The 60,948-nt window shown below is 48.5% G+C and overlaps 1 protein-coding gene and 1 long non-coding RNA gene across 6 annotated transcripts; one reads left to right on the top strand and one right to left on the bottom strand.

Moving 5' to 3' along the window:
- Window positions 1-268: 268 nt before the first annotated feature.
- Window positions 269-3,527, bottom strand: LOC141998770 (uncharacterized). Of its 2 annotated transcripts, none has more exons than XR_012641915.1 (3): window positions 3,385-3,527; window positions 2,691-2,997; window positions 269-1,581 (listed from the first exon to the last, which is right to left on the bottom strand). It is a non-coding gene; the product is annotated as an uncharacterized LOC141998770 (long non-coding RNA). The 2 variants fall into 2 exon arrangements; XR_012641916.1 differs by lacking the exon at window positions 3,385-3,527 and adding an exon at window positions 3,251-3,365.
- Window positions 3,363-55,583, top strand: LOC141998732 (uncharacterized). Of its 4 annotated transcripts, XM_074971714.1 has the most exons (8): window positions 3,363-3,533; window positions 5,162-5,275; window positions 8,444-9,185; window positions 9,270-9,471; window positions 15,728-15,729; window positions 32,990-33,588; window positions 52,089-52,093; window positions 53,451-55,583. In XM_074971714.1, exons 2-8 carry the CDS (start codon window positions 5,197-5,199, stop codon window positions 54,258-54,260), a joined length of 2,439 nt encoding a protein of 812 aa, XP_074827815.1. In that variant the 5' UTR covers window positions 3,363-3,533; window positions 5,162-5,196; the 3' UTR covers window positions 54,261-55,583. The 4 variants fall into 4 exon arrangements, with proteins under 4 accessions (XP_074827815.1, XP_074827812.1, XP_074827814.1 ...); XM_074971711.1 differs by lacking the exons at window positions 3,363-3,533; window positions 5,162-5,275; window positions 8,444-9,185; ... (2 more) ...; window positions 32,990-33,588; window positions 52,089-52,093 and adding exons at window positions 48,703-48,841; window positions 49,719-49,833; window positions 51,254-51,367 and having other exon boundaries at window positions 53,158-55,583; XM_074971713.1 differs by lacking the exons at window positions 3,363-3,533; window positions 5,162-5,275; window positions 8,444-9,185; ... (2 more) ...; window positions 32,990-33,588; window positions 52,089-52,093 and adding an exon at window positions 51,253-51,374 and having other exon boundaries at window positions 53,155-55,583.
- Window positions 55,584-60,948: the final 5,365 nt, after the last annotated feature.

Below are 60,948 nucleotides of genomic sequence, written 5' to 3'. Positions count from 1 at the left end.
TAGTCATCCCCCTATTTGTGTGATGAATGAATAAAGAATGCATGAATGTGAAGCAACAATGACTTTATTGCCTCTGCAAGCGGTGATCGAAGGGAGGAGGGGAGAGTGGTTAGCTTACAGGGAAGTAGAGTGAACCAAGGGGCGGGGGGTTTCACCAAGGAGAAACAAAGAGAACTTTCACACCGTAGCCTGGCCAGTCATGAAACTGGTTTTCAAAGCTTCTCTGATGCGTACCGCGCCCTCCTGTGCTCTTCTAACCGCCCTGGTGTCTGGCTGCGTGTAACCAGCAGCCAGGCGATTTGCCTCAACCTCCCACCCCGCCATAAACGTCTCCCCCTTACTCTCACAGATATTGTGGAGCACACAGCAAGCAGTAATAACAGTGGGAATATTGGTTTCGCTGAGGTCTAAGCGAGTCAGTAAACTGCGCCAGCGCGCCTTTAAACGTCCAAATGCACATTCTACCACCATTCTGCACTTGCTCAGCCTGTAATTGAACAGCTCCTGACTACTGTCCAGGTTGCCTGTGTATGGCTTCATGAGCCATGGCATTAAGGGGTAGGCTGGGTCCCCAAGGATAACTATAGGCATTTCAACATCCCCAACAGTTATTTTCTGGTCTGGGAATAAAGTCCCTTCCTGCAGCTTTTGAAACAGACCAGAGTTCCTGAAGATGTGAGCGTCATGTACCTTTCCCGGCCATCCCACGTTGATGTTGGTGAAACGTCTCTTGTGATCCATCAGAGCTTGCAGCACTATTGAAAAGTACCCCTTGCGGTTTATGTACTCGGCAGCTTGGTGCTCCGGTGCCAAGATAGGGATATGGGTTCCGTCTATGGCCCCACCACAGTTAGGGAATCCCATTGCAGCAAAGCCATCCACTATGACCTGCACATTTCCCAGGGTCACTACCCTTGATATCAGCAGATCTTTGATTGCGTGGGCTACTTGCATCACAGCAGCCCCAACAGTAGATTTGCCCACTCCAAATTGATTCCCAACTGACTGGTAGCTGTCTGGCATTGCAAGCTTCCACAGGGCTATCGCCACTCGCTTCTCAACTGTGAGGGCTGCTCTCATCTTGGTATTCATGTGCTTCAGGGCAGGGGAAAGCAAGTCACAAAGTTCCATGAAAGTGCCCTTACGCATGCGAAAGTTTCACAGCCACTGGGAATCGTCCCAGACCTGCAACACTATGCGGTCCCACCAGTCTGTGCTTGTTTCCCGAGCCCAGAATCGGCGTTCCACAGCATGAACCTGCCCCATTAGCACCATGATGCATGCATTGGCAGGGCCCATGCTTTCAGAGAAATCTGTGTCCATGTCCTGATCACTCACGTGATCGCGCTGACGTCGCCTCCTCGCCCCGTATCGCTTTGCCAGGTTCTGGTGCTGCATATACTGCTGGATAATGCGTGTGGTGTTTAATGTGCTCCTAATTGCCAAATTGAGCTGAGCGGCCTCCATGCTTTCCTTGGTATGGCGTCCGCACAGAAAAAAGGCGCGGAACAATTGTCTGCCGTTGCTCTGACGGAGAGAGGGGCGACTGACGACACGGCTTACAGGGTTGGCTTCAGGGAGCTAAAATCAACAAAGGGGGTGGCTTTACATCAAGGAGTATTTGAGGCAGGACTTCACGGAGGGTTCCAATAAGAAATGGTGCACCTAAGTTATTGTTCTTATTGGAACAAGGAGGTTAGTCTAGCCTCTGATTGATACATGGCGTGATTTACCTCGCTGCACCTTCTCTGTGAGTGACTGCAGCGTGACCTAGAGGAATGAGTCCCCTAGACGGGGGAGGGGGGGAAGCAAATGAGTACAAAACAAATCTGGTCTATTTCTTGTTTTGATCCACTCCATCTATCTTTTACATCTTTGGCTGGCAGCAGACGGTGCAGAAGGACTACATGCCATCCTCATCTCTTGCCTGCCTGGCAGAAGATGGTACAATACGACTGCTAGCCATCCTCATCTCTTGCCTGCCCGGCAGAAGATGGTACAGTACGACTGCTAGCAATCCGTATCGCCTGCCTGCTCACCATAAGACGGTTCAATAGGACTGACTGCAGGACTAAAGAGAATGACCTTGTCAAGTCACTCCAAATTTAGTCCCTGCGCCCATGTCTGCCCAGGCGCTCCCAGCCGACGTGGCCAGGAGCACCTCGGACACGACGATGACGGCTACCAGTCGTATTGCACCGTCTGCTGCCAGAAGGCAATGGGTTGCTGCTACTGTGTAGCAATGCCGTATCACGTCTGCCAGCACCCAGGAGACATACGGTGACGGTTACCTGAGCGGGCTCCATGCTTGCCGTGGTATGGCATCTGCACAGGTAACTCAGGAAAAAAGGCGCGAAACGATTGTCTGCCTTTGCTTTCACGGAGGGAGGGAGGGAAGGGGGGGCCTAACGATATGTACCCAGAACCACCCACGACAATGTTTTAGCCCCATCAGGCATTGGGATCTCAACCCAGAATTCCAATGGGCAGCGGAGACTGCGGGAACTGTGGGATAGCTACCCAGAGTGCAACACTACGGAAGTCGACTCTAGCCTCGGTACTGTGGAAGCACTCCGCCGAGTTAATGCACTTAGCATTTTCTGTGGGGACACACACACTCGAATATATAAAACTGATTTCTAAAAAACCGACTTCTATAAATTCGACCTTATTCCGTAGTGTAGACATACCCTAAAGTTGGAGAGTTGGGTGGAATGCTTTTTCATGGCTTTCTTTAAAGGTGCCCTGAAGAGGAGTCTCCATCACTGGCCCTCTTCAAATCCAGCCTGTCTGCCTTCCTGGAGGATGTGTTCGCCAAACACAGGTGACTGGGCTCGGATGACTGGGTAAAATGTACTCGTGTATGATACACAGACAAGATGATATAATGGTCCCTTCTGGATCTATCAAAGGGGAAGAAGACTTAAGGCCTGTGCTCTTTTGTGCTTCTCCAGGGGACGTGGGGGACGCCTAAGAACACTGTGGAGTGTTTCCTTCCTAAAAACAAAGACACAGTTTTGCTTGTTTTCTTCTTCCCAAACATTGTGTTGTGTCTCTCCCCCCACCATCCCAGTAGCTGGAGGACTGGGGGATGACAAACCCCCATGTGTGTTGAGAGATTTCTCACACTGCGGTGGGGATGTTAAATCAGAACAGATATTTTCCTCCCCCACACTGGGCTGGGCCCCGAGGGGCGCTGGGGAAGGGCTCCCCCCGAACACACCCCGCAGGGGAGCAGCAGCGGCTCAACCTGGGTTCCCGGCCCACAATGGAGGCGACAGCCGCTGGTAACAGGTTTCAGTGCGGGCCGCAACTGCACAGGCTCAGATCTCTCCGTGCTTCGCTGTCCCCTTCCTGTCTTCCCTACCAGCACCCAGCACCTACCGCGCTCAGCTACTCCAGCCCCTTCCTGTGCCCTGTATCAGTAGCCCGGGCTGCAGCGCTCCGGGATCGTGGCTTTCTCTGGGGGCTGGAGCCAGCCCCTGGGCAGCCCCGGGCTCTGCCGACACCAGCCCCTGAGCCGGAGCCTGCAGGTGAGGGGAGAGACCCGGGGAAAGGGCCGGGGTCGGGCAGGAAAGTGACTCTGCACCAACGGCCCCTCCTCGCCCCAGCTCTGCTCCCGGGGGGGCGGGGGTCTGCGAGTCCCGGAGCTGCTGCCCTCCCTGACCCCCCCAGGCTCTGCCCCCCTCCCGCGAGCCTGTAGGAGCCGACCCAGCTCCGGGAGAGCGAACGGCTTGGGCCGGGCCAGGGCCCGAGTCTCCCAGCCCGAGGGGAGAGGAGGCAGGAGGGAGACAGGGGGAGAGACTGGAAGGGCCAGCAGGAGCAATGCGGGCGAGGGAGGTAAGAGGCACCAACCCTGCCAACCTAACGAGGTCTGTTCAGGGCTTCAAGGTCCTGGCTGGAAAGGACCTAAAGGAGGAGAAAATCCTTAACACAGTAACAGCTTTTCTTGCATCAGAGCAGCTGGGGGTAGACTCCAAGCCCACTACAGCCTCCCTGCTCCTTCCAAGCCAGCCAGGTCCCTCTGAACCACTGGGAGGTGTGTGCAGAGAGGGGAGGGAGTGATTCATTCTTTGATTTCTCTCCTCCCCACCCTTTTTTTTTTTAACCAAACCCCTTTTTCCTCAGGAAGGGCAAAGCAGAGGCAGCCCCCCATGGGCTAAGAAGCTGCCAGGGAGCTGCACTTCACTGCAAACAGTTTGATATTGCTCCCAAAAAATGTCCTAGCAGGCCTGACATTAACCCAGCACTGAGGTTTACTCGTGTTTTCTAAATTTTATTTCTAATTTAGCATAAATTGTCCCTTTGCAGACAAAGGGCTGACACATCTATCAGTGTCAATAACAATGAAAAAGGCCAGAAAACAGTACTGCCAGCCCCAGGAGTTGAAAAATCATGACTCAGTCCCCCAAAATCAGGAGATTGGCTTACAAATCATGAGGTTTTTTGAAATACTGAAATTCTGCTTCTTTTCTCTTTGCCCTCTGGGTTCTGTACCTTTAGGGTGCAGCCACTTCGTGCTTTTAAGCTTTTCTCTGCAGCCACAATGGCTAGAAAGTTGTTTTTTACCAAAATAAAACAAATAAGATTTGGTCTTATCACTTGGGTCCAGGAGGTGGAGTGGGGCTTTAAGAAAAATGTGAGCTATCCCCTGAGTCACAGTAACAGTGTGAGAATTGGCAACTCTGACATAGGCCCTTCTCCTGGGAATACTAAATCCTCACTGGGCTCAAAGTTAAGCATGTATATGAGCCACTGCGGACTCCAGGCCTGGTGTATGAAATGTCTTAGGGTAAACTCTCCCTTGAGCAAATGTTAACTCAGCCCTAGACCGAGCATACGAAAGTCAAAGTCACACCTGAGCCAAGTTGCCTTGATGTGAGCTAGTGGCTTGAGGGGGACATGGAACAGGCGGCTGTGCGTGTCCCTGCAGAACACTGGATGCTTTGAGATGTCTAACGCTCCTACAGGGGGTGTAACACGTTCCCTAGATATCTGGCTCCCCAAATAGCCTCCACAAACATGTTCTGATCCATTTGGATCTCACCCATCTTCCGTGCAGGAAGGGGCTGGCTTGAAGTCATAAAATGTTCTTGGTAACAAATATTCCATGGTTCTGTAATTCACCCTGATCTCGTCTGGTTTCTTTCCCCCTTGGCAGGATTTCTGATTCTCAAAACCCAGTGTGGTCTCCAGATGGAGCAAGGGGAAGAGCTGCGGATCCCAAATCTCCAGGGTGCTGAGGAAAGGGAGAGTCCAAGAGGCTCCTGGGCAGGTGAGGAATTGGCTAAACAAACTCTGAAATCTCTGGGGCATTTCCCTGGGGCCTGTCAGCCTGGAATCAAGTCCATTTCCAAACAATGCATTACATATAGTCCCAGGTGCTGGCTCTGCCTAGAGTCCTGCAGCCAACTTTTGTGGTTGTACAACCTTTTTTCCCCCCCATTTTTAAAACAGAAGGCTTTTCTCTCCCCCATTACTGTTTGACAGGTGCCTACAAATGACAAGGGAGAAACTAACACTACAGGAGAGATAGCGAAATTTCTGTGCCAAGTGCTGGCATTAGCACAAAGCAGACTGGGGTGAAATAGAAAATGCTCTCTAAACCCTTCATTGACACTGATGTTAGGTGTCACCTGCAGCAGTAGCAGGTGAGAGATTTTCAGACAGCAATGTGATTTTAAGTTGACACTGTCCATTTAACTATCTGATCTCTGAGGCCACTAATCTGCCGTCCCTTCCTTGCTGCAAGTTTGCTTTTTCCAAAATACTGTGCAAGTAAATTCAGCTGGAGCATCAGTTTGTTCATTTGTCTTTATTGGAGTTAAAACATCTGATTGTATTAGTCTGGAAACCCAGATCCCTCCTTACAACCGTTAGTTACACTCACTCATTGTCTTGTGTCTATGTGGGGCTGTTACCTCCAAAATTAGAGGCACCCCACAATGACCTGCCTACCCCAATAATGCTATTAATTTATCTATTTTGGTAATTAAAAGGGGATGGCCTGCCCTAGAGCATTTGCCAGGGTGTTTCTCTCCAAATTTTGGAGGACTCCCCAGAACAGATTCACTCTGTTGATCCTTAGAAGGAAACAGACAGGCTTCCTCTCAAAGGATTGACACTCAGGCAGTATTCTTTCAGGACAAAAATATTCTTTATTTAGCACAATGTTCCTTAATACAAATTTGTTAAAAGAACAAAGTATCCATACATTTTCTTAACAATGCATAAAGTCTATTAGCACAGATACACATCAAAGTATTCAAAATTGCAATACCATACAACTGAAAATAGCTTCAAGTGGTTACATTCTATGTGAGATGGCCAGACACACATAGAATGCTGAAAACAAACTCTTACACATCTAAATCATAGCATACACAAACATCCAGCTTTATTATCCCATGCATACACATTCATGCAGTTTAATAATTCTGTTGCTTAGCCAGTCGGTCCCCAGCCTGTAGCGGTGCATGGGATTCTTCCTTCCTAAGTGCAGAACTCTGCACTTGTCCTTGTTGAACCTCATCAGATTTCTTTTGGCCCAATCCTCCAATTTGTCTAGGTCACTCTGGATCCTATCCCTACCCTCCAGCATATCTACCTCTCCCCCAATCTTAGTGTCATCTGCAAACTTGCTGAGGGTGCAATTAATCCCATCATCCAGATCATTGAGAGGCAGAACCCCACCTCTGCTCTGCCAGCGATACCAGCCATGCTACCCATCAGTCTGCACTCCCCTCAAGTTTCCTGCCCCCACCCACCCCCACTGTCCTCAGTGCATGAGAGGAGCTCACTGTAAACTACACTAAGCCACTCCATTGTCCCCCTTCAGATTCCTCCTTAAAACTGACCTCTGCCATGGTAAGCGCTTCAGGGCAAGGGACTCTGTGTGTGTGTGTGTGTGTGTGTGTGTGTGTGTGTACACGGTGCCTAGCTCTGTGTGTGGGGGTGTGTGTACACAGTGCCTAGCTGCGTGCGTGTGGGGGTGTGTGTATACAGTGCCTAGCTGCGTGCGTGGGGGGGGTGTATACGGTGCCTAGCTCTGTGTGTGTGTGTATGTACACGGTGCCCACCTCTCTGTGTGTGTGTGTATGTACACGGTGCCTAGCTGCGTGCGTGTGTGTGTACACGGTGCCTAGCTGCGTGCGTGTGTGTGTGTACACGGTGCCTAAGCTCTGTGTATGTGTGTACACGGTGCCTAGCTATGTATAGGTGTGTGTGCCTAGCACAGTAGGGCCCCATACGCATAATTAATACTGTTAGAGGGCAATTTTCTCCAGCATGCACAGAGCCTGGGGATTTTAGTGCTTCTTCTCATTATTGTTACCAGTTACGGTTTTTATTGTGGCTGCTGAACCTGACTCACTAGGTTCATTCATTCCCCAAAATGCAGTTTCTTGAAATCTCACTCCCCTGCCCTGCTGCATCCTCTGACAAACCCTCCCATTATCACTGTGCTGAGCCCCTAGGGTGACCAGATGAAATGGACAAAATATCGGGACACATGGGGGAAGCAAAAAAAAAAAAAAGCGGCCGGAGTGGCCAAAGCCGCAATATATGGACAAATGGCATCCCAACCGTGCATCAGTCGGGACGCAGGACAAAGAACTAAAAATTGGGACAGTCCCAATTTTAGCGGGATGTCTGGTCACCCTATGAGCCCCTCACTTATGCTCATGGGCCCCAAGATTCCCTCTGCTCCTCTCACTATCACTGGGCTCAGCTCTGGCAGTGAGAAGCAGATCCAGGCAGCTCCATAGCGGGTTAGGCCTCCTCTTTCTGAGATCCAGACGTACTGTCTGTGTATTTGAGGCGCCCCTTTGATGATGTGTGTCTGGATGTGTGTTCTGAGCAGAGATGTGGGAGTCCAGTTCCCCATTAGCAGAGTGGCTGGACTTTGAGGCCCTGGAGAGCTGGCCCAGGGATTTCACTGCTTTGAAATGGGCTGAGGTTAAAACCTGGGAACATTCTCTGTGATAAATATCCCACAAAGAAGTAATTCACCCTGATCTCAGAAAAGCAATGTGGTCTCCCATCTGGAATGAGGAGAAGAGTTATGGTGTCTGATCTCCAGGGCAAGGGAGGCCTGCACAGGTGAGAAATCAGTTAAACCAGCTTGGGGGAAAAACAGGAAGTGAAGAAAAATCAGGTTCCCTCGAAGAGCTCATGAACTCCTGGGTTGTCAGGATTGTCCCCAGCTGCTGTAACTTCATGGCAGATGTCACTCACGGCTTCCAACCCCTTGACTCACACCTGGCAACAGCTGAGTTTCCCCAGAGTGTTTGGATGGGATGTGGAGGTTCAATTTGCCCCCTCCTCTCAGGAGTGGGTGAGAGGGGAATTCAGCTCCTGGTGTTCTGATCTCCCCAGCAGTTACTTTGGTTTGTTTCCCCTGGCACAGGGAGTGACTCCTGTCTGTATTCTGTCTCTGTCCCAGCAGGTGATGGGATGGTGAGTGACAGCGAGGAGGAGAACCCTGAGCAGGAAGGTCCTGAGCAAGTGGAACTGTATCAGGTGGGACCAGGGAGATCTGATGGGGATGTTTCCCCCGAGCAGGACAAAGCCTGCGGGAGTCAGGGCAGGTCAGAGAAGGAGCAGGAAAGCCACCCAGAAGAGAGACAGGAGAATCCCAGTCACACTCGGGGATATTTTGGGAGACACAATGACTCTACGATCCACAGGGGATCCTGCCCCGGGGAGAAACCCAACACGTGTGAGGACTGTGGGAAAAGCTTCAGCCTGAGGTCAAATCTGATCACCCATCAAAGACTGCACCTGGGGGAGAGACCCTACCAGTGCCCGGAGTGCGGGCGCTGCTTCAGCCAGAGCTCGCATCTCATCACACACCAGCGTCTGCACACGGGAGAGCGACCCTACCGGTGCCGGGACTGCGGAAAGAGCTTCAATGTGAACTCAGACCTGATTAAACACCAGCGAACGCACACAGGCGAGAGGCCCTATCCCTGCACCGAGTGTGGGCGGCGATTCAGCAGCAGCTCAAACCTCACGAGGCACCAGCGGCTGCACACGGGCGAGAGACCCTATCGGTGCGAGGCCTGTGGGGAAAGCTTCCGGGACTGCTCATCCCTCACGATCCACCAGAGAGCGCACACGGGAGAGAGGCCCTATGTCTGCCCCGACTGCGGGAAAGGCTTCACTGACAGCTCCCTCCTCATCAAGCACCAGAGGACGCACCAGACAGAGAAGTGCTTTAACTGCCCTGATTGCGGGAAAAGCTTCTCCACCAGCACGTACCTGGCCAGGCACCAGAGAACCCACCTGGCCGAGAAGCCCTATCAGTGCGACGAGTGCGGCAGGGGATACAGCCAGTTCGCTCACCTCACCACCCACCAGAGAGTGCACACGGGAGAGAGGCCCTACATCTGCCCCGACTGCGGGAAAAGCTTCACCACCAGCTCTGCCCTGACCAAGCACAAGAGAATCCACACAGGAGAGAGGCCCTATGTCTGCCCTGACTGTGGGAAAAGCTTCACTCAGAGCTCAAACGTTATCACCCACTGGAGACTCCAGCACGGGAAATCCCTGTGAGACCCCTGGCATGGCCACCATGGGAACAGCAGCTCTGCCCATCCCCACCCCCAGCCTCAGAAATTCCTATGAGAGCCCAGCATGGCCACGGGAACAGCAACTCTGCCCATCCCCCACCCCTAGCCTGGGAAATCCCTGTGAGACCCCCAGCACTGACTCCATAGGAACAGCAGCTCTGCCCCTCCCCAAACCCCAGCATGGCTGCCACAGGAACACAGCTCTGGCCCTCCCCTACCATGACCACCACGGGAACAGCCGCTGTACCCCTCCCCCACCATGACCACCACAGGAATAGCGGCTCTCCCCTCCCCGCCCCCCTGGGAAATCCCTGCGAGAGAGACACACCTCTCCCCCGGCACAGCTGCCATGGGAACAGCAGCTCTGCCCATCTCTACCCCCCAGCCTGGGAAATCCCTGTGAGACCCCCGGCACAGCTGCCATGGGAACAGCAGCTCTGCCTGCTGATTCCCAACCATGGCACCAGTCTTTTGCCTGCCCTTTCATGGCATAGCAAGCGGCAGTGGCCGATAACCCCTTGGCTTTGTGGGTTTGGCGCTCCTCAGTGCTATTGAGTCCCTCTGCCCCCTGCTGATCTGGTGCAAGGGAGAGAGAAGAAACCTACTACTGGTGCCAGCTCCCTAGAATGAAGTCTCCCCATTCCCATCTCCACTGCGCCTACCCCAGTACTTTAGGGCTGGGGTCATACAAACCCTCTCCCCTCCGGCACGGTTCTTGGGTTGTTGGTTTCCTGCTGGGTCTGGTCAGTGCCTGTCACATGTTCATAAAAGTTTCATTCCTTAAACTCACATGTTTTCTTGAAGAGCAGCCATAGTGCTGGTGTCAGCAGAACCAGCAGACTAGCTGGGGCCTGTGGAGGATATGGACAGCAGGTGGGGATCAGTGGGAGAAGGAAGCAGGGCACCATTAGAGCTGAGGTTCTGGTCAATAATGATCAGAGCTCAGAGAATAATGCCAACCAATTTCCACAAAGATTATTTGAATTTGTGCCTGGGTTTTCTTTGGCCCTGTTCATGCCCCTTTGTGATCATTTGCTCTCAAGCATTGGGCTTTACTATCACAGGTGTCTGTGGAAATGAATTTCCAAGTTGCCCATGTGAGTAATCCATTAAACCAGATTTTAAATTCAAAGTAATCCAGCCAAGAATAAACAATACCATGTGACTTACATGGCCTAGTACAATTAAGGAACACACTTGACAGTTCAGCAATGGAGTATTTGCAATTAAACCAGAGAGTGAAGCAATTTGAAAAGATACTCTTTCAACAACCAGTACATCTGAGGGAATCATGATCTACATTGCAGATGTACATTGCAGGCAAATATGCTCAATTCCTAGAAGAAATTCATCATTATGAGCTAATTGCTCATCTCTTCAGTATGAGCTAATTGTTCATCTCTAGCAATGAGATGCAGAGATAATGAATCCCAAACAACTTATCCTGTAGTACACAAAATGCCTGATCTCGGCTCATTTCACTTTGAAGCAAGGAAGCGATGGGGTTTCAGTGCTATTGAACAATTCTCATTGATCACAAGGATTTGAGTCTACTGGGTGATTGGGCAGCACAGAGGCAGGTGAAGTTCAGAACAGAGAGGAACAAAGTGAAGCACGCTGGAAAGAACACTTTGTGTTAGGTAGACACGCTGAAACGAACTGTAACCACAAAGGAAGAAGGCCGGGGGGTCATTCTGGTCAGGTTAGTGTAAACATCCTCTCAAGGCACAGAGATGGCTTAACACAACCCAGAGGCTGGGCTGCGTTAAAAAGTGTAAATGGGGTCTGAATGAGCTCTCCTGTAACGTCTAGAGCTGAGCTGGGGGCGGGGATGGGGAGGACTTCAGGAGCAGACTGTGTTTGCACTGATGCCTACTCTGCCTAGGTGGGCAGGAGATAGAGCTGCTTTGCCAAAGTGATCAGTTCTGGATGGTTTTGAGTTACAAATCACTCTAGTATTTGAAAGCAGGGGCAATGAAATGTTGTTATCCTGATTGGAAAAGTAAAGGGCAGCAGAACTGTGCTTTGCCTGACCTGATTGAAGGGCTCACCGTATATTGAACCTCACTTGCTAAGCAGGGGCTAGAGATGTCAAATCCCTATAAAGGGAAAGGGAGGGGCAGGGTTTGTATGTGATGTAGACTCTGTTTAAAGAGTTCTAGGCACCATTTGATCTTTCCTCCTCCAGGACTTAAAAACAGAGCTGATTAGACTCAATTGAGAGCATTATTTCTGCTCAGCAATTACCACAGCTGAATCCCTGATAGCCAGTCTATGGGCTATGCCTTGGACCTGGTGCTGGGATAGTAGTGAAATGAAGGACAATGCAGAAGCTGTACTGGCAGTGAGGTTCCCTCCTACCCACTGAAATCACCAAAGACCTGGCTTAAGCGGTGGAACCTCAGAACATGGTGTCACAGAAGTGGTGGTGAACATCCAACAGCGGCAGCAAGTAGGCAGAGGCAAGCAGCCAATTGCAGAGGTGCACAGCAACTGCAGAGACATAGCTCAGTGCTCCCCCCAGCCCCCTTTTTGAATGTACCTCTGAATTCTGGGTCTTCGCAGACCGGGGACAGCAACTATGAGTGAGGTGCAGCGGTGGGGGAGGGGAGTGAGATGTGTTAAAGGGACATTCATTCATTGGACTTTCCCACTGCAATGTGGGAAATTGAGGAAAAGGACACTGCGGTCACATGCTTGGAAAGTGGTTGTGGTGTTTTCCCAACTTACCACTTGGTTCCTTTTCCCTTCTAATAAAAGTTCTCTTTTGTTATACACAGACTCAGTGCTTGCGAGTGGGGCAGTACTACCTCTTAGAGGCACCCAGAGGTGGTGGTCAGTTTTCCCAGATTCCTGGGTGGAAGCTATAGCCGGTTCTGTTTTGTATTGTTAAGAGGGACCCCGAGATATTAAACCCAGCCCTTGTTGCTGTTGTCAGCGCCTGGCAGAAAGGTTCCATTAGCCCAGATAATGTGACTGCAGATGATGGTTCTGTCAGTCAGTAGTGCTGTAGGGTGCACTCACATCTCCAATTCATGGTCCATTTTCATAAATTTCAGTCATAGCATTTTAAAAATCTTGAATTTCACAGTTTCAGATATTTAAATCTTAAATTTCATGGTGGTGTAATAAAACATCAATATGTATTTTAAAAGGGCAAAATATAAACATGTAAAGCCCTTAAGCCTCTCTGTTTCTCAAACTGGGGGTCTTGACACAAAAGGGGGTTGCAAAGCTATTGTAGGGGGTTCACAGTATTGCCACCCTTCCTTCTGCGCTGCCTTCAGAGCTGGGCGGCCTGAGAGCAGCGGCTGCTGGCCAGGTGCCCAGCTCTGAAGACAGCACCGATGCCAGCTGCAGCACAGAAGTAAGGGTGGCAATAATGTGACTCCCCCCTACAATAACCTTGCAACCTCCTTTTAGATCGGGACACCCAATTTGAGAAATGCTGTATTTTTGTATACTTTTACCCTATAGTATAGAGTAAAAGTATACAAAAGACCAGATTTCATGGGGGAGATAAGATTTCACGGTCTGTGACATGTTTTTTCGTGGCCGTGAATTTGGTAGGACTCTACACATGAAGTATACAGTGGTTCCTGGGGCCGTCCATTTCTCAGTGGTGAGTCCTGTATCCTTATCACTGCATTTCATTCCCTGTTCAGAGAAACGGGACTGTGGATCCTCAGTATTACAGAGCTCGCCTCCCTCCCTGTGTGTCTGTTGTCAGCTGAGATCATCTGAACTGCCCTCACACATCTAAACGAAAGAACCCCTGGCTCCCACTGGCAGAGCCCCTCAGCCCTTCTCCGTAACCAGGCAGATTGCCAAGGTACCTGCATTCACCTCCCCCACCCCTCCCACTGTCACCACAAGTCAAGAAGGAAAGACAGGGCACCCAGAGAAGGTGGCAGTAAAAGTGAAGAGATGGGACTGGCCAGTCATACTGTGTTGTTGGGAAGGAGCCAGGGGGTGGCAGAAATCTCCCTTCAGCCAGAGGAGTCAGTACCCATGCTCAGGTGATAGACCCCCTCACTCCCTTCCTGCTCCCAGGTTCCCTACAAGCCCCCAGTCCCATTTCACTCTCGTCTTCCACCCTCACCTTCCAGTAATGCCACCTGCTCAAGAACTACAGCCACCAACAGGATCAACTCGTTCTGGATTGTTGGGCCGGTCCTCCCATGTGTCTCTGAGCCTCAGATGTCTCCGATCCACAGACAGGATGAGCCATGCCTGGATCCAGAGTCACATGCACTGGGAAAGAGAGTTGCAGGGTCAGTGTGAGAGGAGAGATCAGTCAATGAACTGAAAGGGAATTAACCTGTCTTCCCCATTAATCACTCTTTAATCCCTATGTCAGGCTGTCTGGCACAGCTCATGGCTGTGAGTGAGTGCCTGCCTCAGGGCAGACTGTCAAAAACACGGCAGACACCCTTAACTGGTGGTTTGTTCTGTAATTAGATTTCACCAAGCCAGTAACAAATGTGAACTCCTGGATCACTATCAGTCTTGCCATGGAGTCACAGACAGTCCCCTTAGACTCGCCAGCCTATCTTGCCACCCAGACAAAATGGACTTAGTGATAAATGGTCACTTACACCAAAAATCACATGGCACTCAGGTTGCTCCCAGACCCCAGTCACTTACCCCAGGTCAACTGGTATCCTAGATCAAAGGTTCTCAAACTGTGGTCTGCGAGCTCCATTTAGGTGGTCCGCAAATAGTTCCCTCTAAGGTGTGTGCCTGGGTGGCCACACACAAGCGAATGAAGGGCCACCCACCTAATTAGTGGAGACGCACAGGTGTGGCTCCACTAATTAGGTGCCTGGACCCTGGAGAAGATGCATGTGTAAGGTGAGGTGGTGGCCTTGGGGAGGATGGGGGGTAGGTGGGAGGAGGCAGTGGGGTGAGAAGAGGGGGTGGGGGGAATTTGGGACAAGCAGGACTGCGGCAGCTGGAGAAAGAGGCAACTTTCCCCAGCTCCAGGGCTGCAGCTGCCGGTGAGAGATGGCCCTCCTTCCCAACCTCAGCTCTGTGACTGTTGTGGCAGGGAAGAGACCCCCTCTCCTTCCCAGCCCCAGCTCAGGGGCTGCCACGATGGGGGAGAGAGGGCACATCCACTGTATTAGAAAGGTAAGACTAGTGATATTAAAATATGAGTTGTGTGCTTTTATTTATAGAACAAAAAATGTTTATTATTATTAAGTTTTTTAATATAGCGCTTTTATCCAAAGCACTTTACAATAGTTAGCTAATGGTACAAACAACATTTGGAAAGATCATTAAGTGGTCCACCAAGACCCTCAGCAATTTTCATGTGGTCCATGAAAAAAAAAGTTTGAGAACCACTGCCCTAGATCTTACACCAAGGATGACGCCTGTAGCCGATCCTGTAATAAACTATCTAAAGATTTATTAACCAGGAAAAAGAAATGAGGGTTATGTACAGGTCAAAGCAAGCCAACAGAGAAACACCAATGAGTTATCATCTGTGGTTCCTCAAGGTGACCGAGGTGTGGTAATCTGTATGTTCAAAATATCTTTCAGGGTGGACCTGTGATTTTGTTTAGTGTCTCTGGCTCTGTGAGAGTTCAAAGAGCAGAGGTGAAAAAAATTCTGGGGTGACCCTGTTTTATCTTTTATGTTTAGTCTTCCAGCCTATGGGGGGAGTGCCCATGCACATAACATTTCCAAGGTGTAAAGGGCCATTCACCAATCCTTTGTATTGTGATGTTCCTTAATGGCCTGTTTAATCTTGATAAGCCTCCTAAATGGAGGGGGGAGGGACAATTCCTGTGCCCGGGTTCACAAGTTCAGAGCAAACATTTTCAGTTATATAAAGAAAAATTTACATATTTCCTGATAGCCTGGAATAGTGACATTACAAGTGAGATTAAGGCAGGCAGCAATTTACAAGCATGTCATAGCATCTAAACATGAAATACATTCTTATAATACTAATTACTAATACTAATACCTATTTTGAACAAAATTAACATACAGGTGAACTGGTCTGGTTTCCAGCTAGGAGTGTGTCAGTTCTTAGCTAACACCTACAGCCTTGGCCACAGTTGGCAGAATCATCAAGCACTTCCTGAGAGAGAAACAATTTTGGGACTGCCCAGGCTGTGTCATAGATGCCCCCTATGGAGGAGGGGTGTGTGCAGAGGAGCAGTGTTTGAGGGGGGGAGCGAGCAGCAGTGCCAGCTGCTCCATGCATCCAGATCAGTTGCCCCACATGGGCACAGGAGGGGAATGCAGCGGTTAGGGGCAAAGTTGGCACAGTACAGGGGTTAGGGGCATAGGAGGGTATGCAGGGGTTGGGGTGAAGGGGGCACAGTGCAGGGGTTGGGGCACAGGAGGGGGGTAGGTGCGGCCCTAGACTAGCTGCCAGCAACTGGCGCCCTAGGCGAACCATGGAATCGGCACCCCCACCCCAAACCCTCAGGACAGATCTAGGCTGAGGTTTTTGGTAGACTGGGAAACATTTTGCTCCTTTTTTCCTTTTAATGTTTTTTAAGCGTTTTTTAAACAGAGGCTTAATTATTCAGTTTGTCCATCCATCCGTTTGTCCAACCAATGTTTCTGAGATCGGATAAAAGACACTAACTTTTGAGAACAGATTTGTACATGACAGCTAGATGATATTTCAGTCCAATTTCAAATAAAAATGCATTGAAAATGTAATTATAATTTTTTTTATTACAAATCCAAAATCATACATTACACTACCCTGCTTTAACTGCCATTACCACCACATCCAATACAGAAAGAAATTAGAAAACTCTTCAATTAATTTTAACCTGTATTTACAAAACACTCTGAATACAAAAGACTCTGTGCCAAAATGGCCGACGTTAGTATGGTGGGTCCTGCGCTTTTCTTGGTGGGGGGGCTAAGATGCCACCCCTTGCCCCTGCTCTTGGGGTGCCAAGGGCCCCACTATTGGCCTGGGAAGGTGGTAAAGGAGGGAAGCAGGGGAGGGGTCTGGATTTGCTCCTTAATCTGAGCCCCAGCCCCTCTCAACCCCTGTGGGTTCTTACCCTCTTCCCCCTTGGATGGGGTACCTTCAGTCCTTAGACACTGAGGGGAGGAAGTCTCCCTTCTCTGCTGGGACAAGGTCTCCCTTACTTCGTTTTTTTGATCTTTCAAGTCTCACAGCACACCTCCAAGCTCCAGTCCTCTCTCCTTCCTCCTCCCTGTCTGCCCAAAGCAGGGGGGATTTTATTAGGTTCCTGACAGGGCCTTAATTGACTGCAGGTGCTCCAATTAACCTGTAGCCACCCTCCCTAGTCTACAGGGAACCATGCCTTAATTGGCCTTATTGGGATCCAGGACCTATTGGGATCCAGGAAGTGGGCAGGCAAAGCCCGCCCGCTGCTAAAGGATCCCCCCCAGCCTAAGCGGGGGGTCCACAGGACCTGGAAAACCAATTAATTACAGGGGACAAATGATGAACAACAGGGACAGGAGTGCGGTCAAAGGGTTAAACGAAGGGAACCTGACAGGGACACCGAGTAGAGAACCCCGGACAGTGCCCACTGCTCCTCAAAGGCGTCAAGGGAGTCAGTGGACGCCGCCCAGAGGAACTCTGCCCGGAGGCGTGAACGGACAGAGGATCGGTAATAGGCCCCAGAGTCGCAGGAGACTCCATCGGCCAACCTCCTCACCCTGGTTTTATAGATGGCCACTTTAGCCAGGGCCAAGAGGAGGTTGACCAGGAGGTGCTGCGACTTAGTGGGGCCACGGACAGGGAGTGCATAGATAAGGAGGTGAGGGGAGAAGTGCAACCAAAATCTTAACAAAATATTCGTGAGGAGCCGCAATAGGGGCTGCAACCTGGCGCACTCCAGGTAGACGTGCGCCAGGGTTTCCCTCACACCGCAAAAGGGGCAGGTGTCCGGGAGTGGGGTGAACCACGCCAAGAACACGCCTGTGCTCACGGCCTCGTGAAGGAGCCACCAACTGATATCCTCGGCGGGCCTCGGGACTAAGGTGGAATATAAGCTGGCCCACCGGGGCTCCTCACCCTCTAGAGGTGGCAGGAGGTCCCGCCACTTTGTGTCAGGGCGGGACGCGAGGGTGAGGACATGAAGGGTGTGGAGCACGAGCGTGTAGAGATGTTTCTTTGGCGTGATCTGGAACCGGACTGGCTGCAGCTCACGTAGCCGGCTCACGGTGAAGGGGTCGGGGGGGGGGGTCGGTCGGGTCCACGGGGCAGGGGCCCGATGAAAAGGTCTGGAGGGCCTGGGGTGGAGGGTGGGCGGGGCATGCCCTCTCGCAGGACCCGGTCGAGGTAAACCCGAGCAGCAGGCGGCAAAGCGGCCCTCACCTCCTGAAGTACATGCAGGGCAGTACGAGGTCTGGAGAGCCCCATGCGCTGAGCGAGCGTCAGGGGATCCAGCCAGTCTCCCCGGTCGTAGTCCAGGAGGTCTCCGACTCTGGTGACTTCTGCCAGGACCAACCTCTGGCGCACCGAGGGGGACTCCGCCAACTGCACATGGAGCTGGGGGTTGTGTAGCAGGGGCTCCGCGAGGAGATCTTCCCCCACGGAGGCCGCCACGGACCTGATCGCTGTGAACAGTTTCCAGGTCCGGAGGAGGTCCTGGTAGAAGACCGGCAGCCCGGAGAGGTCTCGCGGAAGACCCCTTGGGTGGAGATAAAGGAGCTGCCGGTCATATCGAAGCCCTCGGAAGCGGCGGAGGAATGCGTGCGCCAATATGCTCCATGCTGGACTACCTGCACCATAAAGGAGCCTCTGCAGGGCCTGGAGGCGGAAGACATGGACCTGAGTGCGGAGACACTTCAGGCCCTGCCCTCCCTCCTCCAGGGGTAGATGGAGAACCCCTGCAGAGACCCAGTGCAGTCCTGACCAGAAGAACTCCAGAATCAACTTCTGGAGGTTGGCCAGGAAATCCGGGGCCGGAACCAGGGTGTTGAGCCAGTACCAGAGCATGGACAGGACTAGTTGACTGAGCACCAGTGCCCGCCCTCGAAAGGACAGACACCAGAGTAGTCCTGTCCATCTCCGGAGCTGCTCTACCACCTTGCCCTCTAAACCGTGCCAGTTCTTCGGCGGAGACGGATGTGTTGCAGAAAGGTAAACGCCGAGATAGAGCAGCAGACCCGCGCTCCACCGGATGGCTTAATTAGCCCCGGGCTTATATATTTCCCCTCTACCACTGCTCCCTGGCCCTCCTGTATCACAGCTCTTAAAACATGACTTTTCGTACTTTAAGTTTTGAAAATTCAGTCACTAGTTCTTTTAGATCCAGTTTTCCAGCTATTTCATGCTCTGTTGACATTGTGGCAAGTCCAACAAGTCTCTCTTGCACCATTGTTGAATGCAATATATTTTTATCAATTTTAACTTTGAGAAGCTAAGTTCCCCACTAGCTATGGAAACTGGCAAAGTTAAAAGAATGAGTAGAACTATAAACATGTTTGGAAAACTGTCTGTGAGTTTATTTTCACAAACAAACTTCAGTACTTCTTCAGGAGTGGAATGTCTCTTAAGTTGTCTTGAAAAAGCCTGAAGCTCACTACACAAATCTATAGCATCAATGTCTTTTGAATTTTCATGAGTCAATGCCGACCCTAGTTTTATACAAAATTCTCTTATCTGTTTTGCGGTTTTCTTTTGCAAGCTGTGGATCTCATATAGAAAGCCAAATACTGACTCTAGCTGCTGCATCTGTGGAAATCTTTCGTCAACTGAGTGAATACCAGTATCAAGGACTGCAGAGTAGAAATTCACTTTGAACTTTTTTGCGGGGGGGGGGGGGGGGTTCTGAATGGGTGTGTCTCATCCTTCATATGAAAACTGTTGTTTCTTTTGCCGAATGCAAACTGGTGCTGGTTCAAATTCTGTTGGACAGTCTATTTCTTCAGCAAGCTCGAGAGAATCTTTGCCGAATGCAAACTGGTGCTGGTTCAAATTCTGTTGGACAGTCTATTCCTTCAGCAAGCTCGAGAGAATCTACCAGTGTTCTTTCGAACCCTTCATCACTTCTGAATTCCTCCAGAATATTTTTAGTTTGCTGCAGTTTTTGAGTAGCAGAATGTATGTTCAAGTTCTTTTCCTGAAGCTGCTACTTGTGAGGTTAATCTCGAAAAGGATATTACCACAAAATGAGTGAAGTCACAAATTTGAACTTGGAAAGGCCATTTGCAAGAGCTTCTGCATCTGAACATGCCATATTGCCAGATGATCCAGTAAAGGTAGTATCATCAGAAATTTCAATTAGGGCATCATAAATGTTTCCAAGTTCATAGTGAAGAGGCTTCAAAGCAGCAATGCGACTCTCCCATCTTGTCTGATTAAGTGGTTTCACAGTTAGAGAATTCATATGGCGAATCAGAATCTCCCAACGGCATGTTGAGCCTGAGAAAAAACACATTAACACGTTGCACCAGGTCAAAGAAACTGCTTGCCTCCAAACAGCATCTAGTATCATCACTGACAACCAAATTGAGTGAATGCACACTGCAAGGAACGAAAAAGGCCCTAGGGTTGATTTCCATCCTCCTCCTTTGCACACCATTGTCTTTACCCTTCATATTACTCCCATTATCATAGCCTTGGCCACATAAGTTTTCAACAGATAATGACATTGTTTTGAGCTCTTGTAGAATAGTTTCAGCCATAAATGCTCCAGTCGTCTCCTTCAGTGGTACGAAACCCAAAAAATGTTCCTTTATGAGCACTTCAACATTATCTTCATTTACAGACTTTTCCATATCCACAAAACAAATGATCATCGTCATTTGTTCAATATGACTCACATCTGGTGTACAGTCTAGTATTATTGAAAAGTATTTTGCAGAATGGGCAGCTTCTATAATTTTCTTTTTAATGGCATTTGCTAGGATTTGAATCAGTTCATTCTGCATATTTTTTCCAAAGTAATGAACCTATGTTTCATGATCAGTTATTTTACGCAGATGCTCCTTCATGACTGGATCAAACAAAGCTAGGTATTCAACAAATTTTAAAAAGTTTCCATTACCTGGCGTGTATAATGTTTCATTTCTACCGTGGCTGCAGAATGCTAAATTTTGCCCACCAAGAACTCTCACTAAAGCAATCAGACACTAATATTTGTTGCCAATATTCTTCTTTTTCCTTGATCACACGTAAATTTTCTTCATCGATAGTTTTTCCTTTTTTCAATCGTAATTCAAGTTCTTTCCAATTTTGAAAACATTCCAAATATTTTGTACTTCTTTCATGTGAAGAGAGAATTGAAGATATGTTTTTTCCAGTCCTTCGAACCATTTTCAGTAAGTAATGTACCAATTGCTTGATTTCTAAACAACTTGCAGCAAAAGCAAAACACAGAGTCCTTCGATACTGAATAATGTAACCAGTTTTGATGAATTTCTTCCCCATTAATGAGTTTCCTCTTGTAATGCTGAGCAGAGAATTTTCTTTTATTTCCATCCTTAAGGAAGGGAAATTCATGAACTTGTTCGTGTCCATGTTCCACAAGAATTTGCCCCCACTGTCATCACATCTGGGCCATGAAGCTGGGTCCCCATACTGTAACTTGTTTGTAACTACCTCATCCTTTCTTCCCTCTACTTCATTTACTTCAATTTCTGTATGTGTCTCTAAAGGTGAATAAATTTTCTCCACTTCCATATCAGTCTGATGCTGTGAGTTGCCTTCATCTAGAAGTAAGTTTCCATCATCTTGAATTTCCAAACTGCTTTTTTGGGATGTGAGCTACCTTCATCTTGATGTTCCAAACTGCTTCCATGCAAATGTGAGCTAACCTCCTCTCCGAGTAAAATTCCTTCATCTGGATGCTGTGAACTGCTTCCATCTTTATTTGGATTAAAGAGAAGTTATTTCTGGAAGGATCCCTGCTGTTTTGCTAGGTCCTTTTCTTTCTCAGCCTTCCGTTTATGATACTCAGCTCCTGAGGGTTTTCTTTTTCCTCTTTATGCCATGGGGCATTTGAATATTGTTGTGTACTAACTGTGCTCCCAACTGCAAGCATTATAGTGTTAAGGATGGCTGACACAACACATAGTTGGCGATTTAAACCACACTGCAGCCATCCCAACACGTCTTTTCACTGCTTAAAGGTTCAATGATTAGTAACACTCTCACTTACCTATTAAAACAGTTAGTTACACATTTACACAGAAATGAAATGACCTTTTTCGATGTTATAACCCAATACCGGTTGTTTGGAAAATAATCCCCATCCTCACAGTTGCCCACTTGGAGAGTGACGTTATCACTTTCGTAGTCTATTAAGCATTAACGCAGTTACTTTTCTTTTATGGACCTTATTTATTACATGTGAACCAGTTATAATAAAGAAAAGTTCATAATTATACAGCCCAATAATAACGCTAAGGTTTAATAACGCTTAAAGATACTCACATTTTAGATTTATAACGCTGAAAGATGTTATTCTTTATGCTTTGGCACCAAGAAACACAATTTTCCACAGTATTCGCTTGATTCTTAACCATCTACCTGCGACATGTGTTAAAATGACCGTTTGACATGTATCAACTCGCGATATCTCCGCTCTACAGGAATTTCTGCTCTACATGTGTCATAAATATAAAGGGAGGGGTAAACACCTTTAAAATCCCTCCTGGCCAGAGGAAAAGCCCTTTCACCTGTAAAGGGTTAAGAAGCTAGGATAACCTCGCTGGCACCTGACCAAAATGACCAATGAGGAGACAAGATACTTTCAAAGCTGGAGGGGGGGAAAAACAAAGGGTCTGGGTCTGTCTGTGTGATGCTTTTGCCAGGGACAGAACAGGAATGGAGTCTTAGAACTTAGTAAGTAATCTAGCTAGATGTGCGTTAGATTATGATTTCTTTAAATGGCTGAGAAAATAAGCTGTGCTGAATGGAATGTAGATTCCTGTTTTTGTGTCTTTTTGTAACCTAAGGTTTTGCCTAGAGGGATTATCTATGTTTTGAATCTGATTATCCTGTAAGGTATTTACCATCCTGATTTTACAGAGGTGATTCTTTTTACTTTTTCTTCTGTTAAAATTCTTCTTGTAAGAAACTGAATGCTTTTTTCATTGTTCTTAAGATCCAAGGGTTTGGGTCTGTGGTCACCTATGCAAATTGGTGAGGATTTTTATCAAACCTTCCCCAGGAAGGGGGGTGCAAGGTTTTGGTGAGGATTTTGGTGGGAAAGACGTTTCCAAATGACTCTTTCCCAATAATAAACCCAGTTAGATGTTTGGTGGTGACAGCGAAAGTCCAAGGGCAAAAGGTAAAATAGTTTGTACCTTGGGGAACTTTTAACCTAAGCTGGTAAAAGTAAGCTTAGGAGGTTTTCATGCAGGTCCCCACATCTGTACCCTAGAGTTCAGAGTGGGGAAGGAACCTTGACAACATGTATATTCGAGTTAGGTGTCACTAGCATTGCAGCTCTTGCCACTGGCGGATGTGTTTCATTGTGGCTGAGTTATTGCTTATCAAAATTGCAGAGTGGGTCATCTTGACTCTGTGTTGCAAATTGACAAAAAAATTCGCTAAAATATTATTTATTTTTGCAGTAAATAAAAGACTTGACATATTAATAAATTCTCAGAAATGCAGGGAAATGATTTATAATTTATATTCCCTCCATACATGCACGGGAATTGAAATAATGACATCTTTGTTATTTTATTTGTATTTTTTTTCGTCTTTTTTTTTTTTTTTTCCATTTTATTATTTTTTTATTTGATTTTTTTTCCTTGAATTTGGCGCCCCATTTAACTTGGCACCCTAGGTGACCGCATAGTTTGCCTATATGGATGGGCCGCCCCTGGGAGACAGGTATGTGTTACCTCCTGCCTTGGAACATGCACGAGGTCTGTCACCTGCCTTAACACCAAGACCTCAAAAGTATAATTGTCAGTCTAGATCCGTAATGCCTTACGTATTAGCTGTACATATATCTCACAGTGATTATGTTGACTAGTGGGTACAGCTTTCGGTGGACTATTTATACGTATATCCAAACCAAGGCTCCCTGTAATCCCTGTGCACCCCCAGTGCTCTCTGACAGTTGTCACCAAAGGGTCCCTGCGTCACACATGGTGACTTCTCTCTGTCCCAGCCCAGGCTGTCCAGGTCCCAGGCACCAAGGGTAGCTAGCTGCTTTGGAGGGGTTCCCAGTGAGTAGTGAGCTCTGCAGTCAGAGCTGTGACCTCCCCATTCACCTCAATGGGGCGTGAACACCACACCATATTCAGGCCTGTCTGCAAAGGCCTATACTTCAAGAATTTTGGTGTATTTTTATCATTTAGCTAGTTTTAGAGGTATAAAAGAAAGGATCAAAATCACTGTCTGCTGGTGTAAGGGCCTTCTCTTACTGTGACAGTCTGAGGCCCTGTTCTTAGGCTAAGGCCTTTGGCTAAGCAGCAGAAGCAGCCATAAACTGGGAAGCGAACGGTCACATCCTCACCAGTCACACTGAAATAAGGTGCTATTGGGCTGTTAGGAATACAATCCTGTCCTGATAATGCCTATCACCTCCAGAGAAGGGAAGAGCCTAGAAGATGTAAAAGGAAACTTAGTCTGATAGCATCCTGTCTGGCAAGAACTCACTTATCAATAGCTGGAATGTGAAATCCTCATTTCTGTGTTTTTTCTATCACTGTAGTCCCCATTTCCCTATTGTTTGTCTGTATAATCTCTGTCTGGTTCTGTGATTGTTTCTGTCTGCTGCACAATTAATTTTGCTGGGTGCAAACTAATTAAGGTGGTGGGATATAATTGGTTAGATAATGCATCCGATGAAGTGAGCTGTAGCTCACGAAAGCTTATGCTCAAATAAATTTGTTAGTCTCTAAGGTGCCACAAGTACTCCTTTTCTTTTTGCGGATACAGACTAACACAGCTGCTACTCTGAAACATGTTACAATATGTTAGGATTGGTTAGTTAAATTTCAGTAACATGACAGGTTAAGGTATAGCTAAGCAGAACTCAAGTTTTACTATATAGTCTGCAGTCAATCAGGAAGTAAGGGGTGGGGAATGGGAACACGGAATGGGGGTGGGGGAATTGGAATTATGTTTTGCTAAGGTGGGGAATGGAACAGGGAATGGGAACCGGGACACAGGCAAGGCTCTGTGGTGTCAGAGCTGGGAAGGGGGACACTAAGGAAGGAAATTGGAATCATTGCTTGCTGGAAGTTCACCCCAATAAACATTGAATTGTTTGCACCTTTGGACCTGTCAAAGTTTGACTCAGACTCACAATTTATCAGACCACTCTGTTTTATTAGCAAAGCTGCTCTGCTAATACATTTAGAAGTGAGCCCCCCGAGTGGGGCTTGTGTCTCTTAATTTATACAGTTTTTTGGAGAACAAGTTACAGAGAAGTTACAGACAAAAGAAGAAAAAGATTTTAGTCACCACCTTTCGAGATCACTGAGACCAGTCACGTATCTTCAATTACCTGCCACCCTTAACAATCTCCTTTAACAGCTTCCAGTTAACTTAACTAATTGCCCTTCACACCTTCCATTCTGATGCCTGCTTCTTAGACGTGCTGGCTCTATCTTAATTGCTTCTCCATTCAAAAGCTAACTGTCCCTACATGTGCTCCCTCAGATACTTTGTAACATGTTTTGGCATGCCCTCTCATATACAATGTATCCAGCATGTCCCCTTATACAACGTTATACTTATACAATGTTATACTTCCACAGACCTCAGGTATTGTTGCTCTCTGTTCATGCGAGAAGGACCAGGGAAGTGAGCGGGTGAAGGAATAAGCCCTCTATACTGCCTGAGTCAGCAATGTCAGCAGAGTCGGGGGGCTGAGCCTGTCTGGTTTGTTAACCTCATGGAGATGGGGCTGGTGGGTCTCAGGAGGTTTTAGCCTCTCTAACACAATGTCTACACATGCACTGTGTGAACTTCAGCAGGTCGACCATGGCTTGATGCCATTTGGCAGGGGGGCGGGTTTGACTGCGTTGCTATATTGGGGCACTTATGTCAGCCCGATACAAATTTGAGTGTAGACACACGTACACAAAGGCCGATGCAGGGCAACTTATGGTGACCTAACTTTGTCATGTAGATGAGGCCTCAGAATATGGAACCAAATTTAGCCCAATGCCTCCTCGGGCAGTGCCCTGGTGGGAGGGGGAATCTCCTGGAGTGCCCACAGTGCTGTGCAGGGTTGTGGGTACAGAGGGAACCAGACCAGTGACAATGGTGGTGGTGGAGAAGGGTAAAATTGCAGATTCCCCACCCCAGGGGTTAGGAGAGAGCCCCTGCAAGCAGCCAGCATGTGCATTGCAGATTAAACTTTGACCCTGAGACGCTCACACACGCTTGGAGGTGTCTGGCTTCCCCATAAAGACTTAAAAGCCAAACAACTAAGCCCCCCGCCCCCAGATTCACAGTTGGGGAGGCAATGCCTGAAATGGCACCCTCCCGGGCTTGGCCTGAATCTCCATGAACCAGGCCAGCTCCCCATTGTAGACCTCCACCCTCTGGGGCCAGACCAGTTATCTTCCCAGGGCCATGCAATATGATGCTGCGCTAGGACTCTGCAACAGACCCTTCAGCCCGCTGTGAACCAGGCTGCTGGCATTGGCTGTGTGTCTCCCTCGCTGCAGTGGAGACTGACCCCAGCCCTGCCCCAGGATTGCTAAATGAGTGCCATCACTACACAGAGATCTGGCAGGTTCTTGGGGCTCCCTGCATCCCTGACACACACCTGGCTTTGCAGGGGAGCCCGATTGGAGAGCTGGTGTGTGCCACCGAGGGCACCAGGCCATGCTGGAAGCAAGGCAGCGACCCTGAGACAGGAACAGGAGAGTTCATTCATTCATTGTTCAAAACCAAAAGGCTAATTTCTCTTTCGAAAACTGCCATAGAAAAACTTTTAAAAACTGCTGGAAATACCTAACTGGGGATTTTTAAAAAGCCTTTGATGGACTAAGTGTTTTTGTTTTAAAAAATTCTACCAGCTCCAAGCATCAGCCATGTTATATTCCTGCTGTCACCATTCAAGGGAATGTTTGTCCTGGCTATAGAGAGACACGGGGAGGGGAGGGGGGTAATATACCCCCAATTAGGGATATTGCAGATTATGTACTCCTTATGCCATCTGATCCTAAACTTCGCACCCCTTGATAATCTGTACGTTATTCCCTGATAACCAGAAACTTTTATGCTTAAACTCTGTACCATTTTCCTTTTATTTTAACATCATCTTAATAACAGATTTAAGAATTTTATTGGCCCAACTTCTGTTGGGGAGAGAGATAAGCTTTTGAGCATACACAGAGCTTTTCATCAGGACCTGATGAAGAGCTCTATGCAGCCTGGAGGCTTGTCTCTCGCACCGACAGAAGTTGGGCCAATACAGATACTACCTCACCCTCCTTACCTCTAATATCCTGGGTCCCACATGGCTACAACTACATTGCATATGTCTCCTGCTTGTATTCACACGGACAGAAGGGTTATCTCCACGGTCACCATGGGGGCAGGGTCTGTCTCGTCTGTATGCAGGATGGAGAAAACTTTTCCACACCTTAGGTAAGCTTTGTCCAGCAGCACCCAGGCCACTAGCTGGCAAAGCCGAGCCTCAATGTCATCCAGATTAGGTTCCCCAGAAACCTGACTGTCCTCCAGTTCCGCTCATCATACTGCACCCTCCAGCAGAGTACTCTGTCAAACAGGGGATAGCTGTTGCTGGATTCACCAACTCTCTCCCCAAAATGGAGCCCCTTTTCCCAGAGTCAGTGGGGGCTGACTGCCACACACCCACTCATGGCCTCAGGGAAGCTCTGCAAGCAGCCCCTTGCCTCAGTTTCCCCCTTCAATAAGCTTCTTCAATGATTCACACAGGCTGTTGTCCATTAACAGCCCATGTCAAATTCTGGTTTTATTAAAATAACAAACTGGCAAGATAACATTCTCAAGTCCCTCCCAAGCCCATCCATTTACCCTTCTATCAGGTCATGCTCAGGCCTTTCCTGCCTGAAGTCCCAGGTCTCCCTGCTGGAGCAGATTCACCCCCCAACTGCCTCTTTGTTACACTCTGTTCTCCCTGAGACTGTGCTCTCCCTGCAGCTTCCTGCTGCTCTTGATAGAGGAATTTAAGTTGATTCCTGCTCAGCTGTGCCTCCTTAGTAACCAGGGTCGGCTGGGCCCAGGCAAACCTTTAAAGGGGCAAGTCAGTCTGCTATACACTGTTGGTGGGGGGGAACCACCATCCCTGTCATGCAGGCCAGCAGAGTGTGTGTTGTTTCGACATGGCTGGTGGCCCCATCCTGGCCATGTCTCAATCTGCTTCCTGCATCACTTCTCTATGGTCAACCCAGCTCTCCTCCATTCCTCCATCACAGCTAAACCTCTCATCCAGGCCTTCATCTCGCATCTTAATCACTGAGCATCCTCCTCCCTGGCTGGGACCGATCCCATCTTCTTACCCCACCTACATCTGTCCAGAACGCTGCTGCTGCAAAGATCATTTTCCTGTGACCCTTTCACCCCTCTCTCCAAGTTCCTGGCTGGCTCCCCTTCTCCACCGCATCACACACAATCCACTCATTGCAAGGCTCTTCCGTGGCTGATGTATCACCCTCCCACACTATTGCGATGTCAAGCCCAGCATCTGATCTGCCAGTAACACCAGCCTTCCTCACCCACGTATTCCATTGTCCGACCCCACTGGCACCTCCCTGCTTCCTGCCATGTCACCCCGGTATGGGGAGCAGCTCCCCTAACACCCTGGCACCTGCAGGGGTGCTGACAATGGCTAGTAGTTGCTGTTTATAACACTAATCAGTATGGGCTTATTGTTCCCTTGTGCTCCTCCATCATCTGTCTGTATTATCCTGTTGTGTCTCGTCTTATAGTTAGATTGGGTAAGTTCTTTTGGGCAGACACAATCTTTTTTTGTGTGTGGCTCTGAGCACACCGGGGCCTCCAGGTGCTCCCAGGCCAATAATATCAATAAAAATAATGAGACTTCTGGAGACTGTGGGTGGGACTGAGATTCTGGGGGACTTGGGATTGTCTCAGAGGGTCCCCAAAATAAATGCAGCATCGCCAGTTCTCATGGTTTTGTCATGAGTCTCATGATAATTATCGTTTTCCTTAAAGCCCAGTTCCTGGAGTGAGGTGATGATGATTTCAACATTCATTCTTAAAGAAAAAGTAAGTTTCTAGCCCTCCCAGTGAGGAGGAAGCTTCAAAATGTCACCCCAGCACACCCTAAAGGCTCAGAAAACAGAAGGCAAATGAAAAGAAGCCCAAAGCTGTTATTGTTACCAAATCTCATGGTTTTTGGTGTTCCTAACTCATGATTTTTGAACATCTGGAGCTGGCAATAGCGTAAATAGCTCCAGCATGGCTAGTGGGCACCTGGCCAAGGGGCTGCCCGGAGCCCTGGCTGACAGCAGGGGCAGGTTTCTCTGGGGCCTCGGTCTGGAGGTTTCTCTCTGCTCGGGAAGGATCCAGGCCGATACCCCAGCCCCCTTTCTGTCCCAAGAGGAGCACAGGCCCGGGGTTTGGAAGGAGAGCCCATCAGCTGTGGCCACCAGAGGGCCCTGGCCATGGCCACAGGCGGGCGGCCAGTCTCTCCATGACCAACTGATCTGCCTCTTTTTTTCCGGATATTGAGGGCTGAGCTTCCTGGGTCAGAGACGTTGCAGAATCTGTAACAAACAGCTGCTGCTCCTAAGTGGGGTGTGTGCGGTGAGAGTTCTTCCCTAACGTCTCTCTGGGCCCAGCCGGGGGGACTTTCTCCGGGGGCTGGAACTAGCCCCGGGCTCTGCCGCCACCAGCCCCTGAGCCGGAGCCTGCAGGTGAGGGGAGAGACCCGGGGCAAAAGGCTGGGACTGGGCAGGAAAGTGACTCGGCACCAACGGCCCCTCCTCGCCCCATCTCTGCTCCCGGGGGGCGGGGCTCTGCGAATCCCAGAGCTGCTGCTACCCCCCGCCCCCCGGCTCTGCTCCCCTGAGCGCCTGCAGGAGCCGAGCCAGCTCCAGGAGAGCGACCGCCCCGGAACTGGGTCAGGGACGGAGTCTCCCGGGAAGAGTTTTCAGAACTCAGCGCGTTGGGTTCACAGTGGGAGTCGAGCGGTTTGGAGAATCCGGCTCCAATTGTGGGTGGTCAGCTCTTGGAAATATGGCCCCCCAGTCTCCCTGCCGGAGGGGTGGTTGGGGAGACAGAAACTAAAGCTGGGGACAGGAGTCGGGTTTGCCAAATGTCCAGACAACTTGGGAGCACAAGTGCCAAATCCCACATTAGGAAATGACACAGACACTTTCTCACTCACTCTCTCGCTGTTTTTTTCTGGAAGCTGTTAACATAGACAAAGCTCCAGAAACTCTGAGCATTAGTTAACTCTGGTGTAACCAGGGTGGACTGGAGAAGAAAGGGATGAAATTTTGAAAGGGCGTGAGACTGAAAATCAGCTGTAACTTCAAAGGGATGAGATCTGCTAGGCCCTGACCCATCACCCCTAAGTTTTTGGCTTCTTTGACCTTAGTCTGGCACTATTGTGTGTTCCAGTTTTCAGGCATTATAGAAAATCTCTTTGTAGTCCTGTCCCCAGTTACCCTAGGTCAGTGTTTAAAAGAAAGCCCAGGGAGAACACACATCATTTATTTTGTATTGGGGTAGCACCTAGAGCCAGGCCAGGGACCAACAGTTTTGAGCAAACTTGCAGTAAATGACAGACCCTGTCCCAGCTACATTCAGATCCCTTCATTCCATGCAGGTACAGTACTTTGTGGGCTTTTTAATTTAACCACTACGGATATAACAAGAGCCAGTGCCTGGAATCTGAACCTGAAATGAGGTGCATGTATTTAATAGTGAGGGAAATTAACCCTTGAAACTAGGGATGTGGTGGCTTCTCCTTCACATGGCGTCTTTTCTTCAGGACTGGGGGGGTCTATCGAAAAACTAGAGCTTAGCCAGAAGATACTAGCCTGATGCAGGAATCAGTGGATAGTATTCTCATTGTGCAGGGCACACCAGATGGTTATGACGTTTCCTTCTGGCCTTAAAATCTATGAATTTATTAATCTAATTTGATGATTCAAATGCATTTCTGTGCAGGTGACATCTTTCCAGTTAGATCTTTTTACAGCATATTCAGCAGGTACTTACGGAAACAGAATAAATTACTCAGAATATGCCAGGTTTCCAAGGGCGATTATTTTCAATAACTTAAGCGGTCAGAGAGTTCATTATAAAGTTGACGAATACTTCAAGTCACTCTTAGTACTTAGTGCTGGGCCTAAATCACTGGTGCTCGGTGCTCTTTGAGGCATGACTAATTATTTTAAAGAGATACTGGCTCATCAGATCTGAGCACATGAGAGGAGACAAAAATGGCCTGTGGAGTGGGTCTCAGGAGATCTGGGTTCTCTCCTGGCCAAGCGTGTCTGTGGGCACGTCACAGTATTTTCAGCTCCCATTTAGTCACATACATGAAGTGACCAGTTTATTAAAACTGCTCATCTCCAGTGCTCCAGTTCACAGCCCCATACTCCAAACTTCAGGGCCAGAAGACCTAGCCAGAGAATGAGGCACTCAGATGCAACAGTGATGGGACCACATCAGCCCCAAGCTGGATAGCTTTGTCCAGAGCGTGACTCAGGTTATGATGCTAACTTATTAGGTTGGTATTTCTTCTTTGTCTTTGCACTTTTGTTCCCTACTGGAATTGTGTCTGATAGCACCAACATCCCAGGTGTGACTCTTGCTATGGTCTTGGTAAACATTTGTCCATGTTTTGGGATGAAACATTCCTGCATCTGCACAATGATGAGAGAGGAATGGGTTACATTTCAAGGAACTTTTTTGGAGTGACTCCTCAGAAATATGTAGTGAACCTTCACCCATTGCCCTTCCCATGAACAGGGTTTCAGTTTCCTAAATCTCCGAGGATCCCTTGGATGCAGCAAGAGGAAGAGCCATACATCCTGGATCTCCAGGTCTCCTCAGAAGAGGAGATCCCAAGTGATGCTAGCACAGGTGAGAGATTTCCACCACAGCCCTGTGAACTCCCTAGGTTCTATCTCATCTCATCCAGGTCAGGGCTGTCCCTTGGATCCTCATGGCAGACATTGCTTCTCTTAGCTACATAGATTCCAAGGCGAGAAGGGACCACTGTGATCATCTAGTCTGACCTCTTGTATAACACAGGCTAGAGCACTGCCCCCAAATAGTTCCTAGAGCAGGTCTATTAGAAGAACATCCAATCCTGATTTAAACATTGTCAGTGATAGAGAATCCACCACAGCCCTTGGTAAGTTGTTCCAATGATTAATTACTGTCACCAGTAAAAATGTGTGCCTTATTTCCTGTCTGAATTTGTCTAGCTTCAACATCCAGACACTGGATCGTGTTAGACCTTTCTCTGCTAGACTGAAGAGCTCATTATTAAACATTTGCTCCCCATGTAGGTAATTATAGACTTTGATCAAGTCACCCCTTCACCTTCCCTTTGTTAGACTCAAGGAGCTCAGTCTATTTAGCTTCTCATTATAAGTCAGGTTTTCTAATTCTTTATCCCCCTTCTTGGGACTGTTCTCTTACCCCTCTCCTATTTATCTACATCCTTCTTGAATTGAGGGCACCAGAACAGGTCATTGATAAAAATGTTAAATAGTGAAGGCCCAAGAACTGATCCCTGTGGGACCCCACTGGAAACACAGCTGCTTGATGAGGATTCCCTGTTTACAATTACATTTTGAGACCTATCAGTTAGCTAGATTTTTTTAATCGATTTAGTGTGTGTGCCATGTTAATTTTATACCATTCTAGTTTTTTAATCCAAAATGTTGAGTGGTATCAAGTCAAACACCTTACAGAAGTCTAAGTATATTACATCAACACTACTACCATTATCTTTCTTCCTGTTTTCTGGAACTTCCCCAGTGCTCCAAGACTTACTGAAAATCAGCATTCCCACCCACCCAGCTCCCTCCCCTCTGAGTGTTCAGGTGGGATGTGAAGCCAATTGACTCCCTCTTCCCTCACCTTGAGGGAAGGGTGTGGGGGATTTAGTTCCTGGTTTTTCACTCTCCCCATCAGTTATTTTGATTTGTTTTCCCTACTCCCCTGTTCATCTTTCTGAGGTTCCTTCCCTCCGGCACAGGGACTGACTCCAGTCTGGATTCTCTCTCTCTGTCCCAGCAGGCGACGGGATGGTGAGTGAGAACGAGGAGGAGAAACTTCAGCAGGAAAGTCCCAAGCCAGTGGAACCGCACAGGTTGGTAGCAGGAGGATGTGAAGGGAATGTTTCCCAGAGCCCTGATGAGGGAGAGGCCTGTGAGAGTGAGGACAGGTCAGAAGAGCAGCAAGTGGAGAGACTGGCTGTGCCCAATCCCTGGGAGGGGAGCTACCAGGAGCTTGGAGATGCCCAGCAGGCCCTGCAGGTGGGTGGGAAGCAGAACAGCTGTGCCGAATGCGGGAAACACTTCTCCCGGCGCTCGCACCTCGTCATCCATCAGCGCATCCACACAGGCGAGAAGCCCTACCAGTGCTCTGAGTGCGGGCGCCGCTTCAGCCAGAGCTCCACACTGATCAGCCACCAGCGCACCCACACAGGTGAGAAGCCCTACACCTGCCCCGACTGCGGGAGGAGCTTCAGCCAGAGCTCCACGCTGCTGACCCACCATCGGCTGCACACCGGGGAGACACCCTACAAGTGCCTGGACTGTGGAAGGAGCTTCAGCCAGAACTCCACCTTCATCATCCACCAGCGCACCCACACCGGCGAGAAGCCCTACACCTGCCCCGACTGTGGCAAGAGCTTCAGCGTCAGCTCCTACCTCATCACCCACAACCGCATCCACCGTGGCGAGCGCCCCTACAAGTGCCCAGCCTGTGGGAAGGGCTTCATCGACAGCTCCACCTTCGTGCGGCACCAGCGCACCCACACGGCTGAGAAGCCCTACCGCTGTGCCGACTGCGGCAAGAGCTTCAGCCTCAGCTCATACCTGGTGAAACACCGCACCCTACACACAGGTGAGCGGCCCTACAAGTGCACCGAGTGTGGGAAGCGCTTCGGCGAGAGCTCGGACCTGCTGCGGCACCACCGCACCCACACGGGCGACAGGCCCTTCCAGTGTGCCCAGTGTGGGAAGAGCTTCGGGGAGAGCTCCACGCTCACCCGTCACCGGAGGACCCACCAGGGCAAGGATGCACCCATCTACTAGCCACAGTGCTTGGCACAGCACCAGGGCCACAGGGCAACAGCTGCCCCCCTCAGCTTATTGACTGCAGAGGAGGCAGAAAAGAAACCCCCATGAGATTTCATTGCCCGGAGTCACCAGCTCTCTCTTTGGTGTTTCTCTTATAAAGCCCCAGCTCACAGAGTCCTGTGTTCGTTGCACAAGAATCTCTACTTTCACTTAAAGTGGGGGAGAGGGGGAAGAAAGAAAAAAGTGAGTTTCTAATCCTTATGGTTGTGGAGAAAACCCCAAAAATATTACTCTCGAGGGCTCAGAAACCAGAAGTCAAAGAAAAAAAAAGAACCACAAATGTATTGTTTCAAATCTCCTAAGTTTTTGAGGGGGCAAGGGGCCTGACTTGTAATTTTTGAACGCTTTGGGTTGATGCTGCTGCGTTGCAGGGCCAGAGCTGTTTTCTATGCCTTAACTAACTTTCTTGACTAGAACAAACAAAAGTTCTGACCATTATGTTTTCAATTAGTGGACCATATTCACAAGAGTAACTACTGTAACAAAGTTTTAAATGGGAATTTCTTGGTTTTTTTATTATTATTTTAAGAAAAATAGTATGTAAAGACATACTTCCCCAAGTTACTTGAATCCTACAGGTTCAACTAGAAGAGTTTACAAACCCCATAGGCTGTGCTTGTAACTCTAAAGATTCTGCATCGCTAGGAGTGGGGTTTGTGTCATATTGGCATTGGCTTGAAGGGGTTAATAGAACCCTGGTATTACTGTTACAGCATTAAATGGTTAATTGTGGTTTGCTTAAATTGACTGGAGACACCCATTGTAACAACCATCACAAAATGCATTTAATCCTTTTATTAAAGAACACACGAACTATTAGCCATTGGATGAACAATGTAATGAGGCCTGTGGTGGATTCTCCATCAGCTGGAGTCTTTATATCGAGATCAGGTGTCTCTTTCTAAAAAATATCTGGCTCAATCAGAAGGTATTGGTTGGATGCAGGAATTGTTGGGTTAGACTCTGCAGTTTGTGTTATGCCAGAAGTCAGACTTGATGATCAGAATGGCCCCTTATGGCCTTAAACTCTGAACTGTAAAAAGGAAGAGCTGGATGGGATTTTCAAAGCCACACAGAGTATTTGGATGCCCCAGTCCCATTTAATTTAATAGGAGTTGGGCCTCCAGAACCTTTAGGCAGTTTTGAAAATCTTGACCTTAAAGCATTTGACATGTAAAAGGTGAAGTAAAACCTCATATGGGCAGTTTCCCTCATTCCCAATCCCCTAGACTGAGTGGACTCTTCTATAGAACAAACTTTTAGTACTAGTATTATGGCCCAAAGTCAGTTGTAGCCTCTGAGTAGCTGTTGACACAAACTGATACTGTTTCCTCTTATGACAAAACAAATGCACACACAGTTGGGAGAGAGAAAAATAGCAGATGATAGCAAAATGCAGCTTCTTTCTCTCTGCTTGTGATTGAGTGGCTGTAGAATCGCGGGCACGGCGTCGCAGCACACAACTTACTGGAAAGCTGACTGTATTTTCAAAATAAAAAAGCCTGGGCAGTGGTGGCAACATGTTTGAGGCTTGTAAAATACTCGTTCAAAAGTGCACTATTTTTGCCCCTCAATGTGGCACTGGTGTTGCAACTGCTGCCTTCTGGTTGAACAGTGGTTTGAGCATATTTCCCAGAGGAATTTTGCAGCATCTGGGTGAGTTTAATATGAAGTCCTGAACTAGCATCATGAACAGTTGCGCTGACCAGAAGAGCATATCTGATATCATCTTATTAGCTTTTCTCTTCATTTCAACACTGTTCATCACCCAGAGCATTTGGTCCACTGGCTGTTTGCCTCAGTAAACACAGAGCGATCTCTGCTTCATGCAGCGATACAGCTTCAACACGTGTGAAAACCTAGAACTGCCCCAATACATCCAACATTCTCCACCACTAGCCACGGCGACCTGGCAGACTTCCCATAATTGGGTAAAAGCATCATGGCTGTTTCTTCCCTCACTTGCTGGAGCAGCTCCGCTGACTCCCGCCAGGTTACTCCCGATTTATGCTGGCATGAGTGAGAGGGAAATTGCCCTGGTGACTCCAGTGGGGTTACACCCGATTTATACCCTGGTCAGTGACAGGAACCAGCCCCATTGGCTCCCAGTGGGTTCACACCTGATTTATACCAGGGTGAGTGGGAGGGGAGTTGGTCCCATTGTGTACAGCTTGCCTTCCTGGTCTGGCAGTGTTGGGAGGATGGAGTTCTCCTGGCTACTATGTGAGCCGGACTCTCGTTAGGCAGACAGTCAGAGGAGGAAGTTAGGGAAGAGGCAAGAAATCACAGGGAGGAAACTGGTACAGTATGGAGGCAGTGACAGAGAGCGGGAACCTCCAGCTGCAGGATGCTCGGGAGTTAGCTGAAGCCAGCGGAGGTGGGGACGTTGTCTGGTTCCCACTCAAGGATGAGAACAACAGGACAATGTAACAGAGGCTTCAGGAGGTCGTGGAAGCACTTTATTGCAGGTTTTCAAAGGAGGCTGGGTAGCCACCTGCTCTGGATGGTTAAGGCTTGGTTTACAGAGTCAGGTCAACCTAATTATGTCTGTGTCTCCACTAGAATGCGGCTTCTGCCAAAGTCAGTGGCCTGCTCCACCAACATGACAACTCCATCTCCACAAGAGGTGTAGCACTTATGTCAGTGTACTTAGGGTGATGCAGTGTCCGTGTAACACTGCGTTACTTACATTGGCTGTTGGCTGTCGTTCTGTCATCAGTGGGGGCTCACAGCTGGAGCCGTGAATGTCAGTTTCACTGCTGGTAGCCTCCCAGCTGTGGAACTGAGCCCAGAGTGGGGCAGACAGCTGCCCTGCCCCCAAGCTATCAGCCCAGCACAGGGCTCACAGCTGGAGCCCCACCAATTTTAACTAGTTAAAATATATTTTCCTGTTTCAATGAAAACATGGAGCACTGTAGGGCCTTCTTACAGTATTAAACAGTAAATCACCATACGTAACTATCCTTAATGTTACTGTACCCTCTCTGGAATGGGGGACCTTCCAGATATCAATGAATGTTTAAGGGTTGTGTGACAGGTTTGGTCACAAAGACCCCTTTGGGACTGTCACCTGATGTGCTGAGACTACCTCTGAGCCCGTTTTCTCTGCCAGCTTGGGACTTAAGATCCCCGTCTTGTTGAGCCAGACATACCAGCTGGCTGCAACACAGACCCAGGGTCTGAACCACGCCCCCAAAGCTGCAGACTTTAACCAAAAACTGCTCAGCAGGTCACCTTTCTCCAGCATCCAGGCACCCAGTTCCCAATGGGATGCATCCAAACCCCAAATAAATCTGTTTTACCCTGTATAAAGCTTATACAGGGTAAATTCATAAATTGTCTGCCTTCTATAACATTGGTAGAGGGATATGCACAGCTGTTTGCTCCCCCAGGTATTAATCACTTACTCTGGGTTTACTAATAAACAAGTGATTTTATTAAGTATAATAAGTAGAATTTAAGTGGTTTCAAGTAATAACAGATAGAACAAAGTAAGTTACTAAGCAAAATAAAACAAAAACACACAAGTCTAAGCCTAATACATTAAGAAACTAATTACAGATGAAATCTCACCCCCAGAAATGTTCCAATAAGCTTCTTTCACAGACTGGACTCATTCCTAGTCTGGGTCCAGCAATCACGCACACCCCTGTAGTTACTGTCCTTTGTTCCAGTTTCTTTCACGCATTTCTTTGGGGTGGAGAAGCCATCTCTTAAGCCAGCGGAAGACAAAATGGAGAGTCTTCCAGGGCTTTTATATTCTCTCTCTTGTGTGCAGAAACTCCTTTGTTCTTCTGTGCAAAGTCACAGCAACAAGATGAAGTTTGTAGCCACCTGGGCAAGTCACATGTCTATAAATGTGAGTATATTTATATCAGAGTAGCAGCCGTGTTAGTCTGTATCCACAAAAAGAAAAGGAGTACTTGTGGCACCTTAGAGACTAACAAATTTATTTGAGCATAAGCTTTCATGAGCTACAGCTCACTTCATCAAATGCATTCAGTGGAAAATACAGTGGGGAGATATATATACACAGAGAACATGAAACAATGGGTGTTACCATACACACTGTAACGAGAGTGATCAGCTAAGGTGAGCTATTTCCAGCAGGAGAGCGGGTGGGGGCGGGGGGGACCTTTTGTAGTGATAATCAAGGTGGGCCATTTCCAGCAGTTGACAAGAACGTCTGAGGAACAGTTTGGGGGGGGGGGGGGGGATAAACATGGGGAAATAGTTTTACTTTGTGTAATGACACATCCACTCCCAGTCTTTATTCAAGCCTAAGTTAATTGTATCCAGTATGCAAATTAATTCCAATTCAGGAGTCTCTCGTTGGAGTCTGTTTTTGAAGTTTTTTGTTGAAGAATTGCCACTTTTAGGTCTGTAATCAAGTGTCCAAAGAGACTGAAGTGTTCTCCGACTGGTTCTCCGACATCTGATTTGTGTCCATTTATTCTTTTACGTAGAGACTGGCCAGTTTGGCCAATGTACATAGATTCACAGATATTTAGGTCAGAAGAGGGGCATTGCTGGCACATGATGGCATATATCACATTGGTAGATGTGCAGGTGAACGAGCCTCTGATAGTGTGGCTGATGTGATTAGGCCCTATGATGGTGTCCCCCGAATAGATATGTGGACACAGTTGGCAACGGGCTTTGTTGCAAGGATAGGTTCCTGGGTTAGTGGTTCTGTTGTGTGGTGTGTGATTGCTGGTGAGTATTTGCTTCAGGTTTTGGGGCTGTCTGGAAGCAAGGACTGGCCTGTCTCCCAAGATCTGTGAGAGTGATAGGTCGTCCTTCAGGATAGGTTGTAGATCCTTCATGATGCGTTGGGGAGGTTTTAGTTGGGGGCTGAAGGTGATGGCTAGTGGCGTTCTGTTATTTTCTTTGTTGGGCCTGTCCTGTAGTAGGTAACTTCTGGGTACTCTTCTGGCTCTGTCAATCTGTTTCTTCACTTCAGCAGGTGGGGACTGTAGTTGTAAGAATGCTTGATAGAGATCTTGTAGGTGTTTGTCTCTGTCTGAGGGGTTGGAGCAAATGCGGTTGTATCACAGAGCTTAGCTGTAGGCAATGGATCGTGTGGTGTGGTCTGGATGAAAGCTGGAGGCATGTAGGTAGGAATAGCGGTCAGTAGGTTTCCGGTATAGGGTGGTGTTTATTGTGACCATCGCTTATTAGCACCGTAGTATCCAGGAAGTGGATCTCCTGTGTGGACTGGTCCAGGCTGAGCTTGATGGTGGGATGGAAATTGTTGAAATCATAGTGGAATTCCTCAAAGGCTTCTTTTCCATGGGTCCAGATGATGAAGATGTCATCAATGTAGCACAAGTAGAGTAGGGGCATTAGGGGACGAGAGCTGAGGAAGCGTTGTTCTAAGTCAGCCATAAAAATGTTGGCATACTGTGGGGCCATGCGGGTACCCACAGCAGTGCCACTGATTTGAAGGTATACATTGTCCCCAAATGTGAAATAGTTATGGGTGAGGACAAAGTCACAAAGTTCAGCCACCAGATTTGCCGTGACATTATCGGGGATACTGTTCCTGACGGCTTGTAGTCCATCTTTGTGCGGAATAAATGGACACAAATCAGACGTCAAGAATTATAACATTCAAAAACCAAAAAAGAAAAGGAGTACTTGTGGCACCTTAGAGACTAACAAATTTATTAGGTGCCACAAGTACTCCTTAGAGACTAACAAATTTATTTGAGCATAAGCTCACTTCATCGGATGCATTCAGTGGAAAATACAGTGGGGAGATTTATATACACAGAGAACATGAAGAATTGCCACTTTTAGGTCTGTATCCGTAAAAAGAAAAGGAGACTTCTCCATTTCTCCTGCTCAGCATTCTCCCCTGGAAGCCCCACCCATGCTCCATCCCTGGCCCCGCTCAGCCCCCTCCCCAAGGCCCTCCTGCTCACCACTAACACCTCTTTGCCCCCTCCCCCTCTCCCCACCTGCCAGCCAGGCACTCACTGCTCACATGTACTTCTTCACCCCTTCCTGCAAGGCTCCCATGTGGGCAGAGCAGGGACAGGAAGAGGCAGAGCCTCAGGGGAAGAGGACCAGCGGGACCAGGGCCTTGGGGTGGAGCAGGGGCAGGGCCACAACCGGGGCACCCACCCTTTCAGCAACGGTGTGCTCCAAAGGCGGCGGGCAGGCTATTTGGGGAGGCTTAGCCTCCCCTGGCATCTTATACCCGCTGCCTTTGAACGAAGGTCTTTTGTGTCCTTGCTAAGTGCCTCTAATCACTGGCCCATCCTCCCTCTCTGGGTGTGTACGCAGAAGAGCTGACAAGCTCCATCAACCCTGGCTGGAACAAAGTGGAGAATGAAGAAATACGGTGCACAAAGATTTGTCTGAATTTGTTGTTTGGGTGAATGAGGATGTGAACTTCATTAGCACACATCTCCACACAAAGAACATTTTAAGCTTAAATTTCCACTGAAGGCAAATTTAAAATGATGCATTCAAGTGCAAATTTCGCTATGTCCACTGCGTTGGTTAGTTGCTTACATCATCCATGGAGGGAAAAGAAACAGTTTCTCCCTAAACCCTAGTTTTAATAAGTCTTGGTACACTGGGGACTGGGAGAAAGCTTATACTCTGCCAATATTTAAAAAACGATAAACAGGATGAATTGTAGGTCTGTCAGCCTAACATCAATCCTGGCCAAGATAATGGAACAGCTGATATGAGATGTCACAGTTCAGGACAACTGCATTTACATTCTGTGAACTAGCAAGGGCACCCACTTTTAGACTTCAGGCTCCCAGCTGTTGCTTCTCTTGGGCAGAGACCCACATCCTTCTCCCTCCTGACTGGGGTTTTTCCCAGCTGCACAGTTCCCTGGCTACAATGTGCTATCCCCAGCAAGCCAGACTGCCTAAACAGACCAGCATCCATGCTCTGCTCTCTCTCTAGAGGCTACAAACAGCATAATTGCCCATAGCTGTAAATTCCCACATAGCTCTTCCTAAGCAAGCACATTTATTCTCAGGGTGAAAGCTCCCCCATCCCTTGGACAGAAGGTCTGAAGAGCTGAAAGAAGGCCCTGAGTCCATTTAAACTCTGGGTATTTTTCCAAAAGTCCTTTCTTTCTCTGTTGATCTCTGGAGAATCCAGTTTGAAACAGTATAGATGAGCTATATATACATGTAGTGGAGAGGCACCTCTCTGGAGGTGTTACAACCTGATTGAATTTGCCTAATCTCTTCCACCACTGTTCTTAGTTCCTGGAGGGCTGTGGTCTCCCTCTCCCATGGAGTTACATACAATCCTTGGCCCACAATGATACATGAACTTAATACAGTAAGATCTCACAAAGATATTGAAAGAAATTGTCATATCTGTCACATGGGACTTGATTAATAAAGAATTAAAGGAGGGTAATAAAAATAATGGCAATCAACATGGATTTGTGGAAAATAGACCTGGTCAAACTAACTGAATGTCTTTTTTTTTTTTTTTTGTCCATTCCTTTGCTGACCAGTGGCTTTTTCAGGACATTTGGTCTCCAATTCGATGACGTTCATTGTGCTTATGCATGTAGCCAAGGAGATGGCAAGCAGGTTGTCATCTTCTCCCCCAGTTTCCAAGAGAGTACATAAAGATCCCCCAGTGTTCCAAAGGAGTACACAAAGTTCATGGCAAATACCACACTAACGCTCCCCCCGACTGACAACACCCCCCGCGCTACCAACTAAAATCAAGAAAACCCTTCTGCTGTCATACCACAGCCCTCCTTGCAGAAGATAAGGACGTTTGCAGCAGATGGTCTGAAGCCTGGGTGGCTGCCAACGTACCAAACAAAAATCTAATCAACAACCCAACCATGCAAGTGCCAGGCTTCTGCTTCCCACGGTGCATCGGGACAGTTCTAAACCATATCCACACCCAACATGGAAGATGTGCAGACTTAGTCCATAGATAGAAAGTGAGGGAATCACCAAACTGCGACTGTGATATGGTGCAAACTGTCAGACAAATAACGAATGACTGTCCAATTTATGCTCATCCTGGAGGTGTCACAGCCATGCTCTGGACTGAATAATAGACCTTAAAATCCAACTGTAGCCCTCACCGTTGCTTTCACTGTTCCACTATCGCCAAATGAAAGAAGAAGAATATCTTTTTGATGAGATTACAAGTTTGGTTGATAAAGACAATACTGCTGATATAGTATACTTAGACTTCTGTCAGGTATTTGACTTGATACCACATGACATTTTGATTAAGAAACTCAAAAGATATAAAATCAACATAGCATACATTAAATAGATTAAAATCTGGCTAAATGACAGGTCCCTCAAAATGTAATTGTAAATGAGGAACTTGTGTTTCTAATGAGGTTCCACGGGGATCAGTTCTTGGTCTAGTGCTGTTCAACATTTTTATCCATGATCTGGAAGAGAACCTAAAATCATTACTGATAAAGTTTGAAGATGACACGAACATTGGGGGAGTGGTAAGTAATGAAGAGGACAGGGCACTGATACAGAGTTATCTGGATTTCTTGGTAGATTGGGCACAGGTAAACAATACGTTTTAATATTTTATTTTACCTCTATATTTGGTGCTCCTGGCATACTGTGTCCAGTTCCGGTGCTCACAGTTCAAGAAGGATGTTGATAAATGGAGAAGGTTCAGAAAAGAGCCACAAGAATGATTAAGGGACTGGAACATGCCTTACAGTGATAGACTCAAAGAGCTCAACCTATTTAGCTTAACAGCGAGAATGTTAACAAAGAGAATTGTAACTTGATCATAATTTATAAGTACCTATACGGGGTGCAGAAATTTAACAATAAATGTTTCTTCAATCTAGCAGACAAAGGTATAAGAAGATCCAATGGCTGGAAGTTGAATCTAGACAAATTCAGACTAGAAATAAGATGCAAATTTTTAACAGTTCAATTAGCCATTGAAACAACTTACTAACAATTGTGGTGGATTCTTGATCACTGACAATTTATAAATCAGGTTTGGTTGTTTTCTTAAAATACATGCTTAGCAGGAACTAATTCAGGAAAGTCCCTTGGTCTGTATTACATAGGAGGTCAGAGACTAGATGATCACAGTGGTCTCTTCAGGCTTTATAATCTAGTTTGGACCTTGGCTTGTGAGCTCCATCCTACAGTATCTGAGTACCTCCCCATCGTGTATTAATGTCAGGCTCATAACATGTCTCAGAAATATCACTACCCCATTTTACAGATGAGGTACAGAGACATCAAATGATTCATCTAACGTCACACAGCAAGTGACAGGAAATTAACCCAGCTTTTGTACCTCCCAGTTCATTATAACCACAGTTATAATACCAAGCTCTTTTCATCAATATATCTTAGAGACTTAACAAAGGAGACAACCTTCATTACCCACATTTTACATAGGTACTGAACTAGTTTGCCCAATGTCACCCAACAGATCAGTTGCAAAACTGTGTATAGAACCCAGCTCTTCCGGCCCACTATGCTAGCCACTGCCCATACAAAGTCAGCCCTCTCCCACATCCCCTGATTGCATATCCAACACAACCTACTTGTTGGGATCCCCAGTCTAGTGGCCTACCCACTACTCCTCTCCAAGGCATTTCTCTCTGCAAACAAACAGCTGATAATCTCTGATCAGAGCACAAAGAGGGATTCGAGACATTTTAACATGAAGTTCCCAGAGTAGGCAAGTATTTTCATAACTACAAGTCACATTCATCCCCCAGGAGAGTTGCTGGGAAAGGAATCGTTCCCCTCCCAGAGTGAACGCATGGACTTAGGTGTAGCTCTTAGCCCTGGTCTACACTAGGACTTAAGGTTGAATTTAGCAGCGTTAAATCGATGTAAACCTGCACCTGTCCACACGATGAAGCCCTTTTTTAGGACTTAAAGGGCTCTTAAAATAGATTTCCTTACTCCACCCCTGACAAGTGGATTAGCGCTTAAATCGGCCTTGCCAGGTCGAATTTGGGGTACCGTGGACACAATTCGACGGTATTGGCCTCCGGGAGCTATCCCAGAGTGCTCCATTGTGACCGCTCTGGACAGCACTCTCAACTCAGATGCACTGGCCAGGTAGACAGGAAAAGAACCGCGAACTTTTGAATCTCATTTCCTGTTTGGCCAGCGTGGCAAGCTGCAGGTGACCATGCAGAGCTCATCAGCAGAGGTGACCATGATGGAGTCTCAGAATCGCAAAAGAGCTCCAGCATGGACCGAACGGGAGGTACGGGATCTGATCGCTGTATGGGGAGAGTTATCCGTGCTATCAGAACTCCGTTCCAGTTTTCGAAATGCCAAAACCTTTGTCAAAATCTCCCAGGGCATGAAGGACAGAGGCCATAACAGGGACCCAAAGCAGTGCCGCATGAAACTTAAGGAGCTGAGGCAAGCCTACCAGAAAACCAGAGAGGCGAACGGCCGCTCCGGGTCAGAGCCCCAAACATGCCGCTTCTATGATGAGCTGCATGCCATTTTAGGGGGTTCAGCCACCACTACCCCAGCCGTGTTGTTTGACTCCTTCAATGGAGATGGAGGCAACACAGAAGCAGGTTTTGAGGACGAAGAAGATGATGATGAGGAGGAGGTTGTAGATAGTTCACAGCAAGCATGCGGAGAAACCGGTTTTCCCGACAGCCAGGAACTGTTTCTCACCCTGGACCTGGAGCCAGTACCCCCCGAACCCACCCAAGGCTGCCTCCTGGACGCGGCAGGTGGAGAAGGGAGAAGGTATTTTAAAATACTATACATGGTTTAAAAGCAAGCATGTGAAAGGATTACTTTGCCCTGGCATTCGCGGCTCTCCTGGATGTACTCCCAAAGCCTTTGCAAAAGGTTTCTGGGGAGGGCAGCCTTATTGCGTCCTCCATGGTAGGATACTTTACCACTCCAGGCCAGTAGCACGTACTCAGAAATCATTGTACAACAAAGCATTGCAGTGTATGTTTGCTGGCGTTCAAACAACATCTGTTCTTTATCTCTCTGTGTCATCCTCAGGAGAGTGAGATATCATTCATGGTCACCTGGTTGAAATAGGGTGCTTTTCTTCAGGGGACACTCAGAGGTGCCTGTTCCTGCTGGGCTGTTTGCCTGTGGCTGAACAGAAATGTTCCCCGCTGTTAGCCACGGGGAGGGGAGAGGGTTGAGGGGGTAGCCACGTGGTGGGGGGAGGCAAAATGCGACCTTGTAACGAAAGCACATGTGTTATGTATGTAATGTTAACAGCAAGGTTTACCCTGAAAGAGTGTAGCCACTGTTTTATAAAATGTGTCTTTTTAAATACCGCTGTCCCTTTTTTTTTCTCCACCAGCTGCATGTGTTTCAATGATCACAGGATCTTCTCCTTCCCAGAGGCTAGTGAAGATTAGAAAGAAAAAAAAACGCACTCGTGATGAAATGTTCTCTGAGCTCATGCTGTCCTCCCACACTGACAGAGCACAGATGAATGCATGGAGGCAAATAATGTCAGAGTTCAGGAAAGCACAGAATGCCCGGGAGGAGAGGTGGCGGGCTGAAGAGAGTAAGTCGCGGGCTGAAGAGAGTAAGTGGTGGGCTGAAGACAGGGCTGAAGCTCAAATGTGGTGGCAGCGTGATGAGAGGAGGCAGGATTCAATGCTGAGGCTGCTGGAGGATCAAACCAATATGCTCCAGTGTATGGTTGAGCTGCAACAAAGGCAGCTGGGGCACAGACTGCCGCTACAGCCCCTGTGTAACCAACCACCCTCCTCCCCAAGTTCCTCAGCCTCCTCACCCAGACGCCCAAGAACGCCGTGGGGGGGCCTCCGGCCAACCAGCCACTCCACCACAGAGGATTGCCCAAAAAACAGAAGGCTGGCATTCAATAAATTTTAAAGTTGTAAACTTTTAAAGTGCTGTGTGGCATTTTCCTTCCCTCCGCCACCACCCCTCCTGGGCTACCTTGGTAGTCATCCCCCTATTTGTGTGATGAATGAATAAAGAATGCATGAATGTGAAGCAACAATGACTTTATTGCCTCTGCAAGCAGTGATCGAAGGGAGGAGGGGAGGGTGGTTAGCTTACAGGGAAGTAGAGTGAACCAAGGGGCGGGGGATTTCATCAAGGAGAAACAAAGAGAACTTTCACACCGTAGCCTGGTCAGTCATGAAACTGGTTTTCAAAGCTTCTCTGATGCGTACCGCACCCTCCTGTGCTCTTCTAACCGCCCTGGTGTCTGGCTGCGTGTAACCAGCAGCCAGGCGATTTGCCTCAACCTCCCACCCCGCCATAAACGTCTCCCCCTTACTCTCACAGATATTGTGGAGCACACAGCAAGCAGTAATAACAGTGGGAATGTTGGTTTCGCTGAGGTCTAAGCGAGTCAGTAAACTGCGCCAGCGCGCCTTTAAACATCCAAATGCACATTCTACCACCATTCTGCACTTGCTCAGCCTGTAGTTGAACAGCTCCTGACTACTGTCCAGGCTGCCTGTGTACGGCTTCATGAGCCATGGCATTAAGGGGTAGGCTGGGTCCCCAAGGATAACTATAGGCATTTCAACATCCCCAACAGTTATTTTCTGGTCTGGGAATAAAGTCCCTTCCTGCAGCTTTTGAAACAGACCAGAGTTCCTGAAGATGGGAGCGTCACGTACCTTTCCCGGCCATCCCACGTTGATGTTGGTGAAATGTCCCTGTGATCCACCAGAGCTTGCAGCACTATTGAAAAGTACCCCTTGCGGTTTATGTACTCGCCAGCTTGGTGCTCCGGTGCCGAGATAGGGATATGGGTTCCGTCTATGGCCCCACCACAGTTAGGGAATCCCATTGCTGCAAAGCCATCCACTATGACCTGCACATTTCCCAGGGTCACTACCCTTGATATCAGCAGATCTTTGATTGCATGGGCTACTTGCATCACAGCAGCCCCCACAGTAGATTTGCCCACTCCAAATTGATTCCCGACTGACCGGTAGCTGTCTGGAGTTGCAAGCTTCCACAGGGCTATCGCCACTAGCTTTTCAACTGTGAGGGCTGCTCTGATCTTGGTATTCATGCACTTCAGGGCAGGGGAAAGCAAGTCACAAAGTTCCATGAAAGTGCCCTTACACATGCAAAAGTTTCGCAGCCACTGGGAATCGTCCCAGACCTGCAACACTATGCGGTCCCACCAGTCTGTGCTTGTTTCCCGAGCCCAGAATCGGGGTTCCACCGCATGAACCTGCCCCATTAGCACCATGATGCATGCATTGGCAGGGCCCATGCTTTCAGAGAAATCTGTGTCCATGTCCTGATCACTCACGTGACCGCGCTGACGTCGCCTCCTCGCCCAGTATCGCTCTGCCAGGTTCTGGTGCTGCATATACTGCTGTTTAATGTGCTCCTAATTGCCAAAGTGAGCTGAGCAGCCTCCATGCTTTCCTTGGTATGGTGTCCGCACAGAAAAAAGGCACGGAACGATTGTCTGCCATTGCTCTGACGGAGGGAGGGGCGACTGACGACATGGCTTACAGGGAATTAAAATCAACAAAGGGGGTGGCTTTACATCAAAGAGTATTTCAGGCAGGGTTCCAATAAGAAACGTTTCAGAGTAACAGCCATGTTAGTCTGTATTCGCAAAAAGAAAAGGAGTACTTGTGGCACCTTAGAGACTAACCAATTTATTTGAGCATAAGCTTTCGTGAGCTACAGCTCACTTCATCGGATGGATAAGAAACGGTGCACCTAAGTAATTGTTCTTGTTGGAACAAGCAGGTTGGTCTGGCCTCTGATTGATACATGGCTAGATTTACCTCGCTACACCTTCTCTGTGAGTGACTGCAGTGTGACCTAGAGGAATGAGTCCCCTAGGTGGGGGGGGGGAAGAAGCAAATGAGTACAAAACAAATCTGGTCTATTTCTTGTTTTGATCCACTCCATCTATCTTTTACATCTTTGGCTGGCAGCAGACGGTGCAGAAGGATTGCAAGCCATCCACATCTCATGGCTGCTTGGCAGAAGATGGTGCAGTAGGACTGCTAGCCATCCTCATCTCTTGCCTGCCTAGCAGAAGATGGTACAGTAGGACTGCTAGCAATCCGTATTACCTGCCTGCTCACCATAAGATGGTTCAATAGGACTGACTGCAGGACTAAAGAGAATGACCTGGTCAAGTCACTTCTAATGTAATCCCTGCACTCATGTCTGGCCAGGAGCACCTCAAACATGACGATGACAGCTACCAGTCCTATTGTACCATTTGCTGCCACAAGGCAATGGGTTGCTGCTGCTGTGTAGCAATGCCGTACCACGTCTGCCAGCACCCAGGAGACATACGGTGATGGTTACCTGAGCGGGCTCCATGCTTGCCGTGGTATGGCGTCTGCACAGGTAACTCAGGAAAAAAGGCGCGAAACGATTGTCTGCCCTTGCTTTCACGGAGGGAGGGAGGGAGGGAACGGGGGCCTGACGATATGTACCCAGAACCACCCGCGACAATGTTTTAGCCCAATCAGGCACTGGGATCTCAACCCAGAATTCCAATGGGCAGCGGAGACTGCGGGAACTGTGGGATAGCTACACAGAGTGCAACACTCCAGAAGTCAATGCTTGCCTCCGTACTGTGGAAGCACTCTGCTGAGTTAATGCACTTAGAGCATTTTCTGTGGGGACACACACACTCGAATATATAAAACCGATTTCTAAAAAACAGACTTCTATCAATTCGACCTAATTTCGTAGTGTAGACATACCCTTACACTCCATACACATACCTCAGCCAGCCGCCCCTCTGACACTGATCTGGAGTTTGTGTGAGTCGCCCACCCATGTCCAGAGGCTGCTCAGGGAGGCGGACACCCCCACACTAGAGGGCTCTGATCACTGGGAAGGGAGGAGAAGCTGCTTTTTGTCTTTCCTTCTCTCAGCCTCATTTGGGCTTAGCATTTTGGAGAATGAACTTCCTGGGTCAGAAGCCAGCCGCTGGTGCATCCGGGAGCCCGGGCTGAGCCGCTGCCGCTCCCTAGCGGGGTGTATGCGGGGAAAGCCCTTCGCTAGCGCCCCTTTGTGCCCAGCCGGGGGGACTTTCTCCTGAGACGGAGACTGCAGGTGAGGGAGAGACCCGGGGAAAGGGCCGGGGCCGGGGCCGGGCAGGAAAGTGACTCTGCACCAACGGCCCCTCCTCGCCCCAGCTCTGCTCCCGGGGGGGCGGGGGTCTGCGAGTCCCGGAGCTGCTGCTGCTGCCCGCCCCCCCCCCCCGGCTCTGCTCCCCTGAGCGCCCACAGGAGCCGAGCCAGCGCCGGGAGAGGGGCCGGGCCAGGGACCGAGTCTCCCAGCCCGAGGGCAGGGGGAGAGACTGGAAGGGGCAGCAGGAGTAATAAGTGGGGAGGGAGATTCCCTGTTCCAGCCCTGCCCAGCTTCATTCACTGACAGATCTATTCCAGTCCTTGCAGGGAGCTGGGGTGGAAAATGAAGATGAGACAGATCAAAAATCCAGGGAAAATAAATTGCCTGATGTGCAGGGCCCGTGGGAACCATTCCTGGCCCTGGGAGAGTGGATAGTGTTCGAACATCACCAGGGCTTTTCTGGCTGTACCTCTTAGCCCTGCTGAGCCCGAAAGAGGGTCCCCTCTGCTCCTAGGAGCAAGGAGGCAGAAGGGGTGAGGACTGAGAGTCTGGAGGAGGCCACACAGGGGAAGAAATAAGGAAGCAGAACTGTGGAATTGTCGCTGGCACGGCAGGGTGACATTGCCTGGTTCAGGTTCCTTCAAGAGGTGTGTGCATTCACCAGGGAGACACTGGGGATTTCACTCATGCGACAACGGGAAAGCATCACAGAGTCAGTTGTCCAACGCTGGACAAAGAGCTCTGCTAGAACAGGGAAAACAGCCTGATCCCTAATCAAAGCGAGCAGAGCTGCCAGCTTGCTGTTCCTATGTCTGAGTAGGTGGGATTGTTCTAATGCAGGAGATACTTGCTGTTTCAGGGGCTGGTGACCTTCAAGGAGGTGGCTCTGTATTTCACCCAGGGGCAGTGGGAACTTCAGGACCCAGGTCAGAGAGACGACATGCAGGAGAACTATGAGTCCCTGATATTGCTGGGTAAGGATTCCTTTCTTCTCAGAAGAATGAGGAGATCTCTGAAGTGCTTGAGTCAGCACCAAGAACAGGGCCCAGCAAGCACATAGGGAGAGGCAGACACTGCTCTGAAGAGCTCACAGTCTGACTGTAAAGACGCTCAAAGCGTGAGGGGGAAACAGGAGCACCTAGAGGGCAAGTGACTTGCCCTAGAAACAGGCCACATCATTCGCAGGGCTCTGAATAGAACTCAGGTCTTCTGCATCATAGCCTATGTCTGCACGACAAGCTAGGGGTGTGGTTCTCCTGCCTGTGTACACGTACTCCTGCTAGTTCTCTTTGAGCCAGGGTGAGTATAAGTAGCAATGTAGCCACCATAGCAGCAGCAGAAACATGGCTGAGCCCTGCCACTTACAAACCGGTGGGTCTATATCCATGCCTCCGCTGCCACTACCTAGGCTACTGTGGCTACACTGCTATTTATACTGGCACTAGCTCAATGAGAGCTAGCATGAGGATGCGTCCACAAGCAGGGGAATCACACCCCGAGCTCGTTGTGTAGATAGTCATAGGCTAATGTCCAATCGATTGGCCCACACTGCCTCCATATGGGCTCATCATCCTACTGGATGGAGTGATAGTGACCCCTGTGGGTGCACCTTCACTAGCAAAAAGGTGTGTTCTTACCCTGAGTTAAAGTCTATGGGGGAGCTTAATGGCAGCCTTGAGCTACTAAGTCCTGTGAAAACTACAGCCTGCCTTGTCTTCACTCGTTTTATCTTGTGTTAGTTAACCTGAGGTGCCTAACTTGAGTTAAGACCACACTTTTTGTCTGAGGGAAGACAAGCCCTATTAAAGTTGCCTAACATTTTCTGTTATAACTTTCCATCTTCAGTTGTAAGATAACTTTAACAAACTAACTGTTCAGACTCAAATTTCCTATGCTTGGAGGGGATGGCCATAAGGTTGGAGAGATGCTTTTCACTGTCTCCATGAAAATGCAGCCAGATTTGACAAAAAGTTATCAGCTGCAGAAAATTACCACTATGGTTGCAAAAGATGGAATTGCTTTGATTTTTTTTTTATTACAAAAAAAGCCTATATCATACAAAAATATGTCAAAAGAATGTTATATTATTAAGATTGCAAAATCAAGCACTCAAAAGTTAGGAAATGCCAGGATTAGGTTCAGCCCTCTTATGCATGATCACAGAGTTTTTTGCGCAGGATCCTGCCTCATTCAGTGTTCTGGATGAATGCTGCTCACCAGACCTCTGACTGTCCCAAAGGGTCTCCAAGAGCATTTCCCCCTCTGTTACAGGTTTACCCAAGTTCACCACTAGCAAGGGAAGGAACTTGATTGAAATTATGGAGCTTTTTAGTAGCATCTATTTAATGAGTGTGTGACAAACTCTGATTTCTCCTCTTTCCTTTCTCTGAGTAGACTTTCCGATTCCTAAACCCAACGTGATCTCTCGGATGGAAACAGTGGAAGAGCTGGGTGTCCCAGATCCCCACGCCGCTAAGGAATGGGAGATCCTGAGAGTAGCCCCCACAGGTGAGGGGTCAGTATTAAACCAAGTAAGAAACCATTTGCAAATTGTGCTAACAAGATTCCTACAAAGACCCCGTGAGCTCCCCAGTTCTACCTCGGGTCAGGATTGTCCCCAGCAGGTGTCCTATGCCCTCATAGCAGACGTCACTCACGGCCTCCCATCCAGCCTGACTGACATCTGGCAATAGCTCTCTTTCCTCAGTGTTCAGATGGATTGTGGAGGCAGGATTGGTCATCTTCTTTCTCTCCTCTGGGAAAGGGCTTGGGGGGATTCAGGTTGGGATCCATGAAAGGACTTAGGCATTGCAATGCTGGGCATCACAGGGCCTAACTTTTAGGCAGCTAGTAAATTGCAGGAACAGTATTGCGATTCACAAAGCCTGAGTTAGGCGCTGAGTTTCCCTGTGCAATGAATGGGTTGAGATAAGTGCCTAAGAATGGGATCCACAAACTCTAGCACCTCAGCTGAGCTAGCCAATGCGAGATGCTGACCAGAGGGGCGTGTGCTAAGCCCTGCCCCTCTCTGAGATAAGAGTCCAGGCTGCTGGGAGGTGCCTAGCTCTGCTTAGTGATACACCAATGGGAACCCCTCTCCTGGAGTTAGGTGGCTCAGGGGCCTAAGCTGTTTCTTGGGGGAATGAGGTAGGTGCTTATCTCACTCTACACAAAACCTCCAACTGTAGCCCAATGATTAGAGAACTTCCCTGGGATGTGGAAGATGGAGGTTCAGTTCCCCCTCTGCCAGAGAGGGCGAAAGGATTTGCACAGGGGTCTCCCATATCTCAGGAGGGTGTGTTTATCACTGAGCTATGGGATAGTTGGGACTTCCTTCGCCTCTCGTGGTGAAGCTGGCTGAAGAGTGGCTGGAGCAAGGGGGCTGGAGCCCGGGTCTCCCATCTCAGTGCCCTAACCACTGGACTATAGAGTCATTCTTTCTCTCTGGCCCAATGACTATTCCACTGTGGATAAACACTTAAACAATCGTTGGGGAGGGAACGAGAGGACGAGAGCACACACAAACAGGTCTGTGTCTGTGGTCAGTGCATCCACCTGGGAGACTCAGGGTCCAGTGCCCTTGCTCCAGTAACTCTTTCATCATTTATCCGGAGTGCAGCAGCTCCAACGGGAGAGATGGAAAGAGCACCTCCTGCCACTGCCAATCAGAATATCCCGGAGCTGAGTGGCTGGAGCACCCTCCTGAAAGGTGGGAGGATTTGAACAGGGGGTCTTTCTCCCCTTTGGGTGTGGGGAATTGAACTGGAGTCTCCCACATCCCAGCTGAGTGCTCTAACCATTGAGCTAAAAGCTATAAAGTAGGTATTACTGACACCTCCTCTGCTGGCTGGATTTTGAATGGGACCTGATCTTGGGGGCCACCTACTGGATTGGGCACTGCATGCATGTAGGCGGCTGAACACCTGTCTTCCCCTGGTTCATTGATCACTCTGGGGCTTCGGTGGGAGATGGGCGTCCAGATGCCTAGAATGAGGCAGCCGTGCACATGGCCAGAGGCAGGAACATAGGCACCCAGGGAACTTTCATTTTAAAAAACTTCAGTGTCAAGTGAGGTTAGGCGACTGGAGTGGAGCCAAAACAGAGACCTAGGTGGCTAAACCCAAGATTTGGGGGCCTAAGTCTGGGGTTTAGGCACCTAAGTACCTTGGTGGATCTCACCCTCAGCACTTAGGCCTTCCGTTGTACCCATCTCCCCTTTCCCATTCCCCTTTCAATGGTTCCCTTTCCCCTGGGCACAGGGAGTGACTCCTGTCTGGATTCTCTCTCTGACCCAGCAGATGATGGGATGGGGAGTGAGCATGAGGAGGAGAATCTGGAGCAGGAAAGTCCCGAGATGGTGGAATTGGACATGATGTTGCTGGGAAGAGCTGAAGAGAACGTTTTCCAGAGCCCTGAACTTGGAGAAACCTGTGAGAGTCAGTGTGGACTGGAGAGGCAGCAGGAAAACCACCCAGATGAGAGACTAGGGATATCCACTCACCAAGGAGAAGGTTTTAAGGAATTCAACAACATCAGCATCAACCGGAGAACAGATAAGTCAGAAACCCAGAAAACATGCACTGAGTGTGAGAAAACCTTTTCTTGGAGGTCAGAGCTGCTAATCCATCAGAGACTGCACACAGGAGAGAAACCCTACAAATGCCTCGACTGTGGGAAAAGTTTCACACGAAGCTCAAACCGTAATGCGCATCAGAGGATCCACACAGGAGATAAGCCCTATAAATGCACTGAGTGTGGGAAAAGCTTCAGCCAAAGCTCACACCTGGTGAAACATCAGCGGCTGCACGTGGGAGAGAAGCCCTACAAGTGTACGAAATGTGGAAAAAGCTTCAGCTGGAGCTCAGACCTTATTGTTCACCAGAGAATTCACACAGGAGAGAGACCCTATAAATGCCTCGACTGCGGGAAAAGCTTCAATCGGAGCTCGAACCTTAACACTCATCAGAGGGCCCACATGGGAGAGGGCCCCTACAATTGCACCGAGTGTGGGAAAAGTTTCAGCTACTGCTCCTCCTTCATTAGACACCAGAGAACCCACACAGGAGAGAAACCCTACAAATGCACCGAGTGTGGGAAAACCTTCTTTGAGAGCTCGGCCCTTATCAGGCACCAGAGGAGCCACACTGGAGAGATGCCCTACAAATGCACCGAGTGTGGGAAAAGCTTCTTCGAGAACTCCTCCCTTATCAAGCACCAGAGGATCCACACTGGAGAGAAGCCCTACAAATGCCCTGACTGCAGGAAGAGCTTCAAGCAGAGCTCATCCCTCATCAATCATCTGAGGACCCACACCGGAGAGAAACCCTACAAATGCACCGACTGCGGGAAAAGCTTTACTGTGAGTTCTGCTCTGATTAGACATCAGAGGATCCACCTGTGATCAACACCAGCTGCCAGTTTCCCTTTGGGGGCTTATGTGAGGCCTGAAGATAGGTCTGGGAACCAGAACAGGAGGCTGTGGATCCTTTGAGGTATTGGAAAGGGCCCTCAGAAATCCTGCGTCTTTGGTCTCTTGTTATTCATTCAGTGACCTTGTCCCAGTCTGTCACTGAACAGAGCTGCCTGGAGAAAGACTATGCTGTTTGGGCTGATTCAGGCAGGGACTGGATCTCACCAGGTGTCAGTATGGCATCGGGGGCTCCAATCTCAGATGGGCTGTCTTGGTAATGCACATTATTAATGATTAGAAAAGACTGGCCCTTATTTTCTCTTTCCCTGGTGGTCTCTTCATCTTCCTCTCTCTCTTTTCCCTCTGTCCAGTCACTGGATTGAAGAGGACCCAGGAGAGTCCCTGAGAGAATGTACAGAGGTAAAAGAGAAAGCTGTGAATCCGAGCTGTCCAGTCAATGAAACACCCCCAGAGCCAGGGGGATCTGGGCATGAGTGTGTTGTGTCCCAGCAGGTCTCCAGGAGGTACCAGCTGGGTGGGGGCCTGCAGAGCTACAGGAGGAGAGGTGCCCAGCTGGCACAGAGGCAAAGCCAAGCCAGACATCAGGCTGATCTCCTGTGCTGGGGTGGATTTGGAGGGACATTTCTCATGTATCAGTGGAGACCCAAGGGGCAAGTATTGCTCAGGATCTGATTGGATGGCCCAGTGAAGGATTCCTCTGTGTCTGTAACTAACTCACAGGGACCCATGTCTAAACGCAGCTTGGTATCACATTTGGTCTTCGCCTTAACTTCATCCTTAACTCAAGCGACCCAGCGACAATACAGACATAGGCTGTAATGAAGATGGAACCTAATCCAATCTTCCCTAAATGGGTTAAAAGCTCAGGCTTCAGGCTGTGTACAAGGACATAACTAGAGACCTTATGACCATGTTAAAGTCAGGTGAGCGGAATCTGTGCTGTAACCGGGACCTGAGTGATAACTGTTGTGTAGATGGGGCCTAGTGTCTATAACTGTTTTTCCTTGCAGGTGGGAGGCCTCAAAACTGAAGTTCTAACCCTGTTAATGAGCCCAGCTTGAAGCCTGGAACATGCCTAGGCTAGAGTATGGGCCCCTAACATGTTTATTTGCCTGTCCACCTGGGCAAGAAAAAACACTGTAATTACACAATCTGGCCAGAAACTCAGCCGGTGTAAATCAGTGTAGCTCTGACACCAATAGAGCAATGTCGATTTACACTAGCTGAGGATGTGGCCAGGTGATTTCTGTAGGAGCTCTGTATCGGGGCTGTCTGCACTCTCCATTTTCTGTCTGCCCTAGTAAAGAAGCTTTGGTTACTGTATGTGTGTGTGTCTGTGTGTTTATTGGGAACCCAGAGGGACTGCAGCCAGGTAACTGAGGAGCCCACAGCATTGGCCTCTAGGTGCATGTTGTGCATGGCGTATTGCCCAGTGTTTGAGGTCTGGAGACCCTGACACCCTGAGGCTCACAGTTTCCATTTATCTCTGAGTCATCCCTCGAGCCTCTCATTAAAAGACTTTTCCCAAGGGGCCCATCAACTCCAGAGCACGCAACTGGAGCAGGTTTTCCCCTGGTTTGGGGCAAATTGGTGCCAACTCTGCCAGCACAAAGATGCCCTAAAGCCAGCTTAACATTGCATTGGCTGGTGCGGAGGCAGAGAAGCAGCTCCTATACCACCTATCCTCTCTGTGGGTGGTGCAGAGACATGGCTACACCATACCCTGCCAGCCTCTGGCTGCTGTACTGGCCCTTTGGGGACACTGGCAACCCATACAAGTCAGGCTGGTCTAACCTGTGTCTGGGGTCAAGTGCTCCTAGGATGGGGGGAAAATAAAAGATTGCTTAAATACACCTTTTCACCTCCCTCCTGAGTTGCACTGAACATGGAAGCCAAGGATCAGGGCTAATAAGATGTTTTAAATAGTGGGACTCATACAACAGGTGCTAAATGCCATTGGTAGATCACACTAGCTTTTCAGCAGATCTCAAGCTTCATCCTATCTCTGCCTATCATCTTTTCAACTCGTTAGGTCTTTTAGGGCATGGTTCTTATCTTCTGTAGAGCGTTTCAAAATGTTCTTTGTTGTTGTTTATTTAATTTCCTGAATTTTGTTAAAGTTGTTGGTTCTCTGTTAAATGGACTCTTGCTTTCATGCAGGGGAAGACTAAAATCAACCAAAAAGCAACTGTGCTGGATGCAGGAATCACCGGGTGAAGTTCTATTGCTTGTGTTATGCAGAAGTTCAGATTAGATGGTAACAAGGGTCCTTCTGGCTTTAACAGCTGTAAAAACCTTTATACTAATAATAATAATTAATAATGAAGTCTCTGTTCTGCAGTGATGTAATTTGTCAGAGAAGGAGAGCAAAGCATGCCCGAGAACTTTACAGTAGTTGTGAAGTCCCTGAATGAAGTATCAAAAGCCTTGAGTGCAAGGCCTGGCTTGGTACTGACTGACTTGCTTATGAGTCCTGGGCTTCATTTTCCCCATCTGTGACACCCTAGCCACCTGTGTAAAGAGCTGTTAGAGCAGTGGATGGAAAGTGTTTATATAGCCTCTCAGTGGGGTTATTATTACTCAGCTGCTGTATACAAGCAACGCCAGTTGACTGCCATCATCTTCTCAGAACAATGGGGCCTATTGTGTAGTATGCTGGACTAGGACTCAGGAAGCAAGAGTTCTAGTCTTGGCTCTGCTATAGGGCTGCTGGGTGACTTATGGCAAGTCATGTCCCCATCTATAAAGTGGACGCTCACCTCCTTTCTAAAGCATGTTGAGAGAGGTATTTAAGAGATGAGTATTGGCATTATTCAGAAGAGACTGAAGTTTATGCTACCCTATTGATACTGCATGCTCCAGGCTTGCTGCTTTCTCTTTGCTCTCTGCCTTGGGCACTAAGTGGGTTGTTGAAATCCCCAGATATGGGCACCATACAGCTCATATTCTACAAGTACCCCAGCTCTAAACTGCAGCTGGATTTGCCTGGGACACTGCAATGGGAAGCTGGGAGGCAGCACTCAGAGAATCACCTAGGTGTAGGGATGGCCTGTGTACAGGTGCTAGGCACGAAGAGACACTCCACAAGGCATTCACTTCCGTCTCCAAGACATACTGAGAAACCACATGCACCCCAGCTTCATCCAACTTGTGATCTCATGTGAAACCTTAATGGTAGCCTCTGAGATGTTAAAATAGAATAATGTTACGTGTGTGGGCTATGTGCCAGTCACATGTGCCTACAGGGCTTAAAATGGAGGAGTTGCAAGAAGTCAGACCTGGCCCAAAAACACAACGAAAGTTAAACCAAGACGAATTGCTGAGGGGTGCACTTTCAGCACTGTCTTACCAAAGCCGCTGCTTCCACATTATGATAGACCTGCCCCACCACCACACACTTTTTTCAGTCCAGTCCAAGACTGTGCGCCGATCTGCTGACGTGAGAGTGGTTTTGCACGGGGGTGTAAGTTATTGACAGCACTGTAGGGGATGGGGAAGTGGCGGAATGCAGGAGGCTGTCCTTCTCATTCCCATGTGGTTACATTTTTTGGGTGGTGGGATGTGTCGTTAGCTGTCATTAAATTAAGGTTTGTTGTGTTCATAAATGTTTGAGGACTCTCAGACGGCGAAGTTCGGGTGAGGTTCCCTGTGCTCTCTATTCCTAGCCTGCAGCTTGCAGAGGTGGTGGGGAGTCTCTCCATTTACAGGCGAGTCCTTAGCACAGATTTATTTGACTTGAATGTGGCATCCATATCACCAGGGTGATCGCCAGACTCTCACCTGGGGAAGTCATTGGGGGCATCGGCAGCAACTCACCCAAGACACTTCACCCCAGATGAAGCGACATTGTCCTGAGTGTGACAACCTGCCTTAGGCCTAATTTTCAGGGAACTGCACTGGTGCTGGACAAATGATGACAGAGTCCCTAAAGCGCTCTGCACATCTCTCAAGGGGAGCTGCTAAGGTACGGAGCTCTTCCCCCACCCAAAACCAACCCCTCTGTGCCTCAGTTTCCCCAAATGTGTGAAATAAGTCTGGCTGGGGGTTGTGTGCATAAATCCATTAATATTCATGAAGTGCTCAGATATGACAGCGCTAGGAGCCATAAAAGCAGGTGGAGACCCTAGAGTGGCAGAGGAAGGTTACCTGTCCTCTGCAGATGTTACTGCTCAGGTGTCCTGCCTAGGGGAGGCTCTTTAAGGAGGTGTCTGCACAGTATGGCTGCCCCTCCCCACTCCTTGAAGGTAGCAGGTGAGCATGGAAATGAGGAGATTCCATGAGTCTGGGGAAGGGGAGATTCTGTGGGTATCTGAGATTGTCCTGGGGGTTCCCCTAATAAAAGAGCCCCAGAGATGATGGGCACCTGGCCCCAAGGGCTGCCCAGAGCCCTGCAAGGTCTCTGGTTCATTCCTACTTTTCAGGAAAGAGACAAGGATACTTGATCCCTCCTGTGGGGAGCTAGGGAGGGAGTTTCATTGGTTGTGTGAAGCCAGGTCTTACATTCAATTGGATGTCATTTCTCCGTTTGGATGTAAGGTCCTAACTTCTCAGCACCACATCCAATCAGTTCCACATTTCAGGGTGTGTTCTAGGCAGCAGTGGGCAGAACCCTGTTGATTTTGGTGACAATCAGCAAAACTGAAAGTGGGGAATGGGAAGCACATGGAGCCCCAGCATCCAGTGAACAGAGCCAGCAGCTCCAACCATCCCTGTAATAATCTGTAGTTATTATTTATTATTTGTATTGCCATAACAAGTAGGAGCCCTAGTCATGGACCAGCACCCCATGGTGCTAGGCACTGTACACACATAGAACAAAAAGACAGTTCTTGCCAAGAGACAACAGAGGGGAACAGATAGATGAGGGAGCACAAGAAAACAATAACAAGAAAACAATTGTCACACTGTCTGGAGTGGCTCACAACTGTGAGTGCTAATCTCAGGGCAGACTGTCAGAAAACCGGGCAGACATCCCAAACTGGAGCTGTGTTCTATAATTAGATTTCACCAAGCCAGTAACAAATGTGAACTCCTGGATCATTGTACCAGTCTTACCATGGAGTCACAGACAGTCCCCTTAGACTCTCCAGCCTATCTTGCCACCTAGACAGACTGGACTTAGTGATAATAATCACATAAACCAAAAATCACACCACCTCAGATTGCTTCCAATCCCAAGGGACTAGCCACTCACCCCAGATCAATGGGTCCTCCAGATCTCACCCCAAAGACAACATTGGCACCCAGTTCTATAGTAACCTAGTAGTAGGTTTATTAGCTAAGAAAAGGAAATGAGAATTATTGAGAGGTTAAAGTAGTAAAATATAGGTACAGGAAAGTCACAGTTTGTAAGTCCAAATGGTAGCAGTAATGTAATGAACAATCAGATAATATCTGGGAATCTAGGCTTTGCATCTGGTGCCCTTCCCTGTAAGAGTCCATACAGTCCAGAGATGCAGGATCATTCCTGGAATCCATACATATAGCTTCTTCTCACAGAAAACAAGCTGATGGAGTCTCTACACACACAGAGTTTTTCTTTGATGATGGTGAGTGAGGAATGCAGTTTGAGTCATTGGCCACCAATTATCACCATAATGACCACTTGCTTTTCTGTTGAAGTCCTTCATTAGCATCCCACAAGATTTCTTTGTTGTTTACTTACAGGGGTATGCACAATGTAAATGTTTACTGTTTCATTATAACAGGAACAAAGAAGTGAAAATAATATGAAAACTATTGGGATGTTATTTGTGAATTGTAAACACCAACCATACTTTCATAGAATACCAGGGTTGGAAGGGATCTCAGGAGGTCATCTAGTCCAACCCCCTGCTCAAAGCAGGGCCAATCCCCAATTTTTGCCCCAGATCCCAAATGGCCCCTTCAACGATTGAACTCACAACCCTGGGTTTAGCAGGCTAATACTCAAACCACTGAGCTATCCCAATCTGTACTAATACACAAGTGAATTGGCCTGTGGCCCTGGATTGACCTGATCTGCCAGCAACTCTACAACAGCGGGATCCCTGCGGTGCAAACTAGAACTGGGGTACTGCTGAGCCCTCTGGCTTACCAATAGGGTGACTGGGTGCCCTGGTTTTATAGGGACAGTCCTGTTATTCAGGGCTTTTTCTTATATAGGCACCAATTACAACCCCCCCCCCCCAATATTTCACACTTGCTATCTGGTCACCCTGCCAATAGAGGGGGATGGAAGGGGGACCTGCAGGGAGCTCGTGGGGGAAATGGAGGGATGCAAGGAGCCCTTGGTGATTGCAGTGAGCTCAGGCTACACAGTGTGCATGTCTGTCTGCCGGGGAACATTTTCACATCACCATCAATTTTACTCCCATCTGAATATCCTGGGAGTTTTCCCCCCTGCTCGATGTTACCATCACAACTCTTCCAGCCCCAGCTTCCAGTTACATCCCAGTATATGCGGGCAGCCAAGACAAGACCTGCCCCATGCATCCCTTCTCAGATGGGTCTTAAACCTGAAAAGCCATTTGCAGTTCAAACGTGCATTAACACGGTGCTCAGCAGCAGCAAAGCGGGCCGCCCTCAGCAGCTGTTGTCATCAGAAGGCTAGTTTGGCCTCTGGTTACTGCTAAGGAAGGGGGAGGGGGATTCTCCGAGTCTCTCTGGCTTTCGTCTG

Source organism: Natator depressus, chromosome 14 (genome assembly GCF_965152275.1).
Source record: "Natator depressus isolate rNatDep1 chromosome 14, rNatDep2.hap1, whole genome shotgun sequence".
Taxonomy (NCBI): Eukaryota; Metazoa; Chordata; order Testudines; family Cheloniidae; genus Natator; species Natator depressus.
Note: the sequence above shows the minus strand (reverse complement) of the source record. Positions and strands in the feature narration are given on the sequence as shown.

Excerpts from the sequence above, each read along its gene's own strand:
- LOC141998732 (XM_074971714.1), top strand. The coding sequence starts at position 5,197 with ATGGAGCAAGGGGAAGAGCTGCGGATCCCAAATCTCCAGGGTGCTGAG. Across the intron at positions 5,276-8,443 it reads TCCAAGAGGCTCCTGGGCAG|CAGGTGATGGGATGGTGAGT; the intron begins GTGAGGAATTGG and ends TCTCTGTCCCAG. Across the intron at positions 9,186-9,269 it reads GACAGCTCCCTCCTCATCAA|GCACCAGAGAACCCACCTGG; the intron begins GCACCAGAGGAC and ends GTACCTGGCCAG.